This window comes from Sorghum bicolor, chromosome 4 (genome assembly GCF_000003195.3).
Source record: "Sorghum bicolor cultivar BTx623 chromosome 4, Sorghum_bicolor_NCBIv3, whole genome shotgun sequence".
Lineage (NCBI taxonomy): Eukaryota > Viridiplantae > Streptophyta > Magnoliopsida > Poales > Poaceae > Sorghum > Sorghum bicolor.
In genome coordinates this window covers 39453931-39526019 of record NC_012873.2, presented here as the reverse complement: position 1 = coordinate 39526019, position 72089 = coordinate 39453931, and positions in this window count along the sequence as shown.

The following is a 72089-nucleotide window of genomic DNA, read 5'->3' as shown; positions in this document are numbered from 1 at the left end:
GGAACTAGTTTTTCCTTGAAGGTTTATAACCGTCAAGAAAACTACTTTCCTTTGAGGTTGTTGGCACTCAGTAAAACTAGTTTCCTTGGAGATTACGGGCGCTCAAAAAAACTAGTTTTCCACTCAAGAAAACTAATTTCCTCGAAGGTTGCTGGCACTCAAGAAAACTAATTTCCTTGGAGGTTGTTGGCCCTCAATAAAAATTATTTACTTGGCGGTTATAATATTTTTTGGCCCTTTGACAAATTAAGTCTGGTCATAGTTTTTTTTTGCGGTTAGCCTCTAAGGAAATTATCCTTGAGTGCCAAAACCGCGAAGGAAATTAATTTTCCTTGTCTTCTATATTCTTCAGTGCATTTGCTTGACGGTTTATGGTCAAGGATCATTTCTTTGGCAATTTTATATTTTTCCTTGACGGTTTTTGGCACTCAAAACAATTTAGAATTGTGGTAGTGTTTGTATCAAGTAGTCATTTACAAATGTTCAAAAAAAAGTAGTCATTTACAATGGTCACAATTGATGATTAATTGATTTTGTCCTTTGTCTCGGTCAGTTTTCTCAATATCCAGTGTGCAGTTGTCAGACTTGACATCTTCAAGCTTGCTGGCTAATTATCACCTCTCACCTAAAATTGCTAGTAATATATAAATAAAAATAATCAGACGAATGAATTTGAATTTTTATAGTATGTTTAATGTAACTATGCATATATATCTCAAGTTTCAGTGATATATATTCAAAGTATGTTCACTACTGGATCTAGGTCCTTTGTCGAGGGTCTAAAACACTCGGTAAAAAGATGCCTTCACCCTCGACAAAGTCTTTGCCGAGCGTAGCCCTCGGCAACAGCCTATCGGCACTATGGTTATCGGCAACAATGTCTTTGCCAAGGGTATGAGAGCTCTCAGCAAAGGCTATTGCCATGACGTCCCCAAGTGGTTGTACCATCTCTGTTTTTTATATCTTTGTCCAGAGCGGAGCACTAGAGCTCTTAGCAAAGAGTTTTCAATTTTTTTTAAGAAAAACGCTTTGCCAAGAGCTATGGAGGAGCTCTTCGCAAAGCTGGTGTTCTGTTGTTCTAAAATTTCCAGCTTTGCCGAGGGTATGACTATAGCCCTCGGCAAAGTCATTTAGATTTTTTTTTTAATTTCCAGTCACAAGATAAACAGATATATAGCAATGCATAACATATTAACCACATCCACATCACCATAGCCGCATCCACATCACATAATTCAAATATGCCAACATAAACAAGTGTCCATCACATAAATAAGTGTCCAAGTGCATCACCAACATAAACAAAGCGACAATGGAGGCGCCAAACTGCTCACGGCGATGGTTCGGGTTGAGAAGAAGGCCCCGCGTGTGATCCCGTTGAGTTGCTAAGGAGAAGGTGAGGGGAGTTCGACGCCGCCGACTAACGTTCACCAGTAGAAAAAGGTACAACACCGACGCCCCCTTTTTATACCACAGGCGCTGCCAACCACCTGTGAAAACGCATTACCACAGGCAGTTGTCTTAAGAAAGTCGCCTGCGTAAATGTAACATTTACACAGGCATCTTTCTTAAGACAACCGTGTGTGGTAATGCATTTTCACAGACGGTTGTCTAAGCAGTTCGCCTGTGTAAATGTTACATTTACACAGGCGGCTTCCTTAAGACAGCCGCTTGTGAAAATTCATTACCACAGGCATTTGTCTTATCCAACCGCCGATGATTTCTTGGGTATAAATACCCCTTCTTCCTCCCCGAGCAGCACTTTATCTCGCAAATTTTGGAGGTCAAGATTTTACAAAATACAAGAGGGAAGGTTTTGACTTGATTTCTTGGAAGGAGGTTGCCAAAAAAGGTTAGTTTATGTCCCTATTGCCCCAATTTGCTCATTAATGCTCAATTAGAGCCACTTTTTGGATCTAGGGTTTCACCATGAGTGTGGAAGAAGAATAGCTAGCTTATTGTATTTATTTCTTAAGAAGGTTAGATGAGGTTGCTCAAGATGGTTGGATAATGCCTCTCCTCTCTCCATTTTCATGATTGCTTCTCAATTTTAGCTAATTTATGCAAGATTGAATCAATGGTGTGTTCTTGTATATTTATGTAGAGAGAGAAATATAGATTTGGTTTTTTCAATTATGTGGTACTTTGGTTTTTACTTCAATATCTCTCCTTATTTCTCAATTTATTTTTTTCACATCTATATATTTCTAATGAATTGTGTGTTTCTATAATTATGCTATGTACTTAGATTTTTCTTTTAATTATGTAACTTAGGTTTTTTCCTTTAATCCCAAGCTAAACCATAAACCCTAGCTAATAAACCCTAGGTAAATCCTTTTTAAACCTTAGATCATGAATGGTGTTTTACAGGTTGTGGGGGTATAAACCTCTATACCCTTACGGCTGTTGGGTATTTTAAACGCAAACAGAAAAATCCACAAGTGTACGGATACCGATGTAGCTTTCACCCGGGAGTATTCGAGAGTATCGATTTTCCACAGGGAACGTGAGTGTACTAATTAAGATTCAAGATCGCCCAAGGATAACTATATAATTATTTTTGGTGGGAAGAGAGGAAGTTTCCTGAGAGTTCTCTAGTTGATCTAAGAATCAAGAATTACTTCAAAGATTATTTATTTTGGGACATCAGAACACTAACCACAGAAAGAGATCAGAAGAGGGCTAGGAAGCTCTGACTACGGTCCTACAAACACCGATCCGAACGAGGTGGAATACGTCGACCGTTACGGCTGTCACTACACTAGGGCTACCACAACAATCCGCAGGATTGGGTGTAATTCCATGTAATTGCAAGACTAAACACCACGTCTAATCTATTAATTACTACTCTAGCGTTTCAAAGACTAGAGCACTTGATGGAAGCGGGAATCCAATAAATAACTTGAATGTAAATAAAAGTAATTAAAGAACTCAGGAATTATGAATTGAAGAACTTGGAGAACGATGAAGAACGAACCAGTTGCTGCAAAAGTATAATGTTGAGGAAGATCCGACAGATCCGGCTCCTCCTCCGCTCTCCTCTTCTCTCTTCCTATTTTCTAGATTACAACTGGAACTAACTAGAACTAGAACTAGATGAACTAGAACTAGATGAACTAGAGGGATCCTGTCTACTTGGATGAATAATTGAAACCCTAGCTTTGATTCTGTAGAAGAGGTATGTTCTCTAGGGGCCAGGGGGCCTGCTTATATAGCCCTTCCAAATGAACGTGGGCCATCAGATCAAACCGACCTTAATCGTATGGTTTTCCTTGATCCTCAAAGGCGGTGGAGCATGATCCGCAAGACCTGCCCTGATTGGTCACCAGGGCAGGGCGGGCACCCAAGGGGGGAGGGCGGGCGCCCTGCCCCTGAGCCCGCTCGGCCTCCCGTTCGTTCCCGTGGCTTCTGGAGTCTTCTACATGATAGAAAATTGGCGCACACGTTAATATCTCTACGTAAACCCGACGTGTGGGCCTTTCCTCCATAATTCCTGGTAACCCCTGCAGAAATAGACAAACACCAAAACTCATGGAGTTCTGTCAGATAAAACCCTAAGTCTAGGTGTCGGTTGCATTTGGATCCTTTTCCATGATTAGTTGACGGTTAAATGTGAGCATTAAGGACCTTCAACAACGGCTAGACTTCGGCCAGGAGATTTGGCCCATTACGAGATAGCTCGAGGCTTGGTCCAACCGCTTGGAGTTTCATGCAAGGAAACAAGACGTGGAGATCAAGTAGGATTCTAGTCGGTTAGAATAGGGATTGATATCGTACTATCTATGGCAATTGTAACCGACTAGGATTAGTTGCCAGATCTGTAACCCTACCCTCTAGATTATATAAAGAGAGGCAAGGGACCCCTCTTAGACAACTCAACACAATTCAACTCATCCTAGATCAATACAATCAGACGTAGGACGTAGGTATTACGCCCACACAGTGGCCGAACCTAGATAAAAACCCTTGTCTGTGTCTTGCGTCACCATCATGTTCGTAGCTTGCGCACCTGTGTGCGATAAACTACTACCGTGGGTATACCCCAAGGTAGACTGCTGACCAGCTTTCGTCGACACAGGTAGTGATGGAGAGGTCATTCTGGATGTATAATTTATCAAGACTAGATCCATCATACATAACTAAGGTCTAGAGGTTTATTGATGCTGCTATGAACCATGCTTCAAGAACAAGGAAGACGCACATACATTGTCCATGCATGGATTGCAGAAATCTTGTTGTATCTGATGACATTCAACAAATCCTTACTCATCTGGTCCATCGAGGACTTATGAAGAATTACTTGATTTAGACAAAGATGGAGAGGGTAGCTCTGCGCCTTATGCAACTGGAATTGTTGACAGGTTTGAGTTCATACACGAGACACAACAATCTGATACCGATGGTCTAGCCATTGAATATGTTGTGGTAAATGTTCCTGATCATAGTTTTGCTGGAGGAAATGAAGATGGCACCAAAACTAATATGGCTGCAGAGGATGCAAAATTTCTAGAGGCAATGTTGCGTCATCATGCGGAAGATCCATTAGTGTTCTTCATGAAAGGTGTGGAGGCCCTGATGAAGGCAGTAGAAGAGCCTTTGTATGATGAGTCCAAGGGTTGCACCAAAATCACCTCTCCATGTTTTCCCTATCCATCAACCATCTCCTCTCCATGATCTTTCTACCCCACAGTTAACACAATCTCCACCACCATTCAATTCCACCCCTTCCCCACAACTCAAAGATCCAAAACCAAGAGTGAGCCACCAAAGGTGCCAAACAAGAAATTTCTGATACCCAAGTTGATTTCACCATACAAGCCGAAGAAAAAAATCAGTTGGGCAAGTGAGATTTTTGTCACGCATTGCTTTGAAATACACAGTAGAAGAGCATGAGATTTCTGAGCTAGCAAAGTCACAGGTGCCGGCGCCTAAGGTCATAACTCCAGTCAAATTCAAGGTGCCAACTGCAGAAGACTACAAGCATATCCCTAAAAAGTACATGTGGGGAAAGCCTCTACTCAGTCGAGCAAAACTCTTGAAGAAACCAAGTGGTATAAAAAGGTTTCATGACTGGTACATGAGAGCCTCTTCTGCTGGCATCGACACAATCAACATGTGCATACCACATATAGCATTTCTCCGCCAGAGTAGTGACAAATGCATGCTTACATTCTATGACATGTGGGCACTGATGAACTACGAGATGCTAGATGTACGGATCGTAACGACATTTGCATAGTAAGTGTTACATAGTTACACACATTGTAGTTGCATCAATTTTCAATATCTGACATGCTTGTGCCTTGCAGAATGTTATATGATCAACAAGATTTGTATTTTGGTTTGGACTTTAATTATTGTGTCGAAGAAAGGAATGGCTATGTCTGCCCAATAGATATAGCCAAAGATCGGCACACATTCCGAATCAGGAATGCCAACATAGAGTTAAAGGGTTTGGAAGGTGCAGAACGAGATGAGAAACTCTGTAACACCCTAGGTGTTAAGCATGCACTTAGTCTCATCAAAGTCATGCATAAGCATTTCCATCAAGCATAAGCATCATGAGCATGACACTCTTTTCAAATTATGATTTTATGTGCTTCATTTCATGTGCTTTAATTATGTTAAAAATGTGATGCTTGTTTCTAAAATTGTGAAATATTCAAATTAGGTTGCTTTATGTGTAAGAAGAATTAAGAACATTTTTGTGCAATTTTTGGAGCTATGGAATTTGAGAAATGGGATTTATACAAACTTTTCCAAAATGAATTTATTTAAAACCTAGAGCTGAGTTTTAACTTGTAATTCAAATTTTGTTTGGAATTTGGTCTTGCTTGTCAAAACAAAGTTGTAGAGTTTTTAATTTGGAACAACTTTGTTTTTGGGAGCAAGAGGTGAAAATGATTTTAAATTGGTCCAAATGAATTTAGAAGGAATTTGAGAAAAGAAATTCAAAAAAAAAGGGGAAAGGGGGCAGGCGCTGCTGGGCCGACCCGCCTCCCTTCTGGCCCAGCGGGACAGCGCGGCCCGCTCCCCCTCCCCTCTCTCCCGCGCGCGCGGCGCCCGCCTCGCTCCACCCGGCGCCGGCCACGTAGCGGCCGTACGCCGGCGTTGGACGCGCCGCGGCCGGCCTCCAACCCCCCTGGTCGGGACGCCGGCGCAGGCTCCCAGACCATTTCGCCCGTTCTGTCTCCCGCGCCCTCCTTCTCCTTCCTCCTCCGCTCGCACCGCGCAGCAGCAGCCGCTCCTCCGCGCGCCATTGCCGGAGAGAGCTCCGCCGCTCGTCGCCGGCCACACCAGAGCCTCAAGCTCGACGCCGAGAGCACCAGGGCACTCGCCGTCGCTAGGGTAAGCTCGTGCGAACGTTCTACCGAGGTGAGAGTCCGTCGAGCGCCGTGAATCGCTCGCCGGAGTTACCCCGAGCTCGCCGGAGTACTCCGCCGCGACGGATCTAGCGTTTCCCTGCGTCTTTTCGCTCGTTCTCTGTTGCGCTAGGTCGGTAGGAAGGTGAGGAAGCTCGGAGAGGCGTTTGCGCACGCTCTACCGCGCCGGAGCAGCCTGGCCACGGCGAGCAGCGCCGCCGTGCCGCCATGCATGCTCGCCGGAGGTGTTCCGGCCGCCCTCTGGTCGATCCAAGGGTACCGTTGGGTGCGTCTTGCTGCGGGGAGCACGTTGGTGCTCACCCCGTGGCCGGAGACCTCACCGCCGGCGAGATCCGCTCGTCGGAGGTGAGCTCCCTCTCGGTCTCGCTGACTGGTGGGGTCGGGGACCCACTGTCAGTCGCAGGGGTACCCCGGTGGGTGTAGATCTGGGTGTGCGTAGCGTTTTTCGTCGGTTTTCTTGAAAAAGTGTTTTCCAGAAATTGATTTAAGGTTTGTAAAATCTATATCTTGAGTTCTACAGCTCCAAATTGAATGAAATAAATTTTGGTATGCTCTATATTTCCAGATCTACAGTTTGATGTAATTGCATGTCATGTTGGAGCAACTTTTCTGTGTGAATATATTTTATCCATAATTTTGTTAAACTTGGAAAATGCATAGTAAATAAAATATGGCTCAGAAAAATGTGAAACTTGATTTGTTGGCTTTGCATGTGTGTTTGCTCACTAGGAAAAAGTGGGTACATATTATTTAGTGTATAAATGAATTTATGGTAATTTAAATGCTTGCATGGTAGTACTTTATGATTTTTAATAATTAAATGGGTCATGCAATAAATCTGGAAAAATTTGTGGGTGTTTCTTATGATATTATGCAAATTGTAAAAATATGAAATCTGTGGTTTAACACTTGTATCCCAGTAGAGTGATTTTACTTGCCTTATCAATTAATCTTGTGATTTTTGTGGCTCAAAATAAGTATCCAAAAATCATGAAAAATTTACAGTAGACTTTATGCTTAGCTAGTAGTCTCCTGTAATTTTTGTGGAATTTATTGATGAACAGAATTGCATTTGATTTTTAATGGGCTTAGAAATGAATAAAGAAAACTATGAATGGTTGTATATATAGGTTGAATGGAGTAAGTTGGGTTTGGTGTATCTTTGAAGCATCATGGAGGTTGCTGGTTGCATTTGAAAAATAATTATAGAAGAGAATGTAATAGATGTTTGATTCAATTGTTTATTCTTGGATGATGTTGACTACCTTGTAATAAGCATGACCCACTGCATCACCTATGCATCATAACATGACTCCTTTGACACTCTCTCTTACAAGCATCCACTCGGGCATCTCACACTCCACTCATGAGCATATATGCATCATACAGGCTCGCAGGAGAACGAGATGGGACCCGAGGAGCCAGAGGAGATTCAGGAGCCGGAACCTCCGGAAGCACCGGAACCCGGAGAGGAATTGCAGGAGTGTCCGGATCACCGACCCAGCACGTTTGAGAAAGGCAAGCCCCGGAGCATTCTAAGTCTCCCTATTCTCGCTAACTTATATAAAGTGCTATACTTGTTCTACTGTATTGCATATTAAGTGATAGGAGTTGCCTGATACCGTCGCTGCATGAGTACTCCTTGTTATTCCTACTCATTCAACTACCTTGTCCTATGTAGATAGGCACAGAGTCTATGCTTAGCTTGCTTAGTTCGGTAGAAGTCGGGTGATTCCCTGTCACCTGCGAGATATAGGTGGATACCTGCTTGATTAAGCATTGGTTGCTCGGGGAAAAGAATAACCAAGTGTGGAATGAATTTGGAGACCGGGCAGAGACTTATGGTGGGTTGACCATAGTGCCCCTGCCTGTGTCGATTAAGGACCGATCGTTGACGGCCCTCTTGTCATGTTGAACGCATGCCCCACATTTAGCTGGAAGGATAAGTCGTTCCGACCGCGAAGCCTGAGCACTATCCGGGCCGGGAATCGGCCCGATGTACGCGCTGTATTGGTGATGGTTGAGGAGAACGACGAGGGCGCGGCGCGCAACCTTGGTATACCTTGGATACCTCGGTCGCCGGAACAGTCCTCGGGTACGGGCGGTGCCTGTCGAACCCGCGAATTGGTCCTGGATAGTGCAACACGGTGACCTGTAGCCCACTTGATCAGTGAGTGTGGTTTGTGTCGGGAATAAACTCGCCAGCTGGTTAGAAATCGATTCGAATCGCCATCGCTCCTGGATAGTGAGCACTTGACATGAGCCCTGTCCTCGTAGTAAGGACTATGGAACACTTGGGTTATAATGATGAATAGTTTTAAGAAATACTATGATGAGGTACTATCATAGTCTCATACTTGCTTGTAATAGTGCAGGTGCAAACCTAGACGATAGGTAATGATACTTTCAACTTGAGCCAATTAAAAGAAGAAAGACTTATGTAGGTTATGTTAGCGAAATGCTGCGGTTTTGCAAAATGGTCGTCAGCTACCCCACTATATAGCCTTCATGATCCTTGATGAGTCTTTATTTTAAGTTTATGATGGGTAAGTCTAGCTGAGTACCTTCTCGTACTCAGGGTTCTATTCCCATGTTGTTTTGCAGATGGTCAAATGTACTATGGTTATTGCATCCTCTGTCTGTACCCAGCTATGGGTGATGACTAGACCAAGGGCGATGGTCACTCCGTCTCTTCTTTTGCTTTTGTGGGAATGACCGAACTATGGCACTGTATCAGACTTATCGTGTGTGTTGTAATTTCAAACTATGAAGCTTCCGCTACTTGAAGAACTTGGTTTGTAATAACTTTAAGCACTCCGATGTATTTTATGAATGTTGTAATCTGGATGTACTTGTGGATGGCGACCGCTAAACTTATTAAGATCTTGGCTGTTATGTGATGTGTGGTTTGAAATCCTTCGAGATTTCACGGACTACCGGGATTATATGGGCTTAAGCGTGATAGTTCGACTATGCAAATGGTCACTATTAGGCTTAATCTCTTATAATTTGGTCGGTTCTGTTACAGCTGGCATCGGAGCAAGGTTTAGCGAGTTACTGTTCATAAGTACGTTTTAAACAAAAATCTAAACCGGTTTAGTAAAAGATTTTATTAATTAATTAATAATGATCAAGGTGTTAAACTAAGTTTTGGGAAAATTATCTAGTGTGCCATGGTCATATCCTTTATGCCCAGTTAAGGACTCTAAGGTGGCTAGCTAAGTACTGACTTGGGGGTTAATGCATCATATTTTTATTTCGTCGCTCATACGGCGTGCAATAGTATGAGTGCCATTCATTTGAGTGGTAATGTATGGATCAATTCTTCCTCTACGCCATGGTAAGTGGGAGTTGTGAGAGCATGATCGGATACACTACCGGTCTAGGGAAGTGTTGTCAGGTGCTGTGTCATGCACACATGTTGGTGTGTCTTGGGAACAGTACCGCATGCTGGGAATTCCGTCCTGAGAGGCGATGCCGTCAATAGGGCGATGATGTGGGTAGTGGCACGTCACATGCATGGACGGGTGTCTGTGTATGTGAAGTGCATAGTTTTAAATTCCTATTCTGCACGATCATACTGTGGGTGGGCTGAAATGAGTTTTCTGCAGGTACCCTAACCACGTTGTCGCTTAGAACGCTAGTTACGTTATGAGCGAACGTTGTATGCCACCGCGTATACCGCTTAGTGTTAACTTTTGTTTTCTAAGTTTGTGAGATCGTAAGTTCGTACATGCATCATGTGCATTTCATATCATTGCTTACTTTCCCCCTTAATTTAATCTGTCCCAATTTTAAATGAAATAAATAAAGGTAATCCTCGCTCTTACCCACGGTATTCCATTTGCAGCAGATGGCACGCACTAGGCTCACCGCTCGCAAGTCCACTGGTGGGCGGGCCCCTCGCCGTCCGTTGGCAGCTAGGAGCTCGCGACATAAGAGCAAGTTCCTAGAGGAGTTTGGGATGCCCACTTTGCTTTGGAGGGTGCTCAGTTCGATGGGGTATCCCGAAGGAAGGGAGCCTCGCTACTATTGGGATAAGGAGCCGCTTGGGGATGAGACCCTGGTGGGGATCGAGGCAGTTGTCCCTACCAGTGGAGGAGACCCTGCTTGGGGCGGTTGGGTGTACGAGTCCCGAGGTGTCACGCCTTTCCACGGTGCCAGCAGGGCAGCTTTCGCAGTTTTGAGGGACCTCATGGAGAGGTTTCCACAGGAGCTGGCCCACGCCTTCGCTGGGGTGTTTCCCCGGGGTGACCCTTACACTTCGGTGTGGGATCAGTCCGAGGTGAATGCTCTAGAGAGGAGTGCGGATGAGGACCAGCACAGTGACAGTGCGGCTATGAGTGCCATGTACGCGTTGATGAAGACCTATGGAGGCCTGGAGCGTTGTTTGGGTCGCTTGTCCGGGTCTCTTCTCACCGTCCAGGATGAGAAGCGTCAGTTGCAGCGTGAGTTTGACTCTGAGGTTGAGAGGCTACAGGCAGAGTTGGCTCGTGTGACCAGAGAGAGAGACCAGGCAGTCCAGAAGAACAGTGAGCTGAGTCAGGACCTGCTTGCAGTGCGAGAGCAGAAGGACAGGGTGACTACTGCTCACAGGAACTGCGAGCGCATGCTAGTCCATGTGCTTGGACAGAGGAATGAAGCCTGGCACGAGGAGGACACTTTGAGGGCCCGACAGCTGGAGCTAGAGCAGCAGCTAGCTAATGCTGAGGAGTACAATGAGAACTTGCATGAGGAGATCCACCAGCTGCATAACCAGCTCCATCCTCACCCCCTGCCTGGAGCAGCGGAGCTAGACTCTGAGGACGAGATGGACGCGGATCCCGAGATAGGAGCAGCTGCTAGTGGTGATGAAGATGAGGATGGCTCCGGCATGGACAGTGACCATAGCGAGTAGATGCTAGGGTTCTAGAGCTAGTCCTTCTTCTTATGTTGTTGTATGTTGCATGGCATGTCGTGTACTTTTGGATCTGGGCTGTGTAAGACTTTATGAGTTGATGCTGAAAGTCCAGTGTATGTATGCTGGCAAGTTGGATGTACGCGAACCTTGTTGCGTGAATGTTAAGTAATCTGTTAGTGATGTTGTGCGTGGATGATGAGTTGTTATGCCTTTGTTTATTGTGTGAATTTATTCCCTCCGTAAATTCAGTATGGCACGATTTTACACATTTTCCACCGATTGATGGCAACTCCTAACGATTGCTTGTCATTGGCGTATGCAGATGGTGCAAACACGCGGCGGGGGTAACAGCAATCCGGGTCTTGGAGCAGGTACCTCCGGAGGTGGGGCTCAACGGAATGAGGACCGAGCGCCAACACCACCACCGCCTCCCCCGTACACTGCGGATGTGTTTTTCGCGCAGTTTCTGGGAAGCCAACGCAACATGGAACAGATGCAGCGCAACATGGAAGAAGCTTTGCGCAACATAGCTGACAACACCCGTCGTGGGGATAATCAGGGTGGCCGGGAGGTCAACCAGTACAGTTCGTTCAAGGACTTCATGGATACCAAGCCACCAATCTTCAAAGAGGCTTTGGAACCCCTCGAGGCAGATGAATGGATCAATACCATGGAGCAGAAGTTTCGTCTTCTTCGGATGACAGAAGAACTCAAGGCTGAATATGCGGCACATCAGTTGCAAGGACCTGCTGGGATTTGGTGGTCCCATCACCGTACCACCTACCCAGAAGGGACACCAATCACCTGGAACCGCTTCACTACCGTGTTCCGATGGAATTATATTCCTCCGGGTGTGGTTGAAATGAAGGTTGGGGAGTTCATGAGGCTGTCCCAAGGGACGAAATCTGTGAAGGAGTATCTACACGCTTTCAACAATCTCGCTCGCTATGCCCCTGAGTTTGTGAACACGGAGGCTAAGAAGATTGCTAGTTTCCAGAGAGGTTTGAATCCAAAGATGCTGAAGACCATGGGTACAGGGGCCAGGGCTACTTTCAATGCCTATATCAGTGACTGTCTGACCCAAGAGAACAATAACAACAACTATAGTGCATCCAAGTCACGTAAAAGGGCTTTTGAAGCAGGATCATCCCAGTCCAGGGCACCAGTGGCAGGGTGACAGCAGTATCGTCCTCCTGCCCCGGGTGCTAGGTTCCGACCACCGCAGAGAAGGAACACCGGGCATCCAACACAGCAGAAGCCGTACAAGGTGGCGATAGCTCCTGCCAAGCCAAAGGCAATTCAAGCTGCAGCACCTGCCGTCAACAGTGCGCCCAAGGGTCCATGCTATAACTGCCACAAGATGGGGCACTTTGCTAAGGAATGTCCCTACCCCAAGAGGCAGCAGCCAACCTATCCAGCTCGTGTGCACCATACCTCGATCGAGGAGATTCCGGAAGGAGAACCGGTAACAGCTGGTATGTTTCCTGTCAACCAACATCTTGCAGTTGTTTTGTTTGATTCTGGATCATCGCATTCATTCATGAGCCAAGCATTTGCACAAAAGCATGATCAGCCAGTTACTGAGTTAGGTTATGGCTATCGCATCAGCTCAGCCGGAGCCGATGTGTTGACTAATAAAACGGTAACAGGAGTTACCTTGGATATCAGTGGTCGGAGGTTCCGTGTAAATCTTGTGGTCATGCCAGGGCTGGTTTTGGATGTCATCATTGGGATGAACAAAATGACTGATTGGGGCGCGGTTATAGATACCGGGAATAGAACTCTATCCCTTAGAGACCCGCAAGGGAAGGGGGTGCTTCAGGTCAAGCTACCTAGACGGTTGGACTTCGCCAGTCTTTCATGTGCAGTACAGGTAGTCCCTCTAGAACACATACCCGTGGTATGTGAGTTCCCTGATGTGTTTCCTGAGGATTTACCAGGACTTCCCCTAGATAGGGAGGTAGAGTTTGCAATCGAGTTGATACCAGGTACAGCACCAATATCTAGAAGGCCGTATCGGATGCCCCCAAATGAACTCGCTGAGTTGAAGAATCAACTAAAAGAGTTGCTGGATAAAGGGTTCATCCGGCCAAGCTCGTCGGAATGGGGTTGTCCAGCGTTGTTTGTGAAAAAGAAGGATCAGTCGTTGCGCATGTGCGTGGACTATCGTCCACTCAATGCAGTGACAATCAAAAATAAGTATCCCTTGCCAAGGATGGATATCCTGTTTGATCAGTTATCCAAGGCAAGAGTGTTTTCTAAGATAGATTTGAGATCTGGGTATCACCAAATCAAGATTCGTCCGCAAGATATCACGAAGACTGCTTTTTCCACCAGATATGGGTTGTATGAGTATCTAGTCATGTCCTTTGGGTTGACAAATGCCCCTGCGTACTTTATGTATCTAATGAATTCAGTCTTTATGCCAGAATTGGATAAGTTTGTTGTGGTGTTTATCGATGATATTCTGGTATATTCAGAAAATGAGCAAGATCACGCCGAGCATCTGAGAATCGTGCTGACACGGTTACGAGAGCATCAGTTATATGCCAAGTTCAGCAAGTGCGAGTTCTGGTTGAAGAAAGTTCCTTTCCTAGGGCACATTCTGTCTGAAGAAGGGATTGCTGTGGATCCATCAAAAGTGCAGGAAGTCATGGACTGGAAGGCACCAACTTCGGTCTCGGAAGTTAGAAGTTTTCTTGGTCTGGCCGGGTATTATCGTCGTTTTATACCTGACTTCTCCAAGATTGCTAAGCCAATGACAAGTTTGCTACAAAAGGATCATAAGTTCGTCTGGACGGAAGGGTGTGAGTTAGCCTTCCGCACCTTGCGAAAGTTGCTAACCACTGCTCCCGTTCTGGCACAACCTAATATAGAGAAGCCTTTTGATGTGTTTTGTGACGCATCGAAGAGTGGCCTGGGGTGTGTGTTGATGCAAGATGGCAGGGTGATAGCTTATGCTTCCCGACAGTTGAGAAAGCATGAAGTCAACTATCCAACGCACGACCTTGAGTTAGCAGCAGTGGTACATGCTTTGAAGATCTGGAGACATTATCTGCTAGGAAATAAGTGTCACATTTACACCGATCACAAGAGTTTGAAGTACATCTTCACTCAGTCCGAGCTGAATATGAGGCAACGACGGTGGTTAGAGCTAATCAAGGATTATGACCTGGAAGTTCACTATCATCCAGGCAAAGCTAATGTGGTCGTAGATGCTTTGAGTCGCAAACCGCACTATCAAATGGTTCAACCGTTGTTTGAAGATGGGTTCAATCTTATGCATCCTGAGGTCTTATGTCATATACAACTCAGTTGTTCACTCGAGAGTCAAGTCATTGAAGGTCAGAAAACAGACAAGGGTATTTTCCACATCAAAGAGAAGATCAAAGATGACCCAAAGACTCAGTTTCGGGTTGATGAGAAGGGGGTACTGTGGTTTCAACAGCGGTTAGTGGTCCCGAAAGATCGGGAGTTGAAGAATCGCATCATGGATGAAGCCCATCTCTCTAAGCTTTCTATTCATCCTGGCAGCAGCAAAATGTATCAAGATCTAAGGCCCCACTTTTGGTGGACCAAGATGAAGAAAGAAATAGCCGCTTATGTGGCCCGTTGTGACACGTGTTGCAGAGTTAAGGCCATCCATATGAAACCTGCAGGTCTGTTACAACCGCTATCAGTTCCGGAGTGGAAATGGGAAGAGGTCAGTATGGACTTTATCACAGGTTTACCAACCACAAGGAAGGGGAATGACTCGATTTGGGTAATCATAGATCGATTGACCAAATCGGCCCATTTCATCCCTGTGAAGACTCGTTACCGACCTCCTGAGTATGCCGATATATATATGGCTGAGATTGTCAAGTTGCATGGTATTCCCAAAACCATCATATCGGATAGAGGACCGCAGTTCACTGCTCACTTCTGGGAGCGCATGCATAAAAGTTTGGGGACCAGTTTGATAAGAAGCACGGCGTATCATCCCCAGACTTCAGGCCAAACTGAGAGGCTAAATCAAGTGTTGGAAGATATGCTGAGGGCCTGTGTGCTATCATCCAGGGGATCGTGGGAATCATGGTTACCTTTGGCTGAGTTCTCATACAATAATAGTTATCAAGAGAGCATCAAGATGGCCCCGTTCGAAGCTTTGTATGGGCGGAGATGTCGAACTCCGTTAAACTGGGTGGAACCTGGTGAAAGGAGATACTATGGTATCGACTTTGTGAATGATGCCGAGAAAAAGGTGCAGATTATACAGCAACATATGCAAGCAGCGCAATCACGACAGAAGAGTTATGCTGATAAGAGAAGAAGGCCACTTGAATTCAACATAGGTGACTATGTGTACCTCAAGGTTACGCCAATGAAGAAAGTTCAACGTTTCCGAGTTCGATGCAAGCTTGCACCCAGATATGTGGGACCATACCAAGTGCTAGAGAGGAAAGGCCCAGTGGCCTATAAGATTCAGTTACCTGAAGAGATGAGCTCGATCTTTCCGGTCTTCCATGTGTCGCAACTACGGAAATGTTTGAAAGTGCCTGAGCAAAGAATTGAACCTCGAGGGATCAAAATAAAAGCAGACTTAGAGTATAAAGAGCAGCCAGTGGGAATTGTGGATACCAAGGAGCGAGTAACCCGAAACAAAGTTGTCAGAACGTACAAAGTGGTGTGGAGTCATCATGACGATAGGGATGCCACTTGGGAAACAGAGGATTACTTAAAAACCGTTTATCCAAAATTTCATAAGAAATGGTTAGTAACCCAAAATCTCGGGACGAGATTTCCCTAAGGGGGGAAGGGCTGTAACACCCTAGGTGTTAAGCATGCACTTAGTCTCATCAAAGTCATGCATAAGCATTTCCATCAAGCATAAGCATCATGAGCATGACACTCTTTTCAAATTATGATTTTATGTGCTTCATTTCATGTGCTTTAATTATGTTAAAAATGTGATGCTTGTTTCTAAAATTGTGAAATATTCAAATTAGGTTGCTTTATGTGTAAGAAGAATTAAGAACATTTTTGTGCAATTTTTGGAGCTATGGAATTTGAGAAATGGGATTTATACAAACTTTTCCAAAATGAATTTATTTAAAACCTAGAGCTGAGTTTTAACTTGTAATTCAAATTTTGTTTGGAATTTGGTCTTGCTTGTCAAAGCAAAGTTGTAGAGTTTTTAATTTGGAACAACTTTGTTTTTGGGAGCAAGAGGTGAAAATGATTTTAAATTGGTCCAAATGAATTTAGAAGGAATTTGAGAAAAGAAATTCAAAAAAAAAGGGGAAAGGGGGCAGGCGCTGCTGGGCCGACCCGCCTCCCTTCTGGCCCAGCGGGACAGCGCGGCCCGCTCCCCCTCCGCTCTCTCCCGCGCACGCGGCGCCCGCCTCGCTCCACCCGGCGCCGGCCACGTAGCGGTCGTACGCCGGCGTTGGACGCGCCGCGGCCGGCCTCCAACCCCCCTTGGTCGGGACGCCGGCGCAGGCTCCCAGACCATTTCGCCCGTTCTGTCCCCCGTGCCCTCCTTCTCCTTCCTCCTCCGCTCGCACCGCGCAGCAGCAGCCGCTCCTCCGCGCGCCATTGCCGGAGAGAGCTCCGCCGCTCGTCGCCGGCCACACCAGAGCCTCAAGCTCGACGTCGAGAGCACCAGGGCACTCGCCGTCGCTAGGGTAAGCTCGTGCGAACGTTCTACCGAGGTGAGAGTCCGTCGAGCACCGTGAATCGCTCGCCGGAGTTACCCCGAGCTCGCCGGAGTACTCCGCCGCGACGGATCTAGCGTTTCCCTGCGTCTTTTCGCTCGTTCTCTGTTGCGCTAGGTCGGTAGGAAGGTGAGGAAGCTCGGAGAGGCGTTTGCGCACGCTCTACCGCGCCGGAGCAGCCTGGCCACGGCGAGCAGCGCCGCCGTGCCGACATGCATGCTCGCCGGAGGTGTTCCGGCCGCCCTCTGGTCGATCCAAGGGTACCGTTGGGTGCGTCTTGCTGCGGGGAGCACGTTGGTGCTCACCCCGTGGCCGGAGACCTCACCGCCGGCGAGATCCGCTCGTCGGAGGTGAGCTCCCTCTCGGTCTCGCTGACTGGTGGGGTCGGGGACCCACTGTCAGTCGCAGGGGTACCCCGGTGGGTGTAGATCTGGGTGTGCGTAGCGTTTTTCGTCGGTTTTCTTGAAAAAGTGTTTTCCAGAAATTGATTTAAGGTTTGTAAAATCTATATCTTGAGTTCTACAGCTCCAAATTGAATGAAATAAATTTTGGTGTGCTCTATATTTCCAGATCTACAGTTTGATGTAATTGCATGTCATGTTGGAGCAACTTTTCTGTGTGAATATATTTTATCCATGATTTTGTTAAACTTGGAAAATGCATAGTAAATAAAATATGGCTCAGAAAAATGTGAAACTTGATTTGTTGGCTTTGCATGTGTGTTTGCTCACTGGGAAAAAGTGGGTACATATTATTTAGTGTATAAATGAATTTATGGTAATTTAAATGCTTGCATGGCAGTACTTTATGATTTTTAATAATTAAATGGGTCGTGCAATAAATCTGGAAAAATTTGTGGGTGTTTCTTATGATATTATGCAAATTGTAAAAATATGAAATCTGTGGTTTAACACTTGTATCCCAGTAGAGTGATTTTACTTGCCTTATCAATTAATCTTGTGATTTTTGTGGCTCAAAATAAGTATCCAAAAATCATGAAAAATTTACAGTAGACTTTATGCTTAGCTGGTAGTCTCCTGTAATTTTTGTGGAATTTATTGATGAACAGAATTGCATTTGATTTTTAATGGGCTTAGAAATGAATAAAGAAAACTATGAATGGTTGTATATATAGGTTGAATGGAGTAAGTTGGGTTTGGTGTATCTTTGAAGCATCATGGAGGTTGCTGGTTGCATTTGAAAAATAATTATAGAAGAGAATGTAATAGATGTTTGATTCAATTGTTTATTCTTGGATGATGTTGACTACCTTGTAATAAGCATGACCCACTGCATCACCTATGCATCATAACATGACTCCTTTGACACTCTCTCTTACAAGCATCCACTCGGGCATCTCACACTCCACTCATGAGCATATATGCATCATACAGGCTCGCAGGAGAACGAGGTGGGACTCGAGGAGCCAGAGGAGATTCAGGAGCCGGAACCTCCGGAAGCACCGGAACCCGGAGAGGAATTGCAGGAGTGTCCGGATCACCGACCCAGCACGTTTGAGAAAGGCAAGCCCCGGAGCATTCTAAGTCTCCCTATTCTCGCTAACTTATATAAAGTGCTATACTTGTTCTACTGTATTGCATATTAAGTGATAGGAGTTGCCTGATACCGTTGCTGCATGAGTACTCCTTGTTATTCCTACTCATTCAACTAACTTGTCCTATGTAGATAGGCACGGAGTCTATGCTTAGCTTGCTTAGTTCGGTAGAAGTCGGGTGATTCCCTGTCACCTGCGAGATATAGGTGGATACCTGCTTGATTAAGCATTGGTTGCTCGGGGAAAAGAATAACCAAGTGTGGAATGAATTTGGAGACCGGGCAGAGACTTATGGTGGGTTGACCATAGTGCCCCTGCCTGTGTTGATTAAGGACCGATCGTTGACGGCCCTCTTGTCATGTTGAACGCATGCCCCACATTTAGCTGGAAGGATAAGTCGTTCCGACCGCGAAGCCTGAGCACTATCCGGGCCGGGAATCGGCCCGATGTACGCGCTGTATTGGTGATGGTTGAGGAGAACGACGAGGGCGCGGCGCGCAACCTTGGTATACCTTGGATACCTCGGTCGCCGGAACGGTCCTCGGGTACGGGCGGTGCCTGTCGAACCCGCGAATTGGTCCTGGATAGTGCAACACGGTGACCTGTAGCCCACTTGATCAGTGAGTGTGGTTTGTGTGGGGAATAAACTCGCCAGCTGGTTAGAAATCGATTCGAATCGCCATCGCTCCTGGATAGTGAGCACTTGACATGAGCCCTGTCCTCGTAGTAAGGACTATGGAACACTTGGGTTATAATGATGAATAGTTTTAAGAAATACTATGATGAGGTACTATCATAGTCTCATACTTGCTTGTAATAGTGCAGGTGCAAACCTAGACGATAGGTAATGATACTTTCAACTTGAGCCAATTAAAAGAAGAAAGACTTATGTAGGTTATGTTAGCGAAATGCTGCGGTTTTGCAAAATGGTCGTCAGCTACCCCACTATATAGCCTTCATGATCCTTGATGAGTCTTTATTTTAAGTTTATGACGGGTAAGTCTAGCTGAGTACCTTCTCGTACTCAGGGTTCTATTCCCATGTTGTTTTGCAGATGGTCAAATGTACTATGGTTATTGCATCCTCTGTCTGTACCCAGCTATGGGTGATGACTAGACCAAGGGCGATGGTCACTCCGTCTCTTCTTTTGCTTTTGTGGGAATGACCGAACTATGGCACTGTATCAGACTTATCGTGTGTGTTGTAATTTCAAACTATGAAGCTTCCGCTACTTGAAGAACTTGGTTTGTAATAACTTTAAGCACTCCGATGTATTTTATGAATGTTGTAATCTGGATGTACTTGTGGATGGCGACCGCTAAACTTATTACGATCTTGGCTGTTATGTGATGTGTGGTTTGAAATCCTTCGAGATTTCACGGACTACCGGGATTATATGGGCTTAAGCGTGATAGTTCGACTATGCAAATGGTCACTATTATGCTTAATCTCTTATAATTTGGTCGGTTTTGTTACAAACTCTGAAAGTTGAAACTTGATTTTGAAGCCAAATACGCCTTCTACATTGGACATTCACTAATAAAGTTTCAAGATAGAAAAGCGGTGGTGGCCCCGTACCACTTTGGGTAAGTGTGAGTTCACAAATATCTATCTAAACTATTCCAATGCACAAATGCATGCATCATGAGTTTAATTCGAGCAGGAACCACTAGATATGCTTCATCATTTATCCCAAGGAGGGAAGGGTGTTGGTACTAGACTCCGCAGATTACCCGAAAGAAAGCTATGTTCCATTCATCAAACTGCTAGAGCTGTAAGTCAAGCTATGGGTTGACGGTCCTTAATGCTCATATTTAACCATCAACTAATCATGGAAAAGGATCCAAATGCAACTAACACCTAGACTTAGGGTTTTATCTAACAGAATTCCACGAGTTTTGGTGTTTGTCTATTTCTGCAGGGGGTTATCAGGAAATACGGAAGAAAGGCCCACACGTCGGGTTTACATAGAGATATTAACGTGCCGCACAATTTTCTATCATCTAGAAGACTCCAGAAGCCACGGGACCGAAGCGGAGGCCGAGAGGGCTCAGGGACAGGGCGCCCGTCCAAGTCCTGAGGGCGCCCGCCCACCTATTATGCCCAATCAGGGTACAACTTGGGGATCATGCTCCACTGACCTAAGGGATCAAGGAAAACCATGCGATTAATGTCGGTTTGATCCGACGACCCAGATTCATCTGAAAAGACTATATAAGCAAGGCCCCCTGGCCCCTGGAGAGCATACCTCTTCTACAGAATCAAAGTTAGGGTTTCAATTCTTCATCCAAGTAGAGAGGATCCCTCTAGTTCTTCTAGTTCTACCTCTAGTTCATCTAGATCTAGTTCTAGTTCATCTAGTTCTAGTTCTAGTTCCTCTAGTTCTAGTTCTAGTTAGTTCTAGTTGTAATCTAGAAAATAGGGAGAGAGAAGAGGAGAGCGGAGGAGGAGCCGGATCTGTCGGATCTTCCTCAACATTATACTTTTACAGCATCTGGTTCGTTCTTCATCGTTCTCTAGGTTCTTCAACTCATAATTCTTGAGTTCTTTAATTACTTTTATTTACATTCAAGTTATTTATTGGATCCCCGCTTGCATCAAGTGCTCTAATCTTTATAACGCTAGAGTAGTAATTAATAGATTAGACGTGGTGTTTAGTCTTGCAATTACCTGGAATTGCACCCAATCCTGCGGATTGTTGTGGTAGCCTTAGGGTAGTGACAGCTCTAACGGTCGACGTATTCCACCTCGTTCGGATCGGTGTTTGTAGGACCGTAGTCGGAGCTTCCTAGCCCCCTTCTCATCTCTTTCTGTGGTTAGTGCTCTGATGTCCCGATATAGATAATCTTGAAGTAATTCTTGATTCTTAGATCAACTAGAGATCTCTCAGGAAACTTCCTCTCTTCCCACCAAAAATAATTATATAGTTATCCTTGGGCGATCTTGGATCTTAATTAGTACACTCACGTTCTCTGTGGAAAATCGATACTCTGGAATACTCCCGGGTGAAAGCTACATCGGTATCCGTGCGCTTGCGGATTTTTCTGTTTGCGTTTAAAATACCCAACAAGCTTTCTGGCGCTGTTGCAGGGGAACGGTAGCTGTGCTAGTTTCAAACCAAGTCGTCCGTGTATCCTTTTTCTTTTCCTTTTTTACCACATTCACCTTATCATTTTCACCATACCACATGGATTTCACTCTAAGCATTAATGAGCATGGAATTTATTTCATAGCCACTTCATTTACTCCATGCTCATATGCAACATCTTCTCAATTTATTGGTCTCTCCAACATCACCACATTCGAGATCTTCAACCCCCTCTTCCTTTCTATTTATAAAACCTTTAAAAGGGCGGTTGTCGATGCATATGTCTATATTAAATATTGCAGATCTCGTTGAGTTGATCTTGATATAGGTCAGCGTTGGAGGGGAAACCACTTCGCCGACATAAATTGATGGTTTCCCAAGGACAAGCTTAGTGTCCTAAAATAAGCACTGATCAGATTGTAACATGAGCTTTCAATTATTTGCAACATTACATTGTGTATTGAGCATATAAGGATAATTGTAAAAAAATTCCTTCGAGTATTCTTGTCACTAACCTTTCTAGGATTGGAGCAAGAAGATCGGATGAATGACGAGCACAAGGTATGTCCAACCAATTGTTGACGGTCCTTAAGTACTAAAATTAATAATCAAATAAACATGAAAAAGGATCAATATGAAACAAACATCTAGAATTAGGGTTTTATCTGACAGAATTCCACAAGTTTTGGTGTTTATCTATTTCTGCAGGGGTTTATCAGAAAATATGGAGAGTGTTGACGGTTCTTAAGTATCAATTTTAATTATCAAAGAAACAAGAGAAAGGACCAATATGCAACCAACACCTAGAATTAGGGTTTGATCTGACAGAATTCCACGAGTTTTGTTGTTTATCTGTTTCTGCAGGGGGTTATCAGGAAATAAGGAAGAAAGGCCAACATGTCGGGATTACATAGAGATATCAACGCACCGCGCAATTTTACATCATCTAGAAGACTCCAGAAGCCACGAGACCGAAGCGGAGGCGAAACTGGGCCAGGCCCAGGGCGCCCGCCCTGGTAGCCTGGGCGCCCGCCCCCCTGCTGGAGCCAAATCAGGACTCTTTCGTTCGGGATATTCCACCGACCTATTGGATCAAGAAAAACATAGTACCACCTCGGCTATCGACCCAAAAAACGCATAGAAGGGGAGGACTATATAAGCAAGGCCCCCTTGGCCCCTGGAGAAGACATGAAGAAATTATCATAGAGATTGAGGGGTGCCCTCGAAGGAAAACCTCTTCTCTAATTAATATTTCTTTTTAGGCTTAGCCATCAATGTAAGGTAGAAATAGATCTTCTAGTTTCTACTAGATTGAGAGAGATAGAGTGGAGGTGTAGAGTGGAGGAAGCCTGGCCTGTCGGTGTCTACTCCAAGCTTGTACCTGCGGGATCAAGTTCTCCTAACCCGAAGCTTGCTCCTAGGATTCTTCAGTAATTCGACTTCTAAATTCTAGTAAGTTCTTGTTTTATTGTTCTTATGGTTTATGAGTTTACTTTAATCTCTTCGCGTAGAGTTTAGTGTAATCATTGCGGGCGTAAACGTGGTGTTTAGGCTGGGGTACTCATAGTTATTCCCTGACTAGCTGGACCGTGGTAGTAGTGAGGAACGTGACAATTCCGAGCTACCTTTGTAGATCACATCTCGTTAGCAGGAAGGATAGGGTTTATAGGTGCGGGTCGAACATCCTTTGTGGTGTCTAGATTCCGTTAGCCTCCCCATTAGAACAGTAGATCATCCTTACCAAGGTTAGAAGGAGACTACGGTTGCAGTCTTCTCTATTTATCACTCACATCGAAAGACATTCTTTGTGCCTAAAGGTTAGTAGTAATAGACCGGTTAGTCAGATGCACTCTTTCTCCTAGTGGTAAAAAAATAAATACGATACTCTGGATAACCTCCCGGGTGAAGTGCTCACCGATATCCGTGCGCTTGCGGATCAATTCCTTATTGCATTCCCAAATATCAATAGAGAGAAGGCCCACATGTCATGTTTACAACGAGATAATTACGTGCCGCACAATTTTCCTCGATCTAGAAGGATCCAGAAGCCGCGGGAACGAACGGGACGCGATTCGGGCTCGGGGGCAGGGCGCCCGCCCACCCCCCTTGGGCGCTCGCCCTGGCCAGGAAGCCAACCAGGACTCTGCTTCGGGGCAAAACTCCACCGACCTAAAGGATCAATCTAAACCATACAATCTATGTCGGATTGATCCAATGGCTCACGTTCACTTGAGGGGACTATAAAACCAGACCCCCTGGCCCCTGGAGGAAGAGAGGAGAAATCATTATTCAGAGGTAGCCATCAAAGTTAGGGTTTAGATCTCTCTCCCACAGAGAATTAGAATTAGCTACTCCCTAATCCTTCAAGTTTAGAGGTTTGATTAGATAGCAATTAGAGAAGTAGAGCACTACGCTCTGGATTCGGATCTTTGGTAATAAAGATTGGTATTATTCATATCTTTCTCTAATTCTATTGTTCTAATTGCATTATGTCTCTAATTATTATGTTCTTAGTTTGCTCTAGTTCTATATTTGATATAGTTCTAATTGATAATGAGTTTATGTATAAGTTTGCAAAGCGCTTAGCTCTTGACGCGAGGGAGTTAGGTGATAGATCACATGTGAGCGTGGTGCTTAGATGTTATTTATCTGCAAATGTATCCTATTGGCCGAGTCGTGTGGTAGTTCGCGATAGTGACAGCTTCGTTGATTCTTATATAGTCCACCCTCCATTGATAGGACAGGCAGAACCGGTATTGTGGAGGAAGTCATGCGATGTTCTGATTTACTTTATCAATGTTCCTTATACATAAATGAAGAGTCTTTTATGCTATATATGATCTTGTAGATAACTAGAGTAGATTATGACTTAGTAGTTAGTAGATAACTTAGAATCCATTCTCTAGCTAATCCGACATCACCTACATATATGAGGAGTAGTCTATTTTCTAATCGCTGTGTTATCTACCCATGAACTTATACTTTATTATCATTATCTTTATGGTTTACCCCCTGCTAAAGTATGTGACTGTGTGACGAGTTTCTCATTAGTAATCATGTTCTTGCAAGTTTATCTCTAGTCTATGCCTTGATAGATTTTGCCCCCTTTTATTTTAATTATAAATAACGATACCTGGAATACTTATCCTGGTGAAATGCTACAATGAGGTGTTTTATCTGTGCGCTTGCGGATAGAATAGATTATTTTCTAGAGAGCCTTTACATTTATAAATACCTTTGTACACTCTGGCGCCATGCTAGGGATGACAACCTAGTATCTAAGTGGTGTTAGCTAGTGTCAACAAGCATTTCTGGCGCTGTTGCCGGGGAATTATAGGGAATTATAGGAACAATATGAGCCTCAGGAATAAGTCATAAAAGGGAACAAAAGGGTATTATTAAGGAAAGCCAGAAAATCGATCAAGGTTATTCATAGAAAATATTAGACTAGACTATAGAGAAATAATTGCATAAAAAAAGCTACTAAGTGAGAAATCATAACAAGGCACCGCTGCTTTGGCAGGTTCACCCTGTTGTTTTTCTATGTTTACATTTTTATACAGGGTATAACAGGATTGACTTTGGGTACATTCAACTCTTCATCATCAGAACCAAAGCAATCAAGAGAAGAAGAAGCTAGCTACCAATTGCTGAAGCTATGGCACAAAAGACCTTGCAAGAATTCTCTGCTCCAAGTCTTGACAACATTCCAACTGGTCCAAGATTTGCAGTGGAAGAAGGAATACCCGAGTTTGAGCTCAAGTCAAGCCTCATCAATTTGGTGCAAGCTACACAATTCAGTGGAAAGGCACATGAAGATGCCAGTGCACACTTGCAGAATTTCTTAGAGATCGGAAGCACAATCCACATCAATGGAGTTGACAAAGACGTCATACTACTTCACCTTTTTCCATTCTCACTAGAAGGAAAAGCGAGGAAGTGGTTCTACACTAATCAAGATAACATCAACAACTGGACGAACTTGTCAGATGCCTTTCTATCAAAGTTTTTCCCTATAGGCAAAACAACTGCCTTAAGAGGAAATATTGTCAGTTTCCAACAACAGAAGACAGAAGCTATTTCAGAAGCATGGGAGCATTTTCAAGGATACATATCAGATTGTCCTCACCATGGAATGGCCACATGGTTACTTATGCAGACCTTCTACCATGGATTAACCCAGAAGGCTCGTGAGTGCCTAGATGCATCTGCTAAAGGATCATTCTTGGAGCTTACAACTGGAAAAGCAGAGATACTTTTGGATAAGATAGCAGAAAACCAAAGCTGGTTCCAAGATAAAGCCCAACAATGTCATCAAACTGAAGAAATACCAGAAGAAGTAAATGCACTATCAACTAAGATGGAAAATTTGCTCCATTGGATTGACCAGAGGGCCAAGTTCAAAGAAGATCAAAGGGCCTTTGAGACAGCATACAAATATCAACCAACCTCGAGTCAACCCAATAGCAAAGGTATGAATTCAGGTAATACTTTCAAGCAACTTTCATTAAAAGATATAATTGTTCAACAAACCAAAATTAATGATGAAGTTAAACAAAGGCTAGATACAAATGAATCATCTCTAAAAGATATACATAATAAAATGGATTTTCTACTAACTTCCTTTGATGAGCAAAACACTCTTAATAAAAGGGTAGAGCTTAAATTAATAAAGTTAGCTGCTGCACTGCCTGTTGCTACTAACATTGAGCAGGTAAAGAATATAACTACTAGAGGAGGTAAAGCTATCAGAGATCCACCATACCCAAAAGAGAAACAAAGAACATCAGCACCAGTGCAACCAGCAGTGATAGAAGAAGAAAGCCCAGTTGAAGCAGAAGATCTCCTCCAACCACCAAGAACTGGAGAAATGCGGAAAGACTTTTACGACACCAACTATTTGCCATTTCCTAGAAGAAACAGAGGACTGCAGTCGGATGAGCAGTTTGGTAAGTTTGTAGAGGTCATTCAGAAATTATATGTCAACATACCTCTGCTCGATGCCATACAGGTACCTACACATGCAAAGTACATCAGAGATATTCTTAACAAGAAGAGACCACTGCCCACCACTGAGGTTATCAAGCTGACAGAAGAATGTAGTGCGGCCATCCTCAACAAACCACCAAGGAAGAAGGAAGATCCCGGATGTCCCACTATCGATTGCTCGATCGGAAACCAACACTTCAACAATGCACTTTGTGATCTCGGAGCAAGTGTCAGTGTGATGCCAGCATCAGTCTACAAAAAGCTTGAGCATGCAACTTTAGAACCAACATCAATGTGCCTACAACTAGCGGATCAATCGGTTCGACACCCGCTGGGCATCGCCGAGAACATTCTAGTCAAGATCAGAGATTTCCTGGTGCCAGTAGACTTCGTAGTACTGGACATGAGTCCTGACTCGAAAGTGTCCATCATCCTTGGAAGGCCATTTCTGAGCACTGCCAATGCCCACATTGATGTCGGGAAGGGAGAAATCAAGTTCAACATAAACGGTCAAGAAGAACACTTCACATTCAAACCCAGACCAGAGAGAGACTCTACAGTGAAGGAAGTTCATGAAGAACCACTGGAGACACCATCTCCGGAGGAAGGTAACTCAGAAGATTAAAAGATTTGGAGGTCTAGCTTGGGGGACCTAAAAATCCTGAACCCTCACCGGGAGGTAAATTGGTATTTACCCGCATTATTAATTTTCTCATATTTAAATTCTTGCATAGTTAATTCTTGCATTAGTCATATATATTCATAGCATAATTATAATAATCAAAAAGCCCCATATAAATAATATTCATGGTGTGTAACAACCCATATTTATTAATTATTATGGAGGCACAAAAATATTTTCCATATCATTTTCATTAAGTTTCAATTCTCATAGATTTTCCTGCATTATATTGATCTTCTAGAAACATGACCCACACTCTTTGGGTCCCACTTGTCATACACTTCATCTCACATACATCCCATCACATAATTTCATCCACCAATATGTTTCCACTCACTTGACATCTTTCCACCGTCCAACCACCACCAACACAATATTATTCTGCGTGAGATCAAAGCAAGGAAGCATGTGGAGGAGGCACATCCAGGATGGACACCAGGGGTGGGCGCCCGCCCTGTCCCCTGCTCAGCTTATAAAAGGCCACCTCCAGCTCCCCTTCTCTTCACACAAACACTCCAGAAAACCACACAAATTTCAGTTTCCTGAGAAGGAGCTCTTGTAGTGAAGAGAAGAGAGTAGAGAGAAAGAGGAGAGTGGAAGAGAAGGTTGGAGTTCTTTTGAGAGAGTGATTATCACCTAGCAAGTAGTGATCCCGCTGTCCAAGCGGAATTAAAAGTTGTTTAGGGGGAGGCTCTATCAAAATAGAAACTTGTCTTAAACGATTAACCCCTAGACTACTGACACTCCGGACCGCTGACCACTAACATTTTATCTCACATTTTCCACCAGTTGTGTTTTTGCCAACTTTTGTTTGCAGGATGTTTAAGAAGGTGAAGAATGCAGGGAAGGCTCTCAAGAACATTGGTACAAGGAGTTCCGCCCGACACTCCTCACAGCCATCAGAGATGAGCATCGACCCGACACCCACACAAGCTCTGTCGAGGGTATCGGTAAGGGGTACCCTCAGCGATGCGCATTATGAGATTGCCCGTACGAAGGTCGAGACCCTCAATTCGACGCTCTAATCTTACGTATGCGCCGCCATCGACGGTCGCAGCCTCGAAGACGGAAATAGCGTCGAGCGAATCGTTCAGGGCTCGAGCGACGACTGCCGTCGAAAACGGAAGCGGGCTCGAGCGAACCGAGAGGCGTCGGGCGCAAGGACACTGTCCGCCGCCTGACGCGCGCACGCGGGCCGGAGCATTAAATGCACCTGACGCTTCCCCACCTAACACACGGGTCACGGAAGGCGTGATAGGGAACAAGCTTCTGTCCCATCGTTCTTTTTGCAGCCTTCCCACCGAACGACCCAGGGCGTGTCAGGACGCAGGAAACAAGGATGGAACGTCTAATCAGGACCCCCTCGAGACACCCAAGGTCAGCGCTCCAGATATCAGCATATTACACGGCGTCCGACCCTCGACCGAACAGGGTCCCTTCCTAGGGACAAGTTGGGCGTCGACTGACAACACCACAGCTACCCCGCCGGATCCGCCACCATACCGTACAAGCATGCGACCTCAGAACCAGCACAAGGCGGCTGGCAGGGCAGAACGCAGGAGCACGCGTAATCATCACCGGGCTATCAAGATGGGACGGCTCGAGGCCATGCCGTACGGAAGCCTCGAGTAGGTCAGCGCTCCATGCGGCTATCGATCCCTACTCTAACATCTACGCATGTACCCTGTGTCTCTCCTTGGAGCTATAAAAGGAGAGACTCAGGAATAGAAGAAGGGGACATGACAACACAAGACCACGCTCATACGTAGTAAAGCTCCACACTTCATACCACGCTTGTATTCGCCCCTGTACAAGCACTTAGGTGCAAGATAATACAAACTCTCTCCCCCCGCTGGACGTAGGGCCTTCTCTTGCCCGAACCAGGATAAATCTCAGTGTCTTCTTGCATCACCATCCGGAAAAGGGAGCACGCATACAAATTTACTCGTTGGTGTGACCCCCCGGGGGAAAAACACCGACAGTTGGCGTGCCAGGTAGGGGTCCTGCGTGTTTTTCATCGATTTCCCACTACTTTCCGGATGGCTACTCTTGCCTCGCCGCTTCCGCGCTCCACGGTGATTTGGTTTGGGAGTCTCGAGTTCATGTCTACGGGCTCCGGCTACGACATGATCTTGCTCTCAGTCAAAGGACCAGGAGGAGTCCGCGTTACGCCAGCACGGTTGAAGGCCCTGAGACGCCCTCACCACCACGCCTCACCGCCTAAGAAGAGGCGCGAGCAGCACCACCGCGGCCCCTCTGCTTCAGCACGACCAACAACTCGTGCAAGGCAGGATGGGGGCCACAAGTCGACAACACCGTGTGACGGAGCAACAAGCACGACGACTCAGCACCGCGCGACGACGGGGTGGGGACGCGTCTCGCGCGCCCTCCCCCACCGCAGCTAGGCTACTTCCACACGGGTTGATCTCTCCAAGGGCGGCACTGTCGTTCGGAATGGACAACGCCGCGGCGTCGCTCGCCAGGACGATATGCCCAAACGCCCAGACGTACGTGGAAAGACCCATGGTCCTCCCACATAGCTCTGAAGCACGGCGGCCGGCGGCCGAGCTGCCGGACCTTTCCCGAGTACGAGGCCTCCGTCGTCTAGGCCCTGGACGATACTCGATCACCTCCCTCAGGCAACGATTGCTGGAGGAAGGACGTGGGTGTTTCTACGCCGCCGAACCGGACTCCGACTCCGAGACAGACAGCTATGACCCTACGAGGGAATGTTATCACATCGACGGGGCGGTAGAAACTACTGACGAGACACGGGATGCTGCTGCGGGTGGTCGAACCCCCGCGGCGCGAGAAGACCCCAGGACGCCTGGGAACGACGGACAAGTCGACCCCCCCCCTCAGGAAGACAGAACCGCGCAGCTCGCGCAGCTGCGGGAGCTCAAAATGAAGCTCGACGAAGACCGCGAGCGCCTCGTCCTGCTCGAGCAAATCCTCGAACAAGACCTGCCCTACCCGCCGGGCGGAAGTGTCCGCAGACGCGCTCGAGAGGTACATCGACAGATCGTCGGCGACGTAGAGGCGGAGCAACCTGTCAGCCGTTTCCCTCGAGCAGGCCAGAATGTAGTGGCAGCGACGATGCTGCTACGTAACATGCCAGAGCCGTCGAATTCCCAGGCCCGACGCATTCGAGATGAAGTACAGACATTGCTCCAGGTGGCAGCGGTTCAACAAGCCGAAAGTTCGGCGTCTCGACGGCGAGGAGCTGCCACAGAGAAGCGCGACGAACAGCCTCTAAACGAAGAGGAGGTGTCAGTCCATCAACAACCTCCCCCTCGAGGTAGAAAGACCGCTCTCATCCTCCCTGCCGACAATCAACGTCGACACGACGCGCGGCACGACATCAAAGAAAATAGACGCCGCCGGCATGGAGACGCGGAAGAACGTGGTTATAGCGCGCATCGCGGTGGGAGATACGACAGCGACGAGGACCGGGTGGCCCCCGAGCCACTGGGCCCACGGGTGTTCAGCAGGGCGATTCGCAGCACGCCCCTGCCCAATCCATTTCGACCCCCAACCAGCATCGCGAAGTACAATGGAGAGACCAAGCCAGAGCTATGGCTGGCCGATTTCAGGCTGGCCTGTCAGCTAGGTGGCGCTCGAGGTGATGATCGAGCCATCATCAGACAGCTACCCCTTTTCCTCTCCGACACCGCCCGTCGATGGCTCGAGGAACTCCCTGCCAATCAGATCCACAACTGGGTTGATCTGGTCAGAGTCTTCGAGGGTAACTTCAAAGGGACCTACATACGGCCAGGAAACTCGTGGGACCTCAGCAAATGCAAGCAGAAGTCAGGAGAAACTCTTCGGGAGTATGCTCGACGCTTCTCGAAGCAGCGCACTGAGCTGCCGCACATCCCTGACCACGACGTCATCTTGGCGTTTGTCTCGGGCACCACCAGTCGAGACTTGGTGCGGGAATTAGGTCGCAATCGACCTCAGACCGTCGACGGGCTGATGGACGTAGTAGCTAACTACGCGGCAGGGGAGGAGGTAGTCGGCGCCTTCTTCAGCTCAGAAGGAAGAAAAGGCAAGCAGCCCGTCGATGAAGATGGGACTTCCAGTCGAGGCCTCAAGAAAAATAAAAAGAAGCAGAAAGTGCGGCAGTTCCACCGGGAAGATTCAGGTGACAACCTCGTCGCCGCCATGGATCGAAAGAAGCCGCGAGGCCCTCCGGAGGGAGGCATCTTCGACAAGATGTTGGAGGAGCCATGCCCTTACCATAAGGGGGGCGCCAACCACAAACTCAAGGACTGTCGTATGCTGAGAAAGCATTTCGACGGTTAGGGGTTCAAAAAAGATACGCGTGATGACTCCAAGAAAGAGAAGGCTGGTGGCAAGGAGGACAACAAAGATGACGACGGCTTCCCCGCCGTTCACGACTGCTACATGATCTATGGCGGGCCCTCGACTCAGTTGACCACGAGGCAGCGCAAAAGGGAGCGTCGCGAAGTCTTTGCAGCAAGAATGGCGGTGCCCCAATACCTTAGCTGGTCGAGCACTCCCATCACTTTCGACCGAGAAGACCACCCTGACAAGGTAGTCGCTCCAGGCGTCTACCCGCTCGTCGTCGACCCCATCATCGTCAACACCCGACTCTCGAAAGTGCTGATGGATGGTGGCAGCAGCCTCAACATCATCTACCTCGAGACCCTCGATCTCCTCGGCATCGATAGAGGACGCCTCCAGCCAAGCGCCGGCGGTTTCCATGGCGTCGTGCCGGGGAAAAAGGCACTGCCAGTAGGTCGAATCGACCTACCGGTCTGCTTCGGCACGGCGGCCAACTTCAGGAAGGAGACCCTCACCTTTGAGGTGGTTGGGTTCCGAGGCACATACCACGCCATCATCGGGCGCCCGGGCTACGCCAGGTTCATGGCCATACCTAACTACACATACTTGAAGCTGAAGATGCCTGGTCCCAAAGGCGTCATCACTGTCAGTTCCTCCTTCGAGCACGCGTACGAGTGCGACGTCGAGTGCGTCGAGTACGGGGAGGCGGTCGAGAGCTCCACCGAGCTCGTTGCAAAGCTCGAGGCCATGGCCGCTGAGGCTCCAGAGCCTAAGCGTCATGCGGGCAGCTTCGAGGCGGCGGAAGGAACCAAGAAGATCCCGCTCGACCCCAACAACTCCGACGGCAAGGTGGTGACGATCAGCACCGACCTCGACCCCAAATAGGAAGCCGTGCTCGTCGACTTTCTCCGTGCAAATGCTGATATGTTTGCATGGAGTCCCTCGGACATGCCAGGCATACCGAGGGAAGTCGCCGAGCACTCCTTGGAGATTCGAGCCGGTTCCAAGCCAGTGAAGCAGCGGTTGCGCCGATTCGACGAGGAAAAGCGCAAGATCATTGGCGAGGAAGTCCACAAGCTTTTGACGGCCGGATTCATCAAGGAGGTTCATCATCCTGACTGGTTAGCGAACCCTGTATTAGTTAAGAAAAAGAATGGGAAAATGAGGATGTGTGTCGATTATACTAGTTTAAATAAAGCATGTCCAAAAGTTCCCTTTCCATTGCCACGCATTGATCAGATTGTCGATTCTACCGCGGGATGTGAAACCCTTTCTTTCCTTGACGCATATTCCGGCTACCATCAAATAAAAATGAAGGAGTCCGACCAGCTCGCGACCTCTTTCATCACGCCTTTTGGGATGTATTGCTACGTGACCATGCCATTCGGGCTTCGAAACGCCGGAGCCACGTATCAACGTTGCATGCTCCACGTATTTGGCGAACATGTAGGATCAACGGTCGAGGCCTACGTCGACGACATTGTCGTCAAGTCAAAGCGACGAGGAGACCTGATCCGGGACCTCGAGGTTGCCTTCAGCTGCCTACGCACCAGCCGGATCAAGCTCAATCCCGAGAAGTGCGTTTTCGGCGTGCCTCGAGGCATGCTCCTAGGATACATCGTTTCGCAGCGCGGTATAGAGGCCAACCCCGAGAAAGTCTCGGCCATCACGAAAATGGGGCCAATCCGAGACATCAAGGGTGTGCAGAGAGTCACGGGGTGCCTGGCGGCTCTGAGCCGTTTCATCTCGAGACTAGGAGAAAAGGCATTACCGTTATATCGACTCCTAAAGAAGGTCGAGCGCTTTTCTTGGACCCCCGAGGCCGAGGAAGCGCTCGAAAAGCTGAAAAAGACGCTGACCTCGGCACCAGTCCTGGTTCCACCTCAACCTGCGGAGCCGCTGCTCCTCTACGTCGCGTCGACGACCCAGGTCGTCAGCGCGGCGGTGGTGGTCGAAAGACAAGAGGAGGGTCACGCGCTGCCGGTCCAAAGGCCAGTCTATTTCATCAGCGAGGTGCTTTCGGAGACCAAGGCGCGTTACCCCCAAATCCAGAAGCTGATCTACGCCGTAATCCTTGCCCGCCGCAAACTGCAGCATTACTTCCTTGGTCATCCTATCACGGTGGTCTCTTCTTTCCCCTTGGGCGAGATAATCCAGAGCAAGGAGGCCGCGGGAAGAATAGCTAAGTGGTCGGTCGAGCTCATGAGCGAGACTCTCGCTTACGCGCCTCGAAAGGCCATCAAATCGCAAGCCCTGGTAGACTTCGTCGCGGAATGGACAGACTCCCAGCTTCCCCCGACTCAGGTCCAGGCGGAGCTGTGGACAATGTATTTCGACGGGTCACTCATGAAAACTGGGGCCGGAGCCGGCCTGCTGTTCATCTCACCCTTGGGCGTCCACATGAGGTACATAATCAGGATTCATTTTGCCGCATCTAACAATGTCGCAGAATATGAGGCCCTCGTCAACGGTCTCAAGATCGCTATCGAGTTAGGAGTCCGACGCCTCGACGTCCGAGGCGACTCCCAACTCGTCATCGACCAGGTAATGAAAACCTCGAGTTGCCACGACCCAAAAATGGAAGGGTACTGCAAGGAGGTCCGTCGACTCGAAGACAGGTTCCACGGCCTCGAGCTTGTCCATGTCGCTCGACGCTACAACGAGGCAGCCGACGAACTCGCCAAGATCGCATCTACCAGAGGCACAGTGCCGCCTGATGCATTCTCAAAGGATCTTCACGAGCCATCCGTCGACCTAGGCACGGGGGCTCGCGTCGACACCACCATCGCCCAACCAACCAATGCTGTCGATGCGCTCTTGATGGAGGAAGAGGTAATGGAGATAGAACGACGACCGGGTCGACCATTCGATTGGCGCACACCGTTCCTCGACTGCCTTATCCGCGGTGAGTTGCCAGAAGACAAGACAGAAGCTCGTCGTATCGCTCGACGGGTCAAATCATATGTGATCTATGGCGAAGACAACGAGCTATATCGACGGAGCCCGATGGGGGTCTTACAACGTTGCATCACCGTAGAGGAAGGCCGAAAACTCCTCGATGACCTGCACTCGGGGGCTTGTGGCCACCACGCCGCCCCACGGACCCTTGTAGGAAACGCTTTTCGGCAAGGCTTTTACTGGCCAACGGCCGTGGCGGATGCCATCGAGCTCGTACGCTCGTGTCATGGGTGCCAATTCTACGCCAAACAGACGCATCTGCCCGCCCACGCTCTTCAGATGATCCCCATCACTTGGTCGTTTGCGGTATGGGGGCTCGATTTAGTAGGACCTCTACAAAAGGCGAAAGGAGGGTATACCCATTTGCTGGTGGCCATCGACAAGTTCTCCAAATGGATCGAGGCTCGACCCATCACCAACATCCGCTCCGAGCAGGCCGTCCTTTTCTTCTCCGACATCATCCATCGGTTTGGGATCCCCAATGTCATCATCACCGACAACGGCACCCAGTTCACCGGCAGAAAGTTCTTGGATTTCTGCGATCAGCATCACATCCGTGTGAACTGGTCCGCAGTAGCCCACCCTCGAACTAACGGCCAGGTCGAGCGTGCCAACGGCACGATTTTGCAAGGACTCAAGCCAAGGATCTACAATCGATTGAAGAAATTCGGCAAGAAATGGGTCGAGGAGCTTTCCTCAGTCCTATGGAGCCTTAGGACAACGCCAAGCAGGGCCACAAAATACACCCCGTTCTTCATGGTCTACGGCTCTGAAGCTATCCTCCCCACAGACCTCGAGTATGGGTCACCACGACTCAAGGCTTACAACGAGCAATCGAACAAAGAGACTCAGGAAAACGCGGTCGACCAACTCGAGGAGGCTCGAGACATGGCCCTCCTCAACTCTGCTAGATATCAGCAGAGACTCCGACGCTACCACGACAAGCACGTGCGCAAGAGGGACCTCAACGTAGGCGACCTTGTCCTACGACGCCGGCAAAGCAACCAAGGACGCCACAAGCTGACCCCACCTTGGGAAGGCCCGTATGTGGTGGCCGAGGTCCTTAAGCCAGGAACGTACAAATTGGCGGACGAAAAGGGGGCAGTCTTCACCAACGCATGGAACATCGAACAGCTACGTCGATTCTACCCCTAGAAGTCCTAGACTTACGATCCTACTTTTTGTACGAAGACTTTGTAAATGAACGCATGAATAAATAAAGTCTTTCCCTCGAGCGGCTTCTTTCTGTACCAAAAATAGTTACGAGTTATAGTCTCGACGTCAAAAGGGGATGCCGACCATGACCCATCATAGTCCGCACCCCCTCGGGGGCTACCAGAGGGACGACCCCTCCCCAAGCGTCGAAAAAGCCAAGAAATTTTCTTTTCTTGCTTGGTAAACCTTGCACGGTTCGAGTAGCCAAGGCACCTCGAGCCCCTCAAAGGCCGAGGGATAATGAGCCGGAAAACTCCCACGCCCCTGGGCTACGGAAACTCTACTCACTTCCTCACCCTTGAGGAAATCGAGGTTGTTTCTGACGAAAGGTCGAGCAAGGGATACAAACGTAGGAACAAAGAGAAACAAAGGAACCTCGAGCGGAAAGACAAATAAGCAGTTAACAATTACGAAAAGATACTATATCACGTAACAGTAAAATTAATAAAGTATCGTACAAGGGGCCTCAGGCGCCCTGAGCAGGCTCGCAGGCCTCAGTCAGCGGCACGATCCTCACCGCCCTCGCCTCCGCCCGAGCTAGCCTCAGGAGGGAGCACCTCAGGCTCGAAGAGCTTGGCCAACCTTTCCCCAGGAGCCTCCGCGTCGTCGATCAAGGCATGGAGCCTCTCCTCGTTCTCCGCGTCGGTCTTGGAAATGTCGGTGACGAAGCCATGGGACACCACCTCCATGTCGTAGGAGAAGCCCGAGCAGACAACCGCCATCGCCCGCTTCACCCCGATGTGGAGGGCGTCCCGCACCCGATCTCGCAGCGTTGCGCCTATGTAGCACAACTGGTCGATCAGGGCGTCGCCTCGAGCGTCCTCCCTCGACTCATCCATAGGCTCGACCTCCCAAGAGGTCGAGAGATCGCTTATCGCCGTCCGCACTCGACGGTTCAAAGCAACCTCAGCCTCGAGCTGAGCCTTGGCGTTGCGAGCCTCGGCTTGGGCGGCCAGGAGTTCGTCCTTGAGCCCTATAAATGCCAATACAAAGAAGCTTTAGGAAAAACTCAAGCACACCTCGAAAAGGAAATTCGACAAAGGAAACATACCTTTGATGCTCTCCTCTAGGGCCGTGTTCTCGCCGACCAATCTGGTGTTGGCACGCTCGATCTCTCTGTTGGAGCGCGCCAGCTCAGTATTGGCGACGCGGAGATCTTCGATCACCCTGCCAGCCTGAGCGACGGCTCCACTCTTCTCCAGCAATTCTCCCTTCAGACGCTCGACGTCGTCAGAGAGACTGCGGGATCGAGCTCGCTCCATCTCGAGGTCTTCGAGGGCCTTCTTCTTTGTGTCCTCGGCGGCACCCCTGGCGACCTCATTGTCCACGAACGCCACTTTCATCTTTTGGAAGGTATCGCGGAGGGAGTCCAGGTCGGTTTGGAGAAGGCCCTTCTCCTTGTCCAGGTCCGCAATGACGCTCTTGTAGGACAGGGCCTCCTCCCGGGCTCTGGACGCGGCCTCCTCGACCGTAAGAGCCCGCTCCCGTAGCTGCATCGCCTCCTCCTCCGCCTTCTTCGAGACCTCCCGGGCCTCGGCCAAAGCAGCCTCCCTCGCCTTCTTCTCCTCCTCGAGTGCTATGAGATCTTTGTAAGCTTTAAGCAGCTTTTCCTGCGACTCGAGGAGTTGATCCTTGAGGAGGGGAAGCTGCTCCCATCCGCCCCTCGTGGCATGTATGAAGCTGGACTTGATGCGAGAGGTCTCTTTCATATCCTGCGAATCAGGGGTCGGATGGATTAGAATACAGAAACCAGAAAGCACCATAAAGATTGGAGTTCGAGAGACACTTACAAAATAAGCTGGCCCGAGCCCGTTGTTGACGACGTCCGATAGGAGCCCCACCACGTGTTTCATCCAAAGGCGGAGCTCCTCGACATGCTCCCACTTCTCGACCTCCTTCTTGTCGTCGAGGAAAATATTGGGCTCGGACGGGTCGGTGGAAGCTCGGATACGAATCCGATCGGGACACCAGTTCTCCATCTCCCGATCAGCCCGCACCTTGACGCCGCGGAGAAAGTTCTCGACGGTCTCGAGGGAACCCCCGTGGCGCAAGAACAGGTCGGCGAGGCAAGGGAACCGCCCGTCGTCGTCCACCGTCTTCCACGTACCGTCCTTGCTCCCAGACGACCCGATCTCATCCTCCTCAGAGGGAAAGCGGTCCTCCCATGCTCGACGCTCCCGGAGGAACCCTGGGGCGATCCCGTCCATGCCGTAGATCGTCCTTTTGATCTCGGACTCGGGGTCGGTGGGGGTGCGCATCATGCAGGCGAACGCCACCACTCCGTCCGCTCGCCCCGACTCCGCCCGGATCGCGGCAGGCGCCCCCGGGAGGAGCCACGCTGGGGTGGGAGGTCCGTACACCGGCAAATTTCCCTCTTGATCGCCGGGCTCTTGCGACGCCAGTGGCGCCGGTTCGGCCAAACCTTGAGGCGGGGGCTCGAGTAGCTCGTCCTCTTGGCCCCCCAGCTGCTGTTGCTGCCCCAGCTGCTGCTGCTGCTCCTCCTGCTGATGCTGCAGCTGCTCCTCCGGCTGGGGTCGCTGCTGCTGCTGCTCCAGTGACGGCTGCGTCGCCTCGCGCTCCCGCTCCTCCTCCTCCACCATCTTCCTTTGCGCCTCGAGAGCTCGAAGGCCTGCAGGCCAGGGAGTCCGTCCCGCGACGTTGGGGGTCGATGCTTCTTCCTCCATAGGTCGAGCGCCCCCAGACGCTTCGTTGCCATCAGACGTATCGCTGATGGTGATGGGTTCCCCCTCGACCCCCAATCGAGAGGGCTCGGGGGCTCCCTCTGAAGCTCGCGTCTGGGGGGCCGCATCATGAGTCGGCGGCGGCGGAGTAGGCGCGGGACGAGATGAAGCCCTCTCGACGCCGGCTGGAGGTTGGGTGCTGGATGAGCCTACAAAACAAAGGGTAAGGGTCAGACGTTATGATAACCAACGCAAGAATATCGCGACGCCCGGGAATTAACTACGAACCTGGTTCCATGGAGGCGGCACCCGTTCTGAGCCTCTTGGCCATAGACGGTTGGGCCTGCTCAAGGGTCCGCTTCAGCCTGAGAAAAGGTCGGCATATGAGGAAAGGTGGAAGAATGGGAAGACAAAAACCGCAACATCAAAAAAGGCTTACCCCACGGGGAGAACGGCTCGCCTTCCGCCACCCCGACCAGCGGGCCTCGAGCCACCCCGCGTCGGGGCTCCGGGCCCCTCGAGGGCACGAACCGGCTTAGGTACGTCGGTCCCCGCCTGGCGGACACCGGGACCCGCGCTCTTACGGCCGGCGTCTCCTCTCTCAGAGGCCGTGGCGCGACCACGGGTTAGCGGCCCCGACGCCTGGGACCTAGCCGGATCGCTCTCCCTGGGCACCGGGGGAGGGCGCGGTGCGTCTTGTCCCGCCTTGGGCACGGGAGGGGTGTCGGCCCGGGGACGACGAGATCCGCTCGGACCCTCCTCTGGCACCTCTGTCCGGGCGGCGTCGGCGTCGCCTCGAGGCGGGCCCTCGAGAATCCGATCGAGGCGCGACGCCATCCCCTCGGAGTCGTCGCTGTCCTCGTCGTCATCGTCGTCATCATTGGGGGATTCTTCCTCAGGCTCCCCCCTCTGCCTGGATTTGGCTCGACGCGCCTCTAATGCTTGGCGGTCGAGGTTCTTCTTCTTCTCCCCCTTCTTTGCGGAGTCCTTGGCAGACTTCAGCTTTTCGGCGGATTGGCGCCGTTTGTCGCGATCGACCTCGTCCTCCTTTACCGGAGGCCTCGAGGACCGGACATCAATCCGACCCTGCCAAAACTAAGGTAGACTTAGAAAAAAGAGAGGGGAGAAAGGAAACCCAGAATCGGGGATGCGCGTAAGAAGAAAGCGTACCAGATCGATCGAGCCTGCGTCAGGTCTCATGGGGAAGCCGTTGACATGCTCCGGCTGAAAATCACCGGCAATTGCGGCCCTGACTCGGGCCGCGACTTCGTCGTCCGCCGGAGGCTCGTTGGACATCCGACATGCCTCGAGGTCCCGAGATGAGACGCCAGGGCCCATCTCGTCCATCCTCAACGGTCGTGACATCAGAGGGAGAACTCTCCGATGATGGACGGCTGAGAGGACGAGGGCGGCGGTCAAACCCTCCTGGCGAAGCTTCTTCAGGGCGTCGAGGAGAGGGTCGAGCCGAGACTGATGAGCTTGGACGACGCCGTACGTCCAGTCCGCTGGACGCTCCAAGATCAGACGGCCCGAGTAGGAAGGCAGGAGGTTGTCGTCGTTCCGCAGGTAGAACCATTGGGAGTCCCAGCCGGCGTGGTTGGTCGACAACCCTACCGGGATGTACTCCCGCGGCCGGTCCGTCTTCCCCGTCTTCTGCACCAGATTGAGGCAACCCGCCCGCACGGGCTTCCTTACGCCCGTGGTTCCGGTGGGGGCGTGAAACAGCTCGCCCCTGTAGAGGTGGAGCCACAGCTCCCAGTGCGGCATCATCCCCAGGAAGCCCTCACACACGGCGGCGAAGACCGCCGCTACGGTGATGGCGTTCGGAGAGAAGTGCTGGAGCTCCACCCCATAATGGAAGCAGAGGGCCCGCATGAAGCGGCTTGGGGGCGCGCCCAGACCGTGGCGGTGAAACTTGGCGAACGACACCACGTAGCCCTCGGGCGGCTGAGGCGCCCTGTGACTCGCCGGCGGCGCGATCCACTCTGGCGACGACAGCGAGGTGCGGCGGCGCAGCAGTCCCTCCTTCTCAAGCTCTAACAGCCGGCGCTCCGTCATTGACGACGGGCGCCAGTCGTCGGCGGCGACAAGTCTTACAGGCATCTCGGCTAAAGGGACGGTGGGTTCGCTACAGCTCGAGGGGGCGTGTGCGCGTGAGATGGCGAGAAAGCAAAGGCAGCGAAGGAATAAGAGCGAGAAGGCGGAAGGGAGAGGAACGGCTGTGACGCGACGACGTATTTATAGGCAGCTGTCCGCCAACGGACAGATCCGAGAAGTAAGGTAACTCCCCCCATAAATGCGCCGCCTGACAGTCCTCTCTCTCTCCTCACAGGCCGGACTCTCCGAATTCCTCGCCGATACGGTGTCGTAACGTCATCCGCCTAAAAAGGCGCGCCCAACGGGCAGAAAGGCGAACCGCCACGGCCGTTTCCTTCCCTCGTAAGCCAAGGGACGTAACCACAAAAGTCTCGAGAGGTCGATGGCTGGCCCGCCAAAAGGGTTCGACAGCCGATCTCGAGCGCCAGAGTCAGGGATCCCCAGCGAGCGGTCGAAGATCGAGGCCCGCCTCGAGGACTCGCTGGCGATGTTCAAGGTAGGGTCGAGACAGTCGAGAGGAATCCCCCCGACGGGAGGCATCGAGCCGCCGGTCTCTATCGAATGAGACTGGTATCCCCGACCACGTTGACCCTGCTTTATGAGGACGCCTCCGGGCTACAGCTGACCCCCTCGAAAGGGGCACAGGTTCTCACTTGGACTACCCGCTAGGAACTCAATTTGGGATGGAAGGCGCTCGCACTATCGAGAGTACGTCGAAACCCCCGGGCAAAAACGAGCCAGTCAGAATCTTCCACCACTGGTGTCGAAAGCGTTTCTGCGAATTAGACAACATAACCCTCGAAGGAGTCAAAAACTCCTCCGAGGGCTCGGGGGCTACTGTCGAGGGTATCGGTAAGGGGTACCCTCAGCGACGCGCATTATGAGATTGCCCATACGAAGGACGAGACCCTCAATTCGACGCTCTAATCTTACGTATGCGCCGCCATCGACGGTCGCAGCCTCGAAGACGGAAATAGCGTCGAGCGAATCGGTCAGGGCTCGAGCGACGACTGCCGTCGAAAACGGAAGCGGGCTCGAGCGAACCGAGAGGCGTCGGGCGCAAGGACACTGTCCGCCGCCTGACGCGCGCACGCGGGCCGGAGCATTAAATGCACCTGACGCTTCCCCACCTAACACACGGGTCACGGAAGGCGTGATAGGGAACAAGCTTCTGTCCCATCGTTCTTTTTGCAGCCTTCCCACCGAACGACCCAGGGCGTGTCAGGACGCAGGAAACAAGGATGGAACGTCTAATCGGGACCCCCTCGAGACACCCAAGGTCAGCGCTTCCTAGGGACCCTCGACCGAACAGGGTCCCTTCCTAGGGACAAGTTGGGCGTCGACTGACAACACCACAGCTACCCCGCCGGATCCGCCACCATACCGTACAAGCATGCCACCTCAGAACCAGCACAAGGCGGCTGGCAGGGCAGAACGCAGGAGCACGCGTAATCATCACCGGGCTATCAAGATGGGACGGCTCGAGGCCATGCCGTACGGAAGCCTCGAGTAGGTCAGCGCTCCATGCGGCTATCGATCCCTACTCTAACATCTACGCATGTACCCTGTGTCTCTCCTTGGAGCTATAAAAGGAGAGACTCAGGAATAGAAGAAGGGGACATGACAACACAAGACCACGCTCATACGTAGTAAAGCTCCACACTTCATACCACGCTTGTATTCGCCCCTGTACAAGCACTTAGGTGCAAGATAATACAAACTCTCTCCCCCCGCTGGACGTAGGGCCTTCTCTTGCCCGAACCAGGATAAATCTCTATGTCTTCTTGCATCACCATCCGGAAAAGGGAGCACGCATACAAATTTACTCGTTGGTGTGACCCCCCGGGGGAAAAACACCGACAAGCTCCATCATCTTCATCAGGTCAGCAAGTTAAGGTCCTTCTCAAGATAGGAGACCTTGGACTAAAGACCCGAAGAGAGAAGGAAGTCTATCAGCAATTGAAGAATAAAGATTTCATTCACACCCCTACTCTCGATCCAACCCTACTACAAGCAACATGTATGGACACTGAATTCGACTTAATTTTTCAGATGATGGGTTGGACAAATTTTTGGAATATAACTGAGCTGGGTTCTCGTCTTCTCACCCTCGAATTTCTTTGCACCTTACAATACTATGAGGGGGGAATTGTTTTTCGGATGTTCAAACAGGAAATTATGTTATCTTGGAGAGAGCTGAGCGACCATCTTGGACACTCTTCAAGATGCATCCTGAACATTGACTCCGATTTACCCAATTTTGAGAGACACCAATTTTGGAGAGAAATATCTAGAGATAATTTTTATAGTCAAGCCCGAACCAGTGACATGGAACACCCCACTCTTAGGATGTATCACAAATGGCTTGGGTACAATCTTTTCTATCGTGACGATATTAGGAAAGTAAGAGTAGGAGATTTACAACTTTTATATGCTGCTATTAGTAAAGTACCTACTTCACCTGTTACACTATTAGTTTCTCATTGGCTTAGTATACCTAGTCTTCAGGGACCAGTAGGATGTACTTCACTTATCACTCGTCTAGCCACTAATCTTCACTTACTAGAAAACTCGTCATTGGACTTCATAGAAGAATTAAGAATTTACCATGGCTATGACACATTTAGACAAGCTCGGATGTTAAAGAAAGAGGGAAATATAATGTACATGCTGTATGATGATAAAGGCAAGATTCGGTTACCTAACCCGAACCTTGGCCTCTACGTTGTTCAAAACTTTTTGATTGAAATTGCAGCAACACCAGTGAACCAGAGAACTCCACAGCGAGTGGCATCTGAAAGGATAACCACTCACCGAGAACGCACTTGGTATGGAGCTGGCCCTGGACCAGAAGAAGCAGTGCACCTGCATTATTGCGATTACAACCCTCGAGTCCTTCGAGACCTATGGGCTCGTCATGCGCAACCACAAGAGCCAACAGAGGAGACATGGCCGGAGAGCCAAGATCACCAGTGGACAAACCCACCTTTTCATACGGGCAGGTACTCCACTGATCCATATGGAGCTTCAGGATCCAGACCTCCGCCCCAATTTGATGCAGGACGATACTCCGACGCCTCCTACGCTTTCAGAATGACTACTATCAAGAGGCCGGTGCTTTCTTCACTCGTACCGACAACACCCTCCTCGACATCCAGAACACGCAAGCAGAACATGGAAGACTCCTGGAAGAGCAACAAAAATGGAACCAGGACCATGCCGCTGCAGTAGAAGAGCTGAGACAAGATACAACAACAATAAACGACAACATCACAACCATGATGCGGTTCTGGAACATCGGGTAAGACCGACGTCAACATCCAGCTTGGGGGAGTTTCTCCCCAATTTATCAAGTAAGTTTTTATTTGCTCTTCTTATTTATTCTATTCTGTCTTAGTATTTAATTTATCTTAAAAGACAAAAATTAAATTAGAAAACCAAATAAATATTTTCTTTAATTTACTGCATTCTATAAACATGAAAACAAAATAAAAAGAGTGTGTAGATAAGTGTGCTTTATTTTTCTGCTAAGTTTAATCTCTAGAAAAAAAATAAAAAGACCAAAAATATGCATGATGGAAATGATGAACAGTTGCTCTGTTTGCTTACTTACAAGTACCTAGCTTTTATATTAGAGTTCTTCCAGGAATTACTAAAACTAAAATCACTATCTATGGGAAGCATAAAACTAAAGTCTAGGTAAAAGAAAGGCATGATATAAAGTTCTGGAGATTTATTTTGAAAATTTACAAATCACATGATGAGTTCCTAGCATAACAAAACTACCTACCACAGCCATAGTTGCTATAACATCTTTTACTATACTTACATTGAGTTTGATCGAGCTGTGTTGACCCTTAGGAGCTTTTCATGTGGTTAAATTAAGATATTCACTTGCACGCATCTACCACAGCATTCATCATTAAAATTGCTAAAAATATTATCACTCACTGTCCCAAGTATTGTTATTCTCTCTCTCTAAAAAGATTCAATGCAGAAGAGGCATGGGTTATGCAAAAATATACGAGGAAATAAAAAGGGGCAAGTGCCTGGAACCTCGATAAAGAAAGAAAAAGAGTGAGACGAGAGGTAAAAATGGACAAGTGTCCGAAGTAGAATTAGGGGTACAAAGATGCGCACTTGAGCGGAAAAAATAGACAAGTGTCCGACAGTAGAATTAGGGGTATCTACTACCCACCTGGAAAAAAAGAGAGAAGAGAGAAAAAGATAGCACATGTTCTCCCAAAGCAAAGATCAAAGAAGAGGAGAGATAGCAATATAAGGAGCAATGAGAACTAAGTTTTATTATCACTTATGCATTTTCATCATCACTATCATTTACTCCACCACACATGCACGTCTTGATTTAATTATATGCTGAGTTCCTTTGGATCCATGGCTCCATTAGACAACATATGTATGAGCTGTTTATCACTCCTATGAGCTCCACTTAAATATTTCATTAGCTATAGGTAAGTGACATTATGGTAAGGATCCACAAATACCACATATAGAGAGACTTGAGAGAATCATTGCTGGGAACTCTGAGTTTTATTTTGAAAACTTATAAAAAACTCTGGAACAAAGGTGAAGTATAGACAGGAGGGATAGTGCTTGACTTAACTATTTTGTCTTTCGATTACTTAAGACTTAAGTGCAGGTACTAAACTCCATAACACTTCACTCTAATCTGGAAGAATTTTTATGTAAAAGCATGTGTGCCTGTCAGGAAAGAAAACATCGAAGCAACTCCTGATCCGTCTGAGTTTAGCTGTTTGCTCAGGGACGAGCAAAGGGTAAGCTTGGGGGAGTTTGTTGACGGTCCTTAAGTACTAAAATTAATAATCAAATAAACATGAAAAAGGATCAATATGAAACAAACATCTAGAATTAGGGTTTTATCTGACAAAATTCCACGAGTTTTGGTGTTTATCTATTTCTGTAGGGGTTTATCAGAAAATATGGAGAGAAGGCCCACATGTCATGTTTACAACGAGATAATTACGTGCCGCGTAATTTTCCTCGATCTAGAAGGATCCAGAAGCCACGGGAACGAACGGGACGCGATTCGGGCTCGGGGGCAGGGCGCCCGCCCACCCCCCTTGGGCGCCCGCCCTGGCCAGGAAGCCAACCAGGACTCTGCTTCGGGGCAAAACTCCACCGACCTAAAGGATCAATCTAAACCATACAATCTATGTCGGTTTGATCCAATGGCTCACGTTCACTTGAGGGGACTATAAAACCAGACCCCCTGGCCCCTGGAGGAAGAGAGGAGAAATCATTATTCAGAGGTAGCCATCAAAGTTAGGGTTTAGATCTCTCTCCCACAGAGAATTAGAATTAGCTACTCCCTAATCCTTCAAGTTTAGAGGTTTGATTAGATAGCAATTAGAGAAGTAGAGCACTACGCTCTGGATTCGGATCTTTGGTAATAAAGATTGGTATTATTCTTATCTTTCTCTAATTCTATTGTTCTAAATGCATTATGTCTCTAATTATTATGTTCTTAGTTTGCTCTAGTTCTATATTTGATATAGTTCTAATTGATAATGAGTTTATGTATAAGTTTGCAAAGCGCTTAGCTCTTGACGCGAGGGAGTTAGGTGATAGATCACATGTGAGCGTGGTGCTTAGATGTTATTTATCTGCAAATGTATCCTATTGGCTGAGTCGTGTGGTAGTTCGCGATAGTGACAGCTTCGTTGATTCTTATATAGTCCACCCTCCGTTGATAGGACAGGCAGAACCGGTATTGTGGAGTAAGTCATGCGATGTTCTGATTTACTTTATCAATGTTCCTTATACATAAATGAAGAGTCTTTTATGCTATATATGATCTTGTAGATAACTAGAGTAGATTATGACTTAGTAGTTAGTAGATAACTTAGAATCCATTCTCTAGCTAATCCGACATCACCTACATATATGAGGAGTAGTCTATTTTCTAATCGCTGTGTTATCTACCCATGAACTTTATGGTCTACCCATGAACTTTATTATCATTATCTTTATGGTTTACCCCCTGCTAAAGTATGTGACTGTGTGACGAGTTTCTCATTAGTAATCATGTTCTTGCAAGTTTATCTCTAGTCTATGCCTTGATAGATTTTGCCCCCTTTTATTTTAATTTCATTTCCTTAGATCCCTTGAGCTAAATTATAAATAACGATACCTGGAATACTTATCCTGGTGAAATGCTACAATGAGGTGTTTTATCTGTGCGCTTGCGGATAGAATAGATTATTTTCTAGAGAGCCTTTACATTTATAAATACCTTTGTACACTCTGGCGCCATGCTAGGGATGACAACCTAGTATCTAAGTGGTGTTAGCTAGTGTCAACACCAATCATCGTACAACTTTGAATTAAATTCATCCAAACTTGAATTTTGCAAAATTCAAGCTTGGGGGAGTACTTTACATTAAAAACATCCTTTGCCATGTTGCTATGTTGGTTGTCCCTACCTTTAAGACATGCTCAATTTTGTTAAATACTAATCACACTACTTCATCTCCACTTGAGTAGATCTCTATAAATGCTCTCATGCTACCTTTATTTGCTTTAGTATATGTCTAGGTTTGGAGTAGTTTTATTTATCTCTTAATTAAGCATGGTGCTTAGTTTAGGGCTGATGATCTTACTCCCAAGGGGTTTTAAACTAAGCATGGTGCTTAGGTTAAAATGCCCTCCTAAATCAAATTAGACATGGTGTCTAGGTTGATCTTTGAGCCGATAGTATGCTATAGTAGATATTGGATATTTTGTTGGACTAACCCCTGCAGGAAAACTTTCAATATCGACCTGGGGAGTCCTGAGATAAACTCATATTGGAGACAAAGAGAGAGACGCATGAAGGTTAACAATTTACACAAGGAAGGCATAGCTCACAAGAGATGATCCATGAAGGGTGCTACAAACACGATGCACAACCGCTAAGGAAAGCTCCCACAAGGTGATACTGTACCATCACTCTTCAAGTAAGGTAACATCTTAAGGTACTTGACTATCACTTTTATAAAGCTTCTCCTTGGTTCTAGCGTTCACATGAATAAAAGAGACAAACATATATGATTTACAACTCTAGATTTACCAACCCAATCGATTCAATATGTTTAGTGCTTTCATCTTTGTGATCCCACACTCCAAATCATATGAACTAAAATGTTGCACACTCAATCTTTGGAAAATGATAGTCATGTAAAGAAAAAAACATTTACTTAGATAGATTATCTTTCCATAAGGTTGAGTGATCTGATCTGACAAATGTTTTAAATGTTACACTCATGGTCTTATTATCCATCAACTTTGTCTTGCTCACCATGCTTAAGGTTAGAGAGAACAAATACACTTTTGGTTCTGTTGGTGTTTTCCACCAACAGGGCCCATGCACTTGATCTCTGCCTTGTCTCTATGAGCAGGTACACTTCGAGCAAAATATGAAGGACTTTTACAACTCCCAGACTCCACCAAGTGAAGAACCTAGATCTACGAGCACAAACACACTAGAGAGACTGAACACTCAGGCAATCACTGCCCTGAGATGCTTGAGGACGTAACTACTGGAGTAACCCGTGGAAGTAATTACTGACCTTCTGTCGGTCAAGAGAGGCGATCCAGGACGCACCGTCATCCCGATCTCCATCGGCATGGTGGATTTCCCAGAAGCACTCTGCGACTTTGGCTCCAGCGTCAAAATTATGCCCAGGGTACTCTATGAAAAATTATTTACATATCCTTTAATAGAAACAACCATGTGTTTGTAGTTTGCAGATCAGGTGTTAAGTTTCCCAAAGGGAATATTGAAGAACCTCTGCGTCCAAGTTGGTACCTTGTACGCCCCAGCAGACTTCTTGGTAATAGAGACTGGTACTGATGAGAGGGCACCCGTCATCCTAGGGAGGCCATTCCTGAACACCTCGGGAGCTGTCATCTACGCTAGTGCTGCCAAGAACGGTTTCTACATCAAGGGGAGGAAGGAGACGTTTTCCTTCAAGAACAAGATTACACAAATCTCAGAGCAATCCCGACATGAACCAAGGAAGAGGACCAACACGAGGAACAGGACCAAGCAAGTGTGGACCGAGTCAGCTAAGATGGTCACTGCTGTTCAAGGAGGTCAAGATCATCTATTTAAGTCACCATTCCTGACCCAGGCATGCCAAGCATCTAGTGCTCCATTAATGGATACAACTTCTAGAAGACGCTTTGCGACACCGGGTCAGGCGTCAACATAATGGCCGCAGTCACCTATCAACTCCTGTTCGGAACCATGCCACTAAAACCGACATACATTTAGCTCCAGATGATTTTAAGGTTATTGACATGGGAAAAGACGAGTACAATCCACCCATCACCCTTGGAAGACCGTTCTTTAGCACCGTTAAAGCAATCATATACATTGGAACCAGAGAAGTCCACATGCATTTCCCCTCTGAGAAGGTACGCCGCTATTTTACTGACTCTAACTATATAGTTAAAGACTCTAAGCAGGTCAGGACAAGAAGAAGACGACGCAACCGCAACCAGAGGAGGCAAATCATCAAGGATGGATGGGCAGACTACGAAGGAGAAGTAGTGAGGTCTGAAGATATACAGCTTGAACAGAACTGTCCTGAGGAGACCATAGCACTGAGTCAGGTGTGTAGAGAGAAGATAGTTATACACGAAGAGCAGGCGCCGCCGGAACCACCGACTACGCCATCCAGCGAATCCTAGGACGACTGAGAAAACGGAGAGTCCCGTTCAGAGGACTTAAAAAAACACCGAACGCCTTGCCAAGAGGTAAACTTGGTAGTTATCTTTTTCCTTTTAATTATTTTAAAATAGTTTGCTTAGTTAATCAGGTTCATATCATCTTGAAAAGAAAATAAAAATGTTAAAAAATAGTAAGCCCCATGTGATTATGCTCATGGCATAAAACCCATAAGTACATTCACTGTGGTGGCATAAAAATAAAATAAATATATTCCTGTCCTATAAAAATAAAATTGTAAAAAGAAGATTGTGATCCTACTAAAGAGTGTAACATTTATTAAGGAGGCTCAACATGATAAAGGCTAGATATTTATGCTAACACTTAACTAGTTCCACAAAGCTTTGTTGTCTATTGGAGCTCCACATAATTCAAGGATCAAAGAAGACTAGTAGACGGAGGACATCCTAATCACTGTCAGGGTGCCGCCGACATTCAAATACACCTTCACCACCTGCTAGCTACATCAAAAGAAATTGCGTCAAATCCAGCTTGGGGGAGAGCACCCCTATTTATCCAGCTAAGTATTCCACTCACGTTTATACTTTACTCTAATAATAAAAAGATGCATAATCATGAAAAGCCAAATAAAAATTTTTGTGCTTATATATATATCTTTGCTTAGTTTGCTAAATAAATAAATAAATAAAGTTTGCTATGAACCCTCATGATAACCTCTCACATGGAAATGATGAATAGTTGCTCTGCCATGACTAGTTCTCAAAATTGAAATCTCTCTCAAGTTTAGGCCTCACTATTATTAATTAAGATTTTCTCTAAACCTGAACTTGTGGGAAGAGTACTTGATCTGAAGTCTAAGTCGTTAACGGATACGATATGGGAAGGTTGAGTTGCTATTTATCTGTTCCTAGAGATGCTAGAATTCTGGAGAATTTTATCTTTTAAAATCTTTAAAATGTTGCATGATGAGTTTCTATATGATGAGAGTTTAAAATCCTACCACAGCCACATATACATGCTTATTAGACTATGAACCATACATTTACTTTTTACTGCTTATGAGCATTGAGTGTGGTCAAGCTGTGTAGACCCTTAGGAGCTTGTCATGTGGTTAAATCAAGATTCACTTGCATGTTCACTCACACATGCTGCTTCTACTCTGGAAGTACGCATCCACATACATCCACTCATTTCCATATCCAGATTCACCCAAAAATATTCTACTCCTAATCCGAGAGAGAATAGCCAAAAACATTTCTATTTTCCCCAATGAAATTAATGCTCAAGTTATCTTGGTTACTACCACTTGCTATATTATTTCTGGAGATGAGTGCTCTAAAAAAGAGAGAGAAAAAAATACGAGGAAATAAAAAGGGGCAAGTGCCGGAACCTCGAAAGAAAAGAAAAAGTGAGACGAGAGGTAAAAATGGACAAGTGTCCGATAGTAGAATTAGGCGTACAAGATACCCACCTGAGAGAAAAGAAAAAGAAAATATAGAGCATCTCATTCTCCTCAAAAAGTTTCAAAAGAGCAAGAAAGGTATGTATCCCCTCAAAAGAGCAAAAGTAGAATTAGACTTTCACCATTGTTATCACCATCATTACCATGCACCATTCATTCACCACACATGCACATCTTGATTTGACTTATTGACTTGTTACTCTGGATCCATGGTTTGACTATGCAATAAATGTCTTGTAAGTATGTATTAGCTGTCTCCCACCTATGAGCTCTAGATATCAAAAGCCTTATTAGAGTAGGGTGAGAGAGAAGGCAATGTCACTATGCCTCATACCAAAAATACCACATACTTTGAGAGAAGACATACACCTTTACTGCCTTGGTAAGGATCCAGAAATACCACAAAAGAGAGATCTGAGAGTCATACAAGGAATCTCTGAGTTTTATTTGAAAATCTACAAAAACTCCAGAGCTATAGTTGATCAAGAACAAGAGACATGGCGCTTGACTAGACCGTTCTATCTTTTAACTGCTCAAGACACAAGTGACGGTTACAAGCCCCATGGTGAAAGGTAATATGAGTAAGTTTAAATCTTAACAGTTTACCCTAACCCAGAGATGAGATCTTGTTTGAACGCATGTATACCTTTAAGGCATGAAACTACTGTAGAAACTCTTAAGTTCATCTTTGCTCAGGGACGAGCAAAGTTTAAGCTTGGGGGAGCTTGTTGACGGTCCTTAATGCTCATATTTAACCATCAACTAATCATGGAAAAGGATCCAAATGCAACTAACACCTAGACTTAGGGTTTTATCTGACAGAATTCCACGAGTTTTGGTGTTTGTCTATTTCTGCAGGGGGTTATCAGGAAATACGGAAGAAAGGCCCACACGTCAGGTTTACATAGAGATATTAACGTGCCGCGCAATTTTCTATCATCTAGAAGACTCTAGAAGCCACAGGACTGAAGCGGAGGCCGAGAGGGCTCAGGGACAGGGCGCCCGCCCAAGTCCTGAGGGTGCCCGCCCACCTATTCTGCCCAATCAGGGTACAACTCGGGGATCATGCTCCACTGACCTAAAGGATCAAGGAAAACCATGCGATTAATGTCGGTTTGATCCGACGGCCCAGATTCATCTGAACAGACTATATAAGCAAGGCCCCCTGGCCCCTGGAGATCATACCTCTTCTACAGAATCAAAGTTAGGGTTTCAATTCTTCATCCAAGTAGAGAGGATCCCTCTAGTTCTTCTAGTTCTACCTCTAGTTCATCTAGATCTAGTTCTAGTTCATCTAGTTCTAGTTCTAGTTCCTGTAGTTCTAGTTCTAGTTAGTTCTAGTTGTAATCTAGAAAATAGGGAGAGAGGAGGAGAGCGGAGGAGGAGCCGGATCTGACGGATCTTCCTCAACATTATACTTTTGCAGCATCTGGTTCGTTCTTCATCGTTCTCCAGGTTCTTCAATTCATAATTCCTGAGTTCTTTAATTACTTTTATTTACATTCAAGTTATTTATTGGATTCCCGCTTGCATCAAGTGCTCTAGTCTTTATAACGCTAGAGTAGTAATTAATAGATTAGACGTGGTGTTTAGTCTTGCAATTACCTGGAATTGCACCCAATCCTGCGGATTGTTGTGGTAGCCCTAGGGTAGTGACAGCCCTAACGGTCGACGTATTCTACCTCGTTCGGATCGGTGTTTGTAGGACCGTAGTCGGAGCTTCCTAGACCCCTTCTCATCTCTTTCTGTGGTTAGTGCTCTGATGTCCCGATATAGATAATCTTGAAGTAATTCTTGATTCTTAGATCAACTAGAGAACACTCAGAAAACTTCCTCTCTTCCCACCAAAAATAATTATATAGTTATCCTTGGGCGATCTTGGATCTTAATTAGTACACTCACGTTCTCTGTGGAAAATCGATACTCTGGAATACTCCCGGGTGAAAGCTACATCGGTATCCGTGCGCTTGCGGATTTTTCTGTTTGCGTTTAAAATACCCAACACTATGCATGCATACATAAGCATTGTGAGAGTTTGAGGATAACATGGTGATTCTATTTGAGATCATAGGACATACAGGTTCTATAAGATAAATCATGGAAAGTGCGAGTCCAACAGACTAGGGCAGCCATCGGAGGTTATACATAACTGGCTGATACGTGTAAAAATTTACTCTTATGAACACTAGTACACAGAGGTACTATACAGGCGGTTCTAAACCCCTTTTTACAGGCGGTTTGGCGAACCGCCTGTGATTGGTGGCCTGTGGAAATAAATTTTTCCACAGGCGGGTAACTGAGAACCGCCTGTGGAAATGCATTTCTACAGGCGGTTCAGTTATGCCAACCGCCTGAGAAATCTTTTGGTAAAAAATATGAAATCGGTTTTTAAAAATAGGAAAAAAAGATTTTAATATAGGGAAGGCTCACTGGCTATCCGCCCGGTCGGTGGGATTCGAACCTGAGACCTCACCCTCGCGCGTATCCTCCTCTACCACTCCACCTATCACTCACTTGTGTTTTTAATAGAGTTTAGTTCGCCACATACTATCATAAACCAAGCATAAATTGATTATTTGAGGCCCTAAACGGATTCAAATGGAAAAGTCGTCAACTACAAAGTTTTACAACTTTTTAAGACCTACAACTTTTATATTGGTAGTTCCTTCATCCGAGGTCATTTACAAAATTTGAATTTCAAATTTGAGAAATTCAAACGTAGTTTTCGATGACAAGATGATTTCAAATGAAAAAATTATTAACTACAAAGTTTCATAACTTTTCAAGATCTACAACTTTTATTTTGACGGTTTTTTCAAACGAGGTCATTTGAAAAGCTCAAAAAATTCAAGTTCAAATTATTTCTACAGGCGGATTTCTTAAGGAACCGCCTGTAGAAATCATATTTCTACTGGCGGTTTCTTAAGAAATCCGCCTGTAGAAATACATGATTTCTACAGGCGGTTTTGTTAGAAAAACCACCTGTAAAATTTGATTTTCACAGGCGGTTTTGTTAGAAAAACCGCCTGTAAAATTTGATTTTCACAGGCGGTTTTGTAGTCGGGTAAGCCTCATTTTTTCCACAGGCGTTTTTTAATTAAAACCGCCTGTAAAAATTATGTTCCACCGCTGGCTTGGAGCACTTTTGTACTAGTGGAATACAAATCATACACATAGGACCACGGTTGCAACTATAATTAAATAACCACTCTCCTGTTATAAAGTGCATGAAGCAACCGCCCTTATCTGTCCTCTGTGGCTACTACGTGTGCAAGAATATGAGAGAGAACGAACGATATGAAAGGAACCCTACCAAGGTAATATAAGTAATAGTCCATTATACAGATCAGACATTAAAGTTGGAAGTCATAAAATATATAATGTTTATAAACTTTCTTTGCAGGTATATAAGCAAGGGACGGCGGAGCGCATGGACGAACGTGCTTTAGACAACATAGTTGAGGACATCTGCTCGTTCCTCATGAAGCATGTCATTCCACATGAAGGCAAATATCATGATGATGAAAGCCAATTATCCAGGATACAGTTCTGGATGCTAACAGAGATTAGGAAGCTCAAACTTACTAAAGAGGGTTATTAGAGGACAGAAACAAACTTTGATGTATATATAACGTGTGATGATGAATATACTCTTGTAATTAACTTTATGTCTTTGAGCACCAAACTTTGATGTATACAAATGTATGTATGAGATAAAATATTTAAATTGCATGTTGCTATGTTTGAACACCAACCAATATCAATATATTTAAATAATAACAATATAAATAAATAAATAATAATACATTTTTAAAATACGTTTTCAGAGGCGGCTCTCTTAGGGAACCGCCTGTGTATTTGCCATTTACACAGGCGGTTCTCTAAGAGAGCCGCTTGTGGAAATGTTTTCTACAGGCGGCTCTCAAGGAACCGCCTGTGGAATGAGACAATTTCTACTGGCCTCCAGCGCAGGCGGTGTTGAAAAACGCCTGTAGAAATAGGTTACCAACCGCCTGTATATTATGCCCCTGTACTAGTGGTTGCACAAACAAGAAGATGCGAACATGTTAGACAACATAAATAGATAACCAACAAGTAATAGCACTATATGTACTTAGTACTACCACGGCACCACCACGACTACACCACTACTACCACCACCACCAACCACACCACCATGACCACGCCGCCACCGCCACCACCACCATCTTCCACCATCACCACCGCCATTATGTTTCACATCTAGAGAAAGTAAAATATTCGTCATACTCACCGGAGTATAATCATGCCTGTCCATTTAGCAGAAAGAATATTCTATCAAGCTCGCCTATATTATGGCTACCACTACTACAGAATGAGGCATTGGTCGATGCCCAAAATGGCCAAAAACCTCGGCCTTTTTGCGGCCCGGGGTTAAAGACCCCTTTAGCACCGGTTTGTAACACGAACCGGTGCTAAAGGGTCCTGCCCAACGGCTACTGACAGGTGCTGTCAGGGTAGGAACCCTTTAGCACCGGTTGGCAACACGAACCGGTGCTAAAGGGTCCCCTTTAGCACCGGCCAGCACGACGGGCCGAGGCAAACCCTTTAGCACCGGTTTGTGTTACAAACCGGTGCTAAAGGGTAACCCTTTAGCACCGGTTTTTGCCCTGAACCGGTGCTAAAGGTCCGGTTTATAGGCCGGCTCCCTCCTCCCCTCTGTCCATTTGAAACCGAGAGCACCATTGTTCTTCTTAGAGCTTCTTCTTGCTTGTTCTTCATTTGTTCTTCATCTCCAACGCCCATCGTTGATCTTCTTCGACTCCGTCATCGTCTCTTCGTGCTTGGAGGTGACTAACTTCAGCCTTTCTTGTCTTTTTCATGTTGTTTTTGGCTTGTGATGTTCCCATCATTTTTTAGCTCAAATCCACTTTGTTATTTTGAATCATTCACATGAATTAGTATCCATATATATATATATATATCATATTTCATGGTTGACCTATTAATGTAGTTTGCAAGAATGAATTATACTATCTTTTTATGATCTTAGAAAGTAGGATAGTTCAAATTAATTGGTTTGTTAATATCACTTGATTTATTTTTATTACTACATAATGTCCATTGTATCATACATGTTTACTAGTAAATGTGGAATTTATAATTGTTTAAAAATTGAGTATGGATAGTAGATGGCAACCGTGACCGGGTCTTCGGTCTCTCAACGGGTTCAAAAGCGATACCGTTCGGAACTCCCTCTCATTACTTGTGGCAAGTGTGGGCAGAAGATTTTGATGGAGTACAAAGTGTCGAAAGAGGAAGTAAACAAGGGTCGTATATTCTACAAGTGTCCGGATCGTACTATGAGTTATTTCCAGACATTTGCTTATATATGTGCATATTTTTTAAATGATATTAATTAAACTTTTGATTCTCTCTTTTAATTTCAGTGGGACGGTACCGGCGGATGTACAGGTTGGTATTGGGAGGAAGAATACATTGAACACATTAAGAAATCTTTTGCACAGGTGGTTGAGGCTGAAGGTGGTGAGGCATTGAGCCGACGAAAGGAGTTCAATGATGTTGATCAAGCGAATGATCTATCTATTATAGTTGGGATCGGACGCGAACTAATTATGTTGCTTAAGTGCATTTTAGTTTTGGTTTTTTTAGTGCTAGTTGCGATTGTATTTGTTGTAGCCAAGCTTTCCTAAATTAATCAACTATGTATCTTAGACATGTTGTGCAATAAGATGAGAAACTATATGTGTGCATGGTTTTCATAATATATATGTTATATTTAATGCAGATGGTAACACGTAATTGGATGTATAATGCCGATCGGCGCTCCGAAGAGTTCATTAATGGCGTGCACTATTTCTTAAGTGTGGCCGAGACAAATAAGAGGGACGGTTTCATGTGCTGTCCATGTGTCGTGTGCAAGAATTTGACGGAATATTCTAACTCAAGAACTCTTCATTCACACTTATTGAAATCTGGTTTCGTACCAAACTATATTTGTTGGACCAAACATGGAGAAAGTGGGATTATAATGGATGAAGGTGAAGAAAAAGAAGAAGAATTGGACCATGCCAATATTATTGCTCAGTACGGTGGCTTCAATGATGTTGCAATGGGGGGAGATAATGAAGAAGAGGTAGCGGTAGAAGATGATCGGGGCGATGATGCTTTTGGTGATGCCATCCGTGATGCACAAAGAGAATGTGAAAGTGATAAAGAGAAAGCCAAGTTCGAGCGCATGCTAGAGGACCACAGGAAATCGCTATATCCCACCGCTGAAGAGGGGCAAAAAAAGCTGGGTACCACACTGGATTTGCTGCAATGGAAGACAAAGAATGGTACATCTGACAAGGCATTTGGGCAGTTATTGAGGATCATAAAAAAGATGCTTCCGAAAGGCAACGAATTGCCCACCACTATGTATGAAGCAAAACAGGTTGTCTGCCCTTTGGGATTAGAAATCCAGAAGATACACGCATGTCCTAATGACTGCATCCTCTACCGTGGGGAGGAATACGAGAATTTGGATGCATTTCCAGTATGTAAGGAATCACGGTATAAGATTAGACGAGATGATCCTAGCGATGTTGAGGGTGAAGAACGTCATAGGAAGAAAATTCCTGCCAAGGTTATGTGGTATGCTCCTATGATACCACGATTAAAACGTCTGTTCAGAAATAAGGACAATGCAAAGTTGTTGCGGTGGCATAAAGAAGACCGTAAGATAGACAATATGCTGAGACACCCTGCCGATGGATCCCAGTGGAGAGCGATAGACAGAGAATTCCCAAATTTTGCAGATGATGCTAGAAACTTGCGGTTTGCCTTAAGTACAGATGGTATGAATCCTTTCGGTGAGCAGAGCAGTAGTCACAACACTTGGCCAGTTACTCTATGTATCTACAACCTTCCTCCATGGCTATGCATGAAGCGGAAGTTTATTATGATGCCGGTGCTTATCCAAGGACCGAAGCAACCTGGCAATGACATAGATGTCTACCTAAGGCCATTAGTTGAGGAACTTCAACTTTTATGGAGCAAACCAGGAGTTCGCGTGTGGGATGAGTACAAACAAGAGCACTTTGACCTGCGAGCATTGCTGTTTGTACCAATCAATGATTGGCTAGCTCTGAGTAATCTTTTAGGCCAGTCAAACAAGGGATATAATGCATGCACACATTGTTATGAAGACCTTGACTGTGTATTTTTGAAAAAATGTCGAAAGGTCGTGTACCTTGGCCACCATCGGTTTCTTCCTGTGAACCACCCAGTACGAAAGAAAGGCAAGCATTTTAAAGGCAAGGCAGATCACCGGACCAAACCTCTCAATCGAAGCGGGGATGATGTACTCGAAATGGTCAAGGATATAAAAGTGGTATTTGGAAAGGGATGAGGCAGCGAACCTATTCCCAAGGATGCTAAGGGACACGTACCCATGTGGAAGAAGAAATCCATATTTTGGGAGCTACCTTACTGGAATGTCCTAGAGGTCCGCAACACGATCGACGTGATGCACCTGACAAAGAATCTTTGTGTGAACTTGCTCGGATTCATGGGTGTCTACGGGATGTCTAAGGATTCACTTGAAGCACGACAAGACTTGCAGCGCATGAAAGAACGAGACAACCTGCATCCAGAAAAGACAGATGATGGACTTCATTACTTAAGCCCTGCTAGCTACACTCTGAGCAAAGAAGAGAAGGAAAACATGTTTGAATGTCTTAGCAGCATCAAGGTCCCATCTGGATTCTCCTCCAATATCAAGGGAATAATTAATGTGCCAGAGAAGAAATTCCTGAACTTGAAGTCCCATGACTGTCACGTTCTAATGACGCAATTGCTGCCGGCCGTTTTAAGAGGAATTTTACCTCCACACGTACGTCTAGCCACCGTAAAGATATGTGCATTCCTCAATGCAATTTCTCAGAAGGAAATCAATCCAGAGCAACTAGCTACTCTACATAATGATGCCGTTCAATGTCTCGTCAGCTTTGAGTTGGTGTTCCCTCCATCCTTCTTCGATATCATGACACACCTCCTAGTTCATCTCGTCAAAGAGATTCGTATTCTTGGTCGTGTGTTCCTACACAACATGTTCCCCTTCGAGAGATTCATGGGTGTCCTAAAGAAATATGTCCATAGTCGTTTCCGGACAGAAGGAAGCATTGCCAAGGGCTACGGAACAGAGGAGGTCATAGAGTTCTGTGTTGACTTTATTCCAGACCTTGACCCAATTGGCATTCCTGAATCTCGACACGAGGGCAGACTCAGCGGAAAGGGAACACTTGGGAAGAAAACATACAATGGTACGGGAGATGATTACTTCAATAAAGCACACTACACAGTTCTCCAGAACTCCTCATTGGTGGATCCATATGTTGAGGTACACAAAGATTTCCTACGGTCCCAGTGGCCCGGGAAGAATGAAGCTTGGATAATGCGTCAGCACATGGAATCTTTTGGCGATTGGTTGCGCAAAAAATGTCAAGGTGATGAAAACATTGATGAGCAGCTTTATTTGTTGGCCAGGCAACCATCATGGCATGTCCTCACGTACAAAGGGTACGAGATAAATGGTAACACATTTTACACAGTTGGCCAAGATAAAAGGAGCACCAACCAAAATAGTGGTGTACGCGTGGATGCCACGGATCCAAATGGGAACAGACAAACATATTATGGACGCATAGAAGACATATGGGAACTAGTCTATGTAGCTAATTTTAAAGTTCCTTTGTTCCGGTGTCAATGGGTGAAGATGACCGGAGGTGGGGTAACAGTCGACAAGGAGTATGGGATGACAACCGTGGACCTTAACAATAGTGGGTTCAAAGACGAACCATTCGTCCTTGCTGCAGACGTGAGTCAGGTGTTCTATGTCAAAGATATGTCTACGAAACCAAAGAGAGGAAAAAATGATGACCACTCAATCATCAATGAGCCAAAGCGCCACATTGTCCTTTCTGGGAAAAGAAACATTGTCGGAATTGAGGACAAGTCAGACATGTCAGGCGATTACGAAAGGAATGATCGAATTCCGCCCTTCGTAGTCAACAAAGACCCAAGCATTCTGTTAACGAATGAGGATACTCCATGGTTACGGCAGGATCATAACCATGGGTCATACGTCAAGAAGAAGTTCACTGTTGTGTCGGCTTAACATAAAGTAATGTTTAATAGTATATGTTGTAACAAACTTTGTATGAAACTATATTTGAGAATTGTGAATTTTGATGAGTGTAACAAACTTTGTGTTCATGAATTTTCCATTTGGGACAATCTAGAGTTCGGTCAAAGGGTGTTTTTGTAAAAACCAATGCTTTGACTTTGGTCAAACTTGATCAAATGGCCCATTTGATGACTTCAAATGAAAAAATTTTGAATACAAAGTTGTTAGAGATCATCAAGATCTACATTTTATATATTGTCCATTTTTCCATTTGGATAATTTTTAGCCAATCCTAATCACATTTCTATAAAATCCAAGACGGATTTTGGTCAAACTTGGTCAAATGACAAACTAAATTACTTAAAATGAAAAAATTTTGAATACCAAGTTGTTAGATATCATCAAGATCTAAACTTTTTATATACACAACTTTTCCATTTGAGAAAGTTTAAGTTAACAATACCCACCAATTCTTGAACCTCACACAAACTATATGAAACTATATGTGTCAATTGTGGATTTTCAACTACACCTTCCTAAAACTTTGTCAAATGCAAAATTGGTCTATATATTAAATGTAGATTTTGATGAGTGGAACAATATTGGTATTCATGACTTTTCCATTCGAGACCATCTAGGGTTCCAAAACCACTGCGTGGCCATGAATTCTCTGAAAATTCAAAATTTAGTGGTTCAAACTTTTCCAAAAGAAAAGTTGACCATTAGACAAAATGTAGAACTTGATGAGTGTAACAAACTTTGTATTCATGACTTTTCCATTTGGGACAATTTAGGGTTCGGTCAAAGGGTGTGTTCATCAAGATATATATTTTTATATGATAAATAGATTTTTTATTTGATGAAAACAATACCCTACTAGCATTCCGAGTAATAGATAACAAAAACAAAAAGTTTTACGTCAATATGATGTGAAAATAGATTTCCAGTTGATTGGATATAGTTTTTGTAAATTTATTGGAATAATATATTTTTGCATTAACAAAATAGTAAACATTTCTTACAAAATCATTGCAAATTATAAAAAAACAGTAGGATATTTAAGGTTAAAATTTTTCATGTGTACATTAAAAAAACTTACAATATATGTCACTATTTAAAAAATATTATGCATAATATTTAATTTAATATACAATTTATAGTATAAACTATATATATACACAATTGAAAAACCCTAAACTAAAAAACAGGGCCTTTAGCACCGGCCGTCCTGAAAATTTCAGGAGCCCGCCCTAGCGCGCAGGACCCTTTAGCACCGGTCCGTGGTTGGAATCGGTGCTAAAGGGTACCTTTAACACCGCCTGGTAACACGCGCCGGTGTTAAAGGGTCGCCGCCGCAATCTCCAGCGCCGCCGTTCGTCTCCAGCGCCGCCGCCGCCATCTGCAGCGCCGCCCGTTCGTCTCCCCAGCGCCGCCGTTCATCTCTAGCGCCGCTGCAGCGGCTATCTCCACCAGATCCTACGTATATTCTTCATCGATACATATATATATATATGGATGAATGTCAACAATTTATATGTATAGACTAAAATTGTATATATGAATTGTATATATATATATGAATAACAACAGTTTCGATGAATAATATGTTATATATATATATATATATCTTATATATATATGTATGTGTATGTATGTATATATATATACTATTATTCTTGTATCATTTTGTATCATTTTGTTCTTGTATCATTATTTTATACTATTATTTTGTATCATTATATATGCACTTATATTTCATACCAACAGTTTATATACTATTATTTTGTATTATTATGTATATATATGCACTTATATTATTCTTGTATCATTTTGTAGTAGTATTAATTTTTTAGTACATTATTCTAGGTGCAAGTGTATTACTTGGCTTAAAACATGTACTATTAGTTTATACTATTATTATAGTATTAATTTTTAGTATTATTTTTTAGTATATTATTCTAGTATATTACTTGGCTTAAATGACTTTTTAGTATGTTATTCTAGTATATTATGAATTGTAGTGTTTTGAATTGTTATGAAATATATTGTGTGCTAGTATATTATTCTAGTGTTATTGTCCGTATTATTTTTTTAAGTATTATTTTTTAGTTTGGAGCACTATAGCACTTATATTATTCTTGTATCATTTTGTAGTATTAATTTTTTTTAGTACATTATTCTAGGTGCAAGTGTATTACTTGGCTTAAAACATATACTATTATTGTTTATACTATTATTCTAGTATTATTTTTTGTATATTATTCTAGTATATTACTTGGCTTAAAAGACTTTTTAGTATATTATTCTAGTATATTATGAATTGTAGTGTTTTGAATTGTTATGAAATATATTGTGCTAGTATATTATTCTAGTGTTATTGTCCGTATTATTTTTTTAGTATTACTTTTTAGTTTGGAGCACTCTAGCACTTATATTATTCTAGTGTATTTCTTATCTTATATAGAATATATATATATATATATGTATGATTGCAGACATAGAAATGGCTGACCGCGCTCATGATGATCCTGAATATATGGAAGATGCGATTCAAAATATAATCGACGGCGTTAGTCAGTACCTTATTGATTACCATGAGATCATGCAAGGCAATCCTACTGAGCAACAAGAGGGCAATGCCCCTGAGCAACAAGAGGGCAATGCGCCTGAGCAACAACTTGTCGTGCAACAAGAAAAAAATACTGGCGATGTATGTAAATGTAAACATATATAATTAATGCATCTCTTACATTAGGTTTTAGACTTACTTGGTTATTAATTTAGTATTTTTGTTTCTATATCTACGTGTAGCCTTCTGGATCGACTTCTACGGGGAGAAGCGTACCTCCACGAGGGCTAAAGAAGCCGTTGGAGGGCCGCTATGTAATCTCTGAGTTTGAGATAGCTACAGGCAGACCACTTGGTGAGCATGCAAATAAATATGTTAGTCACTGTGGATATCTTGTGAAAGATCAAATACCGATCAGTGCTCGTGAATGGAGAGAGAAGCGAGATGCTCCTGAGATCAGTTTTGTCTCTGATCGTGGCAAGGAGTTAGTTTGGAAAGCCGTCACAGACGTTTTCACCTTCGACACCTGTTGGGTATTCTTAACATCATTACCAAAAGTAGACTAAGTTCTCTAAATCTAGTAACGGTGCCAAAAATGCCAAACCTATCCCTCACACCACTTAAGCCAAGTTGTCATCCCCAGCATGATATAAGAGACGCGGTATTGAAATATGCAATTGCTCTTCTAAATAAATAATGAATGGGATCTGCAAGCGCACAGATTAATACCGATGCAGCATTTTAACCGGAAAGTATTCCAGGTATCGTTATTTATATTTTTACCACTGGGAAGGGATTAGCAATCATCAATATTGATTACAGAATAGAATATGAGATTGAGCATCTACCATTGCATGTATAATTGAGAACATTATATCTAACTCTTCATACAGGGATAAGTGTCACATAAAAGATATATGAAATAATAATAGTAACAAAGATAATTAATCTAATCTAGACATAATAAATATGATAAGCACCTCAATTAGATACTCTAGAAAGTCATTAGCATGGTATTAGAACGAACTACAAGAATATTCCCTAAGTTATTCTTAACTATATAGTCTAGCATATCATAATTAGTGCAAGCATACTTAGCAATCATTGCGAGACTGTTGACACTTCTTAACGCAACCACCGGATATCGGCGACGGCGCCAGAAGTGCCCTGGTAGGGTAACTCTATTTACTATTGGATAATTCCGCAAGCGCACAGAATGTACCGCTGTAGCACTTCACCAAGGAGTATTCCAAGGTATCGTAATTTATATTTTCCCAAGGGAAAGCGGCTAAGTGTGTTTAACAAAAAGGGGAATGAGATTCCTTGAGTTGTCTAGTATCAACTAGTGAATAAGGGTGGTAAATAACGAATAGGAAGGGTAGTGGTGAATCCAAGGTCCTATGCTAAAGGTAAATGGTAGAGTTAGCTAGGTGGGAGGACAACGAGTGAGTAAAGGACTCCTATGTATCTAACTTGACTTCTGTGACTTACTTTAATAGATAATTGCCTTAACTACGCTAGAGCCTTACTAACTGTGTGCGAGGGATAGCCGAGCTGGTAAGACGCTTAGAAGGTTTTTCACCTAACCCCTTACCGAAAGCGACTATTGGGCTTATGGACGCCTTACCTTTTAAGAACTAGCCTGTACGTGAGAAGAACCTAATGCCGCCCACGATCTGTCACCTACTAGGGAGTGCGCTCCTACTTTCCGTTCAAGTCAGCGGTAATCAAAGGTAATCTTAAGTATGAGCACCACGCTCACACTTAATCCTACAACTCTAACTAGTTGCAGCTAGCTAGAGCTCCTATACAAGATAGGACGATGATGCACACACAGGAGTGGTTACAGGTCACTAACTTCACTAAGACAACTATATTACTAAAGTAAATGCACAACAAGACTAAAAGACTTGCACTAAGTAAGAACTCAGTAAAGTAAAGTAAGAATAATATATTAATAAAAGGAAAGTCTTACAAAAGTAGAAAGGTACAAGAGCTATACCAGACTCTCCAGAAGACGACTCCGGAGACCCCGAGCTTCGCTCGACTCGACTCTAACTCCCACTCTAGACTAACTACTACTCTACTTGTATGCTTGGAACTTGTAATGCACTTGGCCTTGGAATTGCACACTTGAAATGAAGGGTGGAGGCTGCCTTTTATAGAGGGAGATGGAGTAGGGGTTACTCTATCGCCACGTCATCGATCGCGTGACATCTTCTCTCCACCCTTGGATCAAACCGACCTCACAACCGCCATTTGATCAACGGCAGGGGCAAATCAACATGTGGGACATGTGGGGAAGGTCGGTGGGAGGCCACCGACCCTGGAACCGCCTTTGATGTGGGGTCGAGCGACCCCACTTCTGGGCCTCTGGGCCCACCAGCAGTGTCCACAGGGGTCCCTTATGTCGGTGGACTAGGTGGCACACCTGGGTCCCACCAAAGAGGGGTCGGGCGACCCCCTCCCTGTGGGCCCAGGGTGTCACCTATTGTCCCCTCGATCTCCTCTTGATGATTCTGATGTTGGCTTTGTCAAATAATGTCTTGAATTTGTTGTTCCTGCATAAACAAGCTAAGAGTACAAGTGGAACTAGTTATGGATAAAATATGTTCATGTCATGTCATTTCCCCTTGCAACCGAGGCATGTTGACGGTGTTTTGTATGTGGATTTCTATGGTATATCCACCGTCAACAGAGACAAGACTACGCCCATGCATAGTGATATTAGCAAGGAATATGAGAAACATAGCAATCACTCCCCTGTAATAATGTTGCTCTGCCAGCCCAATACACGAGAGGGGGACTATATATAAATCAATGAAGCTGTCACTATCACGAACCACCCCACGATCTGGCATATTGGGTACAATCGCAGATAAATACGGTATAAGCACCACGCCTACACAATATCTATCATTTACCCATGGATCCGATGGATAAACGCTATACGATCCTAAGCATGTATATAGATCGAATCTAACTAAGCCAAGTACATAACTATGATAAACTAAGAACAATATAATCTTGAATATAAACAAGTAGAGCAAAGTCATAAGCAATATATTGAAGTAGAACAAAGTCATATTCATAATATTGAAGAACAAAGATAATTAGAAAGCAATTAGAAGCACAATTAGAGAATTACCAAGAATCCTCCTGACAGATCCAGAAACCAATCAAAGATTGACTCCTTCTAGTTCTAATCCTATGTAGCTATGCTAATCTAGATATCTAATTGATGTGGTGGCTCTAATCTTGATCAGAGGCTTCTTCTCCCTTGAGGAACAATGAATTAGGGTTGAGAGGCTCTCTCCTCCAGGGGCCAGGGGGTCTGGTTTTATAGTCCCTTCATGTGAATATGGGCCGTTGGATCAAACCGACATAGATTGTATGGTTTAGATTCATCCTTTAGGTCGGTGGAGATCTCCCGCGAAGCAGAGTCTTGATTGGACTCAGGGAGAGGGCGGGCGCCCAGGGGAACAGGGCGGGCGCCCTGCCTCTGGCCCCGTTTCGCCTCCGCTTCGGTCTCGCGGCTTCTGGAGTCTTCTAGATGTAAGATAATTGTGCGGCACGTTAATATCTCTATGTAATCCCGATGTGTGGGCTTTTCTTCCGTATTTCCTGATAACCCCCTACAGAAATAGACAAACACCAAAACTCGTGGAATTCTGTCAGATAAAACCCTAAGTTTAGATGTTGATTTCATTTGGATCCTTTTCTTTATTTATTTGATAATTAAATTTGATACTTAAGGACCGTCAACAAACTCCCCCAAGCTTACCTCTTGCTCGTCCCTGAGCAAGGATAGACTCAGCTATGGATCATAAGTTGTTGCAATATTTTTAAAATTTTGACGGTACACATGCTTTTTAAATAAGATCTCATCTCTGAGTTAGAGTAAACTGTCAAGACTTAAAACTTACTTACTTTACCTTCACCATGGGACTTGTAACCGTCACTTCTATCTTGAGTAGTTAAAAGACAGAACAGTCTAGTCAAGTGCCATGTCTCTTATTCTTAATCAGCTATAGCTCTGGGGTTTTTGTAGATTTTCAAATAAAACTCAAAAATTCCTTGTATGATTCTCTCAGATCTCTCTTTTGTGGTATTTCTGGATCCTTACCAAGGCAGTGATGGTATATGCCTTCTCTCAAGATATGTAGTATTTGTGGTATAAAGCATAGTGACATTGTCTCCTCTCTCACCCTACTCTAATAAGGCTTTAATATCTGGAGCTCATAGGTGGGAGATAAAGTATACATACTCATAAGACATTTATTGCATAGTCAAACCATGGATCCAAAGAAACAAGCCAATAAGTTTAATCAAGATGTGCATGTGTGGCGAATGAATGGTGTATGGTGATGATGGTGATAACAATGGTGGAAGTCTAATTCTACTTTGCTCTTTGAGGGATACATACCTTCCTTGCTTTTTGAAACTTTATGTGGAGAATGAGATGCTCTTCATTTTTCTTTTCTCTCAGGTGGGTATCTTGTACCCCTAATTCTACTGTCGGACACTTGTCCATTTTTACCTCTCGTCTCACTTTTTCTTTTCTTTCGAGGTTCCGAGCACTTGCTCCTTTTTATTTCCTTGTTTTTTTAGAGCACTCATCTCTTGAGATAATATAGCAAGTGGTAGTAACAAGATAACTTGAGCATTTATTTCACAAGGGAAAACAGAAATATTTTTTTGGCTATTCTCTCCCGGATTAGGAGTAGAATATTTTTGGGTGATTCTATGATAGTCTTTGATGTGCTTTGCCTAAGGGGTTGGTACATATATATATATATAGGGAGAAAAACTCCCCACCTCCACGTCAACTAGCGATATGATACTAATTGATTTGCAACCTTCATCTTTACTAATAGGCCTAATTAATTATTAAAGCCCATTAGTAAATAAATATATGGTTTTGAGGATTTATTATGGGCTTTGACGTTAGAAAAATAATAAGAGATTTATTATTTTCGAAATTAATTATTTTCATTGATAAAATAATTCTAGAAAAGTCTAGAATTATGATTTAAGCCACGAAAAGTACTCCGAAAGCTCCCAAAATTCGGGAAAAATTCTCAGAGATATTATAGAACATGGGGAACCCGAATAAAGCTTTTGGAGCTCATGAGAAGATTGTTTGGAGCATCTAAAAATTAGATCATGCTCACAGAAAAGTGAGAACAGAAGCTGAAAAAATTCCCGAACAATTTGTAGAGAGTGCTTGATGGACGAAGAACTAAAAGAAGTGCTTTGAGTGAGAAAGAAAATATTTTAGGAAGGTCCTAATAAAAATTTGAGCTTAGAAACAAGGAATTTGGTTGTAGATAAAAGATAAATACGTGCCGAATAAGGAAGATCGATCTACTAAACGTATTTTAAATATTTTTCTTACTATCAACACATAAAGGATCAACAAGCATCACATCAAAACATATGCACCAGCATGTATGCATAATAATATTGCCAAGCCTTATGATAAATTTTAATTTAATGAAAAATATTATTTTTCCTATATTTTCATGAGCACAAAAATACAAAATTAAATAATTTTATCTATATTTCAAAAGGAGTAAATTTTAGGGTGTTACAATTCTACCCCCCTAAGATGAATCTCGTCCTCGAGATTCGGAAGACGGTTATCAAAGAGACGTAGATTTTGAATCTTGTTCACTTTCTTGAGTAGCTATATCTTCATAGCAATGATTCCACTCTCTTACTCTAAGTAGCCTCTCAAGTATTCCTAAAATATTGACGAGACACCTAGTGTAGTAGATACGATCCTTCTTTAAACTTATTTCTCCTATTCTTTTTAGACGCTACACATCATATAGTCTTTTAAATTCGCTGTACTGAGTCTCTTGATCCAAGGTTAGTTTCATCACTAAGTTCCAATTATCGGTACCTTTATCACAGTTAAGTTGGTTCACTCTCACACTATACATACAACTCTGTAGACTTTGGTGTCATCTGATCCTCATACACAACTCTTAATCCATGAGTATCAGTAATGACATAAGCCTCCATTGGTATTAGCACACTCCAAATAGAATGATATCTTGAAACAAACCAACATACCAAGCACTTGATGTCCTTGTAGATGTTCCAGTTATTAACCACTTCTTCTCCTTGTAGTTCTTTAATTGGGCTACCCCCCTTAAGAAAAGTCAACTAGGGGACCAAGAAAGGTAGCTTGCATACTTTCCAGACAAGTTAACATTGAGAACTTCTGACATCCCAAAGAACTTATATGCAGTGGAGCAAACAGGTATGCTAAAATTTCCTCGCGATATGAAAAAAATAGCAGCATAGTAAAATAGGTATAACTATTATTCTGATAATCCAATAGAGTTGCAGATTATATTGTTAGAAAACTTATGAAATTCTCTACAACTTTCATGTAGAAGTCCTCCTTAGGTTCTGTCTTTAAGCATAGGTAAAATAACCAAACATAATATCCTTGCTGATAATGTCTCAGCAAAGGTGCAGTAACTTCCAGAAATTATATCTCGAGCTACTTAACTCATCTGGAGATGATCCTTACATTTTTGAAAAGCTTAGGAAATCCTCTACAACTTTTGTATACCATGTTTTCCCAGATTTCTGTCTTTAACTTGGCCGAAAATAGGGAAAACCAAAACTGTCCAGACTTTGATACAGAACAGAAACATCCAATTGTAAATATCATATCTCAGGTTCTACTTAGCCAAATAAGTTTTAGATTATACCGTTGGAAAGCTTAGCAAGTCGTCTATAACGTTTCTATAGAACACTTTTCCAAATTCTATAGTTATATTTGTCTCAAACAGCAAGTTCCCGAAACTGGTCCAGATTCTGGACAGCACATCTGTATCATCTACTGATTTCTGTAACTTCCAAACCATAATAGCTATGAGGGTGATTCTTGCGGTCAGAGAAATATCTTGAAATCTAGTTGTTCCCAGAAAAATTTGATAAAGTTTGCACGATCGGACCTTTAGATACACCAGCATTATTGCAAACTGCTCCAGAAATCAGCAAGGGATAGAATCAAGAGATAGCCAAACCCAACTACTTATTTCATTAATCCTGATGCCTTAGGTCTATAAACTCTTGAAATTGTGAAGTAATTCCACAAGATCATGGCAATCATTACAAAGATCCAAATCAAACATGAGCATAATAACAAACCAACTAAGCACACTACACTCAACTTGTGATATTATCGTTATCTTCATTAAGGGCAAAGATCCTAAAACTTATGTTTCAAAGACGCAAGAAGGAGGTAAGAAAAGGTTCTAATAGCATACTGAATCAAGAAGTGAAGGTGAGAACATGTACTTTTAAAATAAGCAACAAGGTGGAGACAAATAGCAAGGATAGGGATATAGTATGGATGAAAATACCAAGGTTTATAGAGAAAGGATTTTTTGACAATTCCAAAACTTTAAGACGACAAATTTCTAACTAGGCTTGCGTCCTACAGTCAGCATTGCTCTGAAACCACTTTGTAATACCCGATTTTAAGGATAAAATCAGATATGCACCATATGTGAGTTTTAGAAGTCAAATCCCACATATAGCTACAAATAAGGGGTAATATCAAAAGACAATGCATAAATATATAACATGCTTAGTATAAAAGAGATAACCTTTGATAGCAAACAGCGGAAAGATAACTCCAAACTTCGGGTATTAACTTCACTCTACAGGATCCCACTGACTGTTTGATCACAAGCCTAAACTTCTCCTGAGGTTTGGGGGAAATAGCAAGAGTGAGTCCATGTCGAACTCCACAAGTATAGCAACTAGATTGTATAGATCCCACAATCTCATGATCAATGTGACATAAATAATGTAGAGCATTAAACAATAAACAATGAGTATATTTAACACACAAGAATCATCACCCTTAATGTAGATGTCCCAAAGGCCGCTCCTGACCGTGAGCTCGCCTAGTATACTAGTTTTAACACTCTGCAGAGGTTGTACATCTTTACCCATGAGTCATGATTTACCCTTTCGCCCGAGGCCCGTCGACCTCTTAACCCACTACCAAGGAAGGTCGGCAGGGATCACTATGAAGCCTTTCAAAAGTTCGTCTAACATGTTAGGGCCGCAAGGTTTCCTTTGCACGCAGATATAGATGCCCCCCTTCCAAATGGCACAATGACGCGCAGCCTATACACATAAGGACAGGGGCTCGCACTATACCCAAAACGGTTCGGCCCCTCCGCCCTTTCGGGTAGCCTCTAACAAGCTAGAAAAGGTCTTCATACTGAGCTAAAGCCAGAGCCATTATAGCCCTCATGGTTGCACTGTTGTCTCGGGTGATCACGTACAGATAACTCATCAAGTTGCTAAAAAGTCATTTTTATCGTCTATTACTTAACATTAATCTAGTCAGAGGATCATGGTCACAGAAATAAAATCTAAATGCTATACTTGCCTTAATCCAATTGCTCTTGTTGATCTTGCTAGTCTTACTAGATGTCCAAGGCTCTGATCTTGATCACTAAAGCACTCTGGTTCACCAAGGATTGCTCATCGTCTAATCTCGATCATCGATCACACAAACAATCGAAGGAAACAAGACTATAATTAGAACAGTACACCAAACATGTAAAAACAGTATGAAAAGTTTATAAAATGATTCTACGCATCGCTACGATTTTATAGACGTAAAGATCACGAAAATCGGAGCTAAAACAGAGAAGTTATGAATTTTCTAAGATTTTATATAGAAAAGTAATTAATTAATTAGGGTCGCGAAAATAGAAAGTTTTAAACTGAGAAAACAATGTTACTAACATGTAGAGCTCATTAAAACGAACCTAACGCAATTTGAATGGGTCAAATCAGAGTTAAAATGAATATTTTATGGCCAAAAGAAAGTCAGTGGCAATTCTGTAAATAGTGAAAACGTATTTTTAATCTAAAAACCGAGCTGTTTGTATTTTCCAAACTAAAAGATAAAGTGATTGGGGCTTACGTTGGTGGACAGGGAGTAGGTTCACCGGCAGTGACGCTTTCTTGGAGCTACAGTAACGCCGGAGCAGCCGACCGTTCGTAGATGTCGTGTATAGGCGAGACGATGGCAATCACGTTGTAGAGAAGAAAATATAAATTTTATTTTACTACCTTAGGAATTCTCAAATTAGAGGCTTCCCATATAATAGTCTTTGATGTGCTTTGCCTAAGGGTTGGTACATATATATAGGAAGAAAAACTCCCCACCTCCACGTCAACTAGCGATATGTTACTAATTGATTTGCAACCTTCATCTTTACTAATAGGCCTAATTAATTATTAAAGCCCCTTAGTAAATAAATATATGGTTGTGAGGATTTATTATGGGCTTTGACGTTAGAAAAATAATAAGAGATTTATTATTTTCGAAATTAATTATTTTCACTGATAAAATAATTCTAGAAAAGTCCAGAATTATGATTTAAGCCACGAAAAGTACTCCGAAAGCTCCGAAAATTCGGGAAAAATTCTCAGAGATATTATAAAACATGGGGAACCCGAATAAAGCTTTTGGAGCTCGTGAGAAGATTGTATGGAGCATCTAAAAATTAGATCATGCTCACAGAAAAGTGAGACAGAAGCTGAAAAAATTCCCGAAAATTTTGTAGAGAG